Consider the following 72,089-nt stretch of genomic DNA (forward strand, 5'->3'; position numbering starts at 1 on the left):
TAAGTCTATCCTATAGTATAACAGATAGGGGATTGACCAACATTTTAAATCTTAAGAATCACAAAAATATTTGGTCAAGACCTACTCCTTAAAAATCCCCATGAATTTTGTATGCCGCATTAGTGTGGACGTATACAAATTCAAAGAGGAGATTTTATCCATTAATTTTATTATCTCGTCAACCTTACTTTATGACGAAAAAATTAATAGTTGGTCTTGTCTTTGGTAAAATGTTTGGTCAAAACTTTGAATTTAAAATAACATTGATTCCTCAAATAATATTACTTAAATTCACCAACACCTCAAACATCGGGAATTATGCATGCCACATTAGTGTGGACGTATACAAATTCAGCATTCATAAGAGGAGGGTCTTACCCATTAATTATCTTGTCAACCTTAAATTACCTCAAACGCTATGAATTTTGTATGCCACGTTAGTGTGGACGTATACAAATTCATTTGTTTATAAGAGGAGGTTTTACCCTATTTATTTTGTCAACCTAACTTTATGACAAAATTACCTCAAACACCGTGAATTTTGCATGCCATGTTAGTGTGGACGTATACAAATTCAAACATTTGTAAGAGGAGAGTTTCACCTAGCTTTATGACAAATTAATAGTTGGTATTCCTTTGGTCCCACAAAACAATAGCAGTGACTCCGTTGGAGAGGATACTATTGAACGCGTCTAAGTGTATACCATTACTTGATACTTAGTCCATTAAATAGGAGTATGCCTCTTCAGTTGGAGAAGATCACACGCTCCTAAATAATTTTCTATAACCATCCATAAAGGAAGTTTGATATAGTGATCCTCAACAATCCCATCCGTTGTGGAGGGAGGCACTCAGAGCCAACACGCAAGCTTGTTGCATCACTTACAAACCAGTAATGGAGACCATGGGATTCATATACTAATCCCTCTCCCACTTAGTTATTTATGGTGAGGAATTTTAACCTATGCTAGCATATAACACATGCGCACACATACAGTAAATAAAAGCAATAAATTTGGAAATTAATTTTCCAACTATTATGGTATTTTCATCACTGTCCTCCGTGTGCTCCAACCCTAGCTGCTGTTATCTTTAGCCACCGCCATCAGGTCGAGTTGTCGCATCTATCTTGCTTCTTATTCTGCTGTGCCTCTGGTCCTCCAATAGCACCACGCCTCGCAAAGATACGATCCGCGACAAAAATAGAATTTTACATATATCGATCCTATATTCCATAAAGGAATGTACATGTATTCTAGATCGAACACAAAAGTAAAATTCTAAATATAATACAGCTCCTGCTATATTTAATACATACAATCATGCACATACAAAATAATGCCCTTGACATGTCCAAGGGTCCAATCACACACAATATCTATATGTCATAATAGTTGGAGCCTGCAAGCACAAAGTTAGCATATCCTACTATTATCCTGCCTAAATTATGTATGACATGTGCATAATCTATTTGAAAACCAAACACACAGAGGCAAACCCTAGCTCTGATACCAATTATTGGTTAGTCCTAGGAAGATCGTACCGGTTCCACTGTACAAAAATTTTGTACAAGTGTCGAACCTTTCCTAAACAGCCTATTGTGTTCTTTAGAAGTTAAATTAGGAATCACAAACGGAAATTAACATTATTGATTCCAAATTTAACTTATCTGTTCTTAATGGTTTAGACTTAGATCGCAAACGGAACTTAACACTATTGATCCAAATCAACCTATGTTATAAATTCAATTAAATATTAATTTTCAAAATTAGCTTCTAGGACTGCATGGCGAGGCACATGACCTTCTTAGGTATGGGAGCATCCACCATCGCCTAGACAAAGCCTTTTAAGGAAAGCTAATATTTAATTTCCTTATATAACTCTAGGTTTAACCAAAAAGAACAATCGAATCACAAATTCAAAAAATAAAACAAAAGAAACACAAATTCGAAACAAATTCGAAAATTCTAGAATCATATGCCTCTTGTGTTTGGTATTTCCAAAAATAACTATACAAAGAAAACTAGTATGATGTGAAAAATAATTACTAGTTATACCTTTCTTTGTAAGCAAATAACCTCTTGATCTTCTACCGTATTCCTCTTCTAATCTCGGACGTTGTGTGGGCAACGATCTTCCGAGACGAGAACCACCAAGCTCCTTTTTCTCCAAGCTAGATTCGCCCACCATCAATTCTCCAAGAGAAGTAGAGGTCCGGCCACCACCACTAAGCTCTAAGGGATGCTAGAAACAAAGCCTCCTTTTCCTCCTTCTTCTCCAAGCAAGATCCGGCCACCTTCCAAGCTTCAAAGGTTGAAGAGATTCGGCCACCAAGGAGAAGAAAGAAAAAGGAGAGGGAAGAACTTGAAGGGCCGACCACACCAAGGAAAAGAGGGAGAGAAAAATAGAATAGAGTTCGCTTGCATTAAGGCACCTCTACCCCCTCTTTTATAATCCTTGGCCTTGGCAAATAAGGAAATTTAAATAAAAACTTCCTTAATTATTTTGCCATGAAAAGAAAAAATAATTTAAAAATCAATTTTATTTTCTTAAACATCATGGCCGGCCACTTTCTAATCCCAAACAAGGAGAGTTTTAATCAACACAAGAATTAAAACTTCTTAATTTATTTCTGGAAATTTATAAAAAATTTCTCCAATAATTTTTTCCTTCACGGCGGTTTGTAAAAAGGAAATTTTATAAATTAAAATCTTTCTTTTAAACATGTGGATAATTTCCAAAAAGAAAAGTTATCTCTAAAAATTAAAATCTCCTTTCAATCTACAAATTAGGAAAAATATCAAATCCTTTCTTAATCTTTTGTAGAAACTTATTAAAAAAATACTTAATTTTTAAACTATCTTTTAAATCATGAACATGGTTAAAAAAGGAAAGTTTTCTTAAAATTAAAATCCACCTTTCAATCTACAAATAAGGAAAAATTTCAAATATTTTCTTAATCTTTTGTAGAAAGCTATAAAAGGAAAGATTTAAATTTTTAAACTCTCTTTTAAAACCATGATATCCACATTAAGAAAAGATTAAAAATAAAATCCCTTTTAATATGATGTGGCCGGCCACACCAAGCTTGGGTTCAAGCTAGGGCTGACCACACCAACTCAACTCATCCTATTTACTTGACCGGCCCAAGCTTGGGTTCCAAGCTTGCTTGGTCGGCCCTAATAGGATGGGTATAAAGGTGGGTAAGAAGTGGGTATGTGGTGGGTATAAATCTCTATATACAAGAGGCTATGATAGGGACCGAGAGGAGAAATTGGTTTTGGTCTCCCGATGAAATTAAGCTTCCCGTGTTTGCCCCGAACACACAACTTAACTTCATCAATAATAATTCATACCACTAAAGAATTATTATTGAACTACCGCACCAATCCCAAATTACATTTTGGGCTCCTTCTTATTATGAGTGTGTTAGTCTTCCCGTGTTTAAGATGTCGAATGCCCACTAATCAAATGAGTTACTGACAACTCAATTAATTAATATCTTAGTCCAAGAGTAGTACCACTCAACCTCATCGTCATGTCGGACTAAGTCCACCTGCAGAATTTAACATGACAATCCTTATGAGCTCCTCTTGGGGACATTCTCAACCTAGATTACTAGGACACAGTTTCCTTCTATAATTAATAACACACACTATAAGTAATATCATTTCCAAACTTATCGGGCTTATTGATTTATCGAGCTAAATCTCACCCATTGATAAGTCAAAGAAATAAATACTAAATATATCTGTTTGTTATTATATTAGGATTAAGAGCACATACTTCCATAATAACTAAGGTCTAGTTCTTTTATCAAGTCAGTATAAAAATAACTTACCTAAAATGATCCTACTCAATACACTTAGAGTGTACTAGTGTAATTTATTAGTCAAGATAAACTAATACTAATTACACTACGACTATTCCGATGGTTTGTTCCTTTCCATCTTAGTCGTGAGCAACTGTTAATAATTTATAAAGAACTGATAACATGATATTCTGTGTGTGACACCACACACCATGTTATCTAAAATATAAATTAATTGAATAACTACACTTAACAAATAAATGTAGGTATTTGACCATTGTGATTCTTTATTTTTAAATAAATATTTATACAAAAGCTAGGCTTTTAGTATACACTAGGTGAGCCATGTGAACCCATAGGACATGGAATGAGTCCGATTAGGATCCTCTAGGTTCATCAATGGATTTGATCGAAATGCATTGATTGACTTAAGGGCATGGATTTATAAAATTTTTGCATGGGATGGAATGAGTGAATGTATAGAATGTATATTGTAACAACCCCACCCTCCTCCCTACTAGTCTGTGAGGGTGGGACGCTACTGGACTACTAACTATACTTAACTAAAGTTGTTCACATGAAAATATCTATACTTAAAACTCTCAAAAACTCAAAGCATGCAATTAATAGCAATAGAAAACATAATAACTCATCCCAACATTCTAATCAAGTATATGTTCGCAACTAAAACATATCAATCTACACAAGCATGCAACAATGATACAACTCAGATAATAAACCAATGTGCATAACAATTAAAAGAAAGAGTTCTAAAACATAAAATATCCAATGAGTAAATCTAACAACATGAAAGAATTGTTCCAACATTCTGAATACAAAATATTAATAAATTTTAAACTAAGTCCCGAGGCTTCCATAGTCCAAACATCACACATCCATCCACACCTCCTTATCGCCTTCCTTCTCTACAGCTTTCCTTTCCCTTTATCTGCAGTAAGAGGAAAATGCAACTATAAGCAGAATGCTTAATAAGCGTTATCTAACTCACAAAACTCGGATATGAATAAGAATCAAACAAAATCCGGAAATATGATAAGAATCTATTCATATGACAATTGATTCTAATCAACAAGAAATCTGCATGCTTGGAATAAATAAAACAGTCCGAGTTTAGCACAGCAGCAAAAAAAAAAAGAACTCGAAGCTGAATCTGCATTTCCTAAAACTGCATGCTCAAAGTAAAACCCTTTCTACACATTGAAGTAGTGAGGAAAATAATTCTGTACATTTAAGTAGTGATGAAAATAATTCTGCACATTGAAGTAGTGAGGAAAATAATTCTGCATTCCCATCTTAAAACCGTTCCTGTCCATTGTCTAGCAAGAGTGTTCTAACTGCAATGCTTAAGGAAAGAGGGATGTTTTGTTCATGCTTGAAAAAAAAAGAAAGTATCAAACCTGCAATACCAAAGGGGCCAGCTCTTCGTGCCCATTTCATGACACAAAACAAACTAAGACTTTGCTGGAATTTAATTTTCTCTAATACTTTCTCTACTGATCTAGATACATAGTTTATTACTTCAAAATAATAATAAATTCTCTCTTGGGCCCAGGCGTAGTACCAAAGCGCGCTCCCTAATAGAGGCTGGGGTGGCGAGCCACCAGTCCTACGATAGTGAAGACCTTAGTCTTACCATGGCCGAGACCTCGGAATCGGTCACCTGGATTTATTTAACGACAACCTCGGAAGTCGGGTACTAGCCTCTTAAAATAAAATACTTATTATCTGTTAATACTCTTAACATGAAATGCCTCGACATTTCTTCGAGCACTTGGCGTGCTGCTTATCCCAAATTCTGAAATTTGGGATACTATAAAAAAAACTTAATCTTGCTTTACTTGCAACTACCCATAAGTCTCTAAAAGGTCTAATAGGCACAAAATAACTTTACTGCATACTCATTTATAAGCCTATTCCTACTCATGGCAGCAAGGAGAAAAAAAAAAGAAAAACTAATACTAAGATGTTACATGCATATAGATCAATACTGTTAACAGCAGTAATCCACGAAAACAACACACATGCTCAAAATCCAACTCACCTCATGCTCATTGTTAGCAACAACCCAAAATCGAAGGCCAAATATAAACTAATCAGAAAAAAACGTCTAAATCTGAAATGCTAACATAAGGGCAGAAGGATCTAAATTACATGCCTAACCTATACAAAATTTTCTTTCTTTGTTCCCTTTTGTGACTCACGGCAGCAACTTCAAAAGCCGCACACTTTACAGAAAATAAAGAATAAAATAAAGATTCGAGAACTACTCTTACCGCTGGTGAGAAACACTTACCCTTAGTTCTTGGACTTACAACCGAAATCGCTTCTAGGGTTTCAGAGAACTCGAGATTTCCGGCGACTCCTTGCGTCTCCGTGCTCTCCTCAACGAGGGAATCGTGAAGATGGGAAGAACTCTCGGATTGAACCCTTGTCGACCGCCGGAGACGAAACCTAGCCTCCTCCTTTGCGTTTTCGCCCGAGCAGCCGTCGCACGCGAGAGAGAAGAGAGGAAAATTTCGGAGAAGAGAAAACCTAATCCTCTCTTAACTTATCCTCTTTTATATACCTATGTATTCTGCTATCTATTACCACATAAATATATTTTCGCTCTTTCCTTAATCAGCACGACCCTGCTGGGTTCTTGGTCATCACGCTTCGCTTAAGTCTCGGATCGGGTCGGAGGTCGTGGGTTCGAACCTCTGCTGAACCTCTTTATTTTTTTGAAACTTCTTTCTTTTGGTAAAAATACCAAACGAACTCCGAAAATTGCATAAAAATACTCTAAAAATTTCTAAAAATCTCTAGAATATTTCTAAAGCATTTCTAAATATTTTTAAGCATTATTAGGACTCGTAATGAGAAAATTTGGGTTGTTACAATTCCCCATACCTTATAAAAAGTTTATCCTCGAACTTAGAATAATTTTGGATATTTCTGTCTCATACTACCCTCACGCTCCCAAGTAGCTTCCTCGTGCTTCTGGTTCTGCTAGATGACCTTCACTAGTGGTACCTCTTTGTTCCTTAGTCTCTTAACTTCTATGTCCACTATCTGTGTAGGTCTGCTCTCATAGCTAAGATCCTCCTGGATCTTCACTGACTGTGGCTGAATCACTTGGCTAGGGTCGTGGAGACACTTCTTTAGCATGGAGACATGAAATACATTTTTTATTGCTGACATGTCTTGAGGTAAGTCCAGCTTGTAAGCTACTTTCCTACTCCTTTCTGTGATCAGGTAGGGTCCTACGTAGCGGGGACTTAACTTGCCCTTCTTGCCAAATCTCATCACTCCCTTCATCGAAGCAACTTTGAGAAAGACTGAATCCCCTACTTGGAATTCAAGTGGCCTACGGCGTGCATCAGCATAACTTTTCTGTCTACTCTGGGTAGTCTCAATTCTCTGTCTGATCTTCTGAATAGCCTGAGTGGTTTCATCTATCATTTCAGTTTGCCTGCCCAATTCTGATTCCATCTCTTTTCTTTCTCTAGTCTCCAACCAGCATATAGGTGATCTACACTTTCGGCCATACAGTGGCTCGTAAGGTGCCATCTTGATAGTGGCCTGATATCTATTGTTGTAGGCGAATTAAGCTAAATACAGATACTTGCACCAACTGCCCTTAAAATCTAATGCACAAGCCCTGAGCATGTCTTCTAAAATCTGATTTACTCGTTCTTTCTGTCCATCAGTCTGGGGATGGAAGGTTGTGCTAAACTTGAGTTTGGTGCCTAATGCATTCTGGACACACTCTAAAAAATGAGAGGTGAAGCGCCCATCCCTATCGGAAACAATCGACTTCTGGACTCCATGAAGTCTGATCACTTCCTTAACATATAGCTGTACCAACTGCTCTATTAAGTGGGACACCTTGATGGCTAGAAAATGGGCAGACTTGGTCAATCTATCCACTATCACCCATATCGCATCATATCCATTAGTGGTTCTTGGAAGACCTATTATAAAGTCCATGGATATTTCTTCCCACTTCCACTCTGGTATTAGGAGAGGCTGTAGAACTCCTCCTGGTCTCTGGTGCTCTGCTTTGACCCTTTGACATGTCAGATAGGTACTGACATATTTTGCTACATCCCTCTTGAGTCGAGACCACCAGAATCTCTACTTCAAATCTTGATACATCTTGGTGGAACCAGGATGCATAGAGTACGGTGTACTATGAGCTTCTTCTAGAATCTTTCTTCTCAATTTCTCATCATTGGGAACACAAAGGCGGGTCCCCTAATAAAGAACTCCACTGTCTGATACCCGAAACTCTGAATTTTCTTCTTTTTGTATCCCTTGCTTGATCTTCTGGATATCTAGATCTTCACTTTGCTTTCTCTGTAGATCCTCAAGCAGGGTTGACTCTAAAGTCAATGCAGAGAGTTGCCCATAAATAATTTCGACTCCAAAATCTGACAATTCCTTCTGCAGTGGCAGTGCTAATGATGACAAGGACATCAGAGTTGCACTGGACTTTCGACTTAGTGCATCTGCCACTTTGTTAGCTTTACCTGGGTGGTAGAGGATTTCACAGTCATAATCTTTAACCAACTCTAGCCACCTGTGCTGTCTCATGTTTAAGTCTTTCTGAGTAAAGAAATACTTCAAGCTCTGATGGTCGGTGAAGATTCTACACTGGACTCCATACAAATAATGTCGGCAGAGTTTTAGTGCAAAGACCACAGCTGCCAGCTCAATATTATGAGTGGGGTAGTTCTTCTCATAATCTTTGAGTTGTCTGGAAGCATAAGCTATAACCTTCCCTTCTTGCATGAGAATAACTCCAAGGCCCATCTTGGAAGCATCACTATATATGTCAAAACTCTTGTCACTCTCTGGAACAGTCAGAATGGGAGCACTAGTCAGTCTTTTCTTCAATGCTTGGAAACTTTGCTCACATTTGTCTGACCATTCAAACTTCTTGTTATTTCTAGTGAGGGCTGTTAGTGGAGAGGCTATTTTGGAAAAATCCTCCACGAACTTTCTGTAATACCCAGCTAAACCAAGGAAGCTTCTGATATCCCTGGCGTTCTTGGGTCTACTCTAGTTGTTGACAGCTTCTATTTTGGCAGGATCAACCTGGATACCTTCTTTAGAAATGATATGACCTAGAAACACCACCTGCTCTAACTAGAATTCGCACTTTGAGAATTTAGCATAAAGCTGCTTTTGCTGAAGGGTCTGCAGTACTATCCTCAAGTGCGTGTCATGCTCCTCTGGAGTTCTTGAATAGATCAGAATGTCGTCGATGAACACAATGACAAACTTGTCAAGGTATTCTCTGAACACTCTGTTCATTAAGTCCATAAAGACCGCAGGTGCATTAGTCACTCCAAAAGGCATGACTACAAACTCGTAGTATCCATATCTGGTCCTGAAAGCTGTTCTGGGTATATCACTTTCTTTCACTTTCAACTGATGATACCCAGAGCACATATCTATCTTAGAGAACACTGTTGCCCCCTTTAGCTGATCAAATAGATCATCTATTCTGGGAAGAGGGTACTTGTTCTTAACTGTTACTTTGTTCAGTGCTCTATAATCTATGCACATCCACATAGATCCGTCTTTCTTCTTAACGAACAACACTGGAGCTCCCCATGGTGAATGACTAGGGTGGATGAAACCTTTGTCAAGCAGCTCCTGGAGTTGTTCTTGTAGTTCTTTCAGCTCTGCTGGAGACATCCGGTACAGAGCTTTTGAAATTGGACCGGTGCCAGGAACCAACTCAATTTCAAACTCCACTTCTCTGTTGGGAGGTAGTCCAAGTAGCTCTCTGGGAATACCTCTGGATATTCACATACTACCCGAACATCTTCCTTCTTGGGTCTTTCTTGTTCTTCTGCATTCACAATGCACGCAAGAAAACCAGTACAACCTTTAGCTAACATCTGGTGAGCTGTGAGGGAAGAGAGGAATTTCTGGGTCTTCCTCTTCGGTACTCCTGTGAACTCAAAGGATGGTTCACCTTCTGGGCTGAAAATCACTTTCCTTCTACGGCAGCCCATCGAAGCATTGTACTTGCTGAGGAAATCCATAACCAGAATGACATCGAAATCTTGCATCGCAAGGACTACTAGATCAACATATAGCTCTCAGTCTAAAGTTCTGACTGGTACAGCCCGAAGCCACTTGTTGGACTCCATGACTTCCCCGGAAGGTAGGGTCGTTAAAAACTTAGAGTTCATGCTCTCTGTAGGCATCTGAAATTCTTTGTCAAAGAGTACTAATATAAAAGAATGGGTCGCCCCAATATCAAATAGTGCAGTAGCTAAATGCTGAAAAATAACTACTTGACCTGTTACGACCGTGGAGGCACTAGCAGCTTCCTCTTTAGTGAGGGAGAATACTCTGGCACTGGCTGAAACTGGTGGGGCTTCCAACCTTCCTTGACTGAGCTGAGGTCCGTCCAGAGTTGCAGACATGTAGTGTAACTGAGGCTTGTTCCCGTATTGCGCTGTCTGTTGCTAAGGTGCTTTGAGCTTGTTAGGACATGCCTTAGCCAAATGCCCTTCTTCACCACACGAATAACATCCAGTCATACCCAAAAGACAGACTCCTGGATGTACTCTCCCACATTTAGGACAGGGAGGGAACTTGGCCTGCTTGTCTGTAGGACCTCCCTTTTGGCTACCTCCTGTATTCCACCGTTTCCTCTTGTTATCTTTACCCTTCCAGTGCTGCTTACTTGCCTGAGGTTTCTGACTCCCTGCTGCCTTGTCCTCTATCTTGACTGGCTTGAATTGCATTTGTTGTGCCTTGATGCTGTTTAGATAGTGCTCAGCGACTAATGCCCTGCTGACCAGCTCTTCACCAGTCTGTGGTCGGTGAGTTCCACTACTCACGTTAAGTGCTATTTCTGGCCTCAGCATTCGGAACATCAGTCTGACTCATTCTTTCTCTATACTTACTAGCTCTGGGCAGAGACGAGCTAGTCTGTTGAATCTCTTTACTGCTTCTTCTACTAGCAGGTCACCTTGTTTGAATTCTATAAATTCATCATAATGTTTATTGGTGATCCGTTGGCGGAAGAATTCTTCGTGAAACTTTGTCTCGAAGTCAGCCCAGCTCATCTGATTGACTGCTCTCTTGCTCTTAACTCTCTCTCACCACATACTAGCATCTCCAGATAGGCAGAAAGAGGCACACTTGACCTTCTCGACTGCTGGCCAGTCAAGAAGCTCCATGGTGCTCTCCAGTGTCTTAAACCAAGCCTGGGCATCCCAGGGCTCAGTCGTGCCTGAGAAGCTTTCTGGCTTTAGCTTCAGCCACTGTACTACAAATAATCAAATACTTCTAAAGATTTCTCTATACTACAAATAATAAGGAAAAGTATACTAAATAAAAGAATTTTTAAACACTTTCTTACTTGAAGACGGCAAGGCTGGTGCTGATGTGTGATGTTGGAGAATGGGGATTGCTCTGATACCAACTTGTAACAACCCCACCCTCCTCCCTACTAGTCTGTGAGGGTGGGACGCTACTGGACTACTAACTATACTTAACTAAAGTTGTTCACATGAAAATATCTATACTTAAAACTCTCAAAAACTCAAAGCATGCAATTAGTAGCAAAAGAAAACATAATAACTCATCCCAACATTCTACTCAAGTATATGTTCGCAACTAAAACATATTAATCTACACAAGCATGCAACAATGATACAACTCAGATAATAAACCAATGTGCATAGCAATTAAAAGAAAGAGTTCTAAAACATAAAATATCCAATGAGTAAATCTAACAACATGAAAGAATTGTTCCAACATTCTAAATACAAAATCTTAATAAATTTTAAACTAAGTCTCGAGGCTTCCATATTCCAAACATCACACATTCATCCACACCTCCTTATCACCTTCCTTCTCTACAGCTTTCCTTTCCCTTTATCTGCAGTAAGAGGAAAATGCAACTATAAGAAGAATGCTTAATAAGCGTTATCTAACTCACAAAACTCGAATATGAATATGAATCAAACAAAATCCAGAAATATGATAAGAATCTATTCATATGACAATTGATTCTAATCAACAAGAAATCTGCATGCTTGGAATAAATAAAACAGTCCGAGTTTAGCACAGCAGCAAAAAAAAAGAACGCGAAGCTGAATCTGCATTTCCTAAAACTGCATGCTCAAAGTAAAACCCTTTCTACACATTGAAGTAGTGAGGAAAATAATTCTGTACATTTAAGTAGTGAGGAAAATAATTCTGCATTCCCATCTTAAAACCGTTCCTGTCCATTGTCTAGCAAGAGTGTTCTAACTGCAATGCTTAAGGAAAGAGGGATGTTCTGTTCATGCTTGAAAAAAAAAGAAAGTATCAAACCTGCAATACCAAAGGGGCCAGCTCTTCGTGCCCATTTCATGACACAAACAAACTAAGACTTTGCTGGAATTTAATTTTCTCTAATACTTGCTCTACTGATCTAGATACATATAGTTTATTACTTCAAAATAATAATAAATTCTCTCTTGGGCCCAGACGTAGTACCAAAGCGCGCTCCCTAATAGAGGCTGGGGTGGCGAGCCACCAGTCCTACGATAGTGAAGACCTTAGTCTTACCAGGGCCGAGATCTCGGAATCGGTCACCTGGATTTATTTAACGACAACCTCGGAAGTCGGGTACTAGCCTCTTAAAATAAAATACTTATTATCTGTTAATACTCTTAACACGAAATGCCTCAACATTTCTTCGAGCACTTGGCGTGCTGCTTATCCCAAATTCTGAAATTTGGGATACTATAAAAAAAACTTAATCTTGCTTTACTTGCAACTACCCATAAGTCTCTAAAAGGTCTAATAGGCACAAAATAACTTTACTGCATACTCATTTATAAGCCTATTCCTACTCATGGCAGCAAGGAGAAAAAAAAAAGAAAAACTAATACTAAGATGTTACATGCATATAGATCAATACTGTTAACAGCAGTAATCCACGAAAACAACACACATGCTCAAAATCCAACTCACCTCATGCTCATTGTTAGCAACAACCCAAAATCGAAGGCCAAATATAAACTAATCAGAAAAAAACGTCTAAATCTGAAATGCTAACATAAGGGCAGAAGGATCTAAATTACATGCCTAACCTATACAAAATTTTCTTTCTTTGTTCCCTTTTGTGACTCAGGCAGCAACTTCAAAAGCCGCACACTTTACAGAAAATAAAGAACAAAATAAAGATTCGAGAACTACTCTTACCGCTGGTGAGAAACACTTACCCTTAGTTCTTGGACTTACAACCGAAATCGCTTCTAGGGTTTCAGAGAACTCGAGATTTCCGGTGACTCCTTGCGTCTCCGTGCTCTCCTCAACGAGGGAATCGTGAAGATGGGAAGAACTCTCGGATTGAACCCTTGTCGACCGCCGGAGACGAAACCTAGCCTCCTCCTTTGCGTTTTCGCCCGAGCAGCCGTCGCACGCGAGAGAGAAGAGAGGAAAATTTCGGAGAAGAGAAAACCTAATCCTCTCTTAACTTATCCTCTTTTATATTCCTAGGTATTCTGTTATCTATTAGGTTTTTCCTCTTTTGTGCCTTAATACATATACATGTCATCCTTAAGGTTTTTTTGAGATGTAAATTAGGTTTTTCCTAAAATAAGGGATCATGCATTTTTAACTTAGGCATTTAAAATTTAATCATCCAACCTAGAATGTCAATGGATGTCATTTTCCTTAATTTCAAATTATTAAAATAATGCATGATAATGATCCTAGCATACATAAAATGCATACTTTCAAAAGAAATACTATCATAAATAATGATGCATGTATGACATGACATGTATCAAATATCATGGAAAGATGCAATGTCAATGTGTATATCATGATGGCATGGCATATGATAGGGTACACAATTATGGTAATTTTAGCATACAGGAAATACTTAGATTTTCTTTCTAAATATTATCAATTAATTGTTAGGAGATTGTTGGCGTAATCATCCTTGGGTCAAGGTTAACTAGTTTGACTATGGTTGAAAGGATTCAAATTTGAGTTTCGACGTTTGGAAAATATTTGAAAGAGGTCAAATAGGTCAAGGTTGATCGGATACTTGATGATATGTGAGAGGAAAGTCAAATAGGTCATGGAGGACCAGATACTTGACTGGGAAAATCCTAACTCGAGGATTAGGCAAGATAAATTCATAACTGGAGGTTATGTAAAGGCAAAGTCCTAACTCGGAGGTTAGGCAAGGCAAAGTCTTAAATCGAGGGTTAGGTAAAGGAAAGTACAAGTGGGTTAAGGAGGACCGCACATTAGCAAAGAAAGTCCTAACTGTGATTAGGCAAAGGAAAGTCTAAGTATGTCAAGGAGGACTGCACGTTGGCAAGGGAAGTCCTAACTGTGGTCAGACAAAGGAAAATCCAAGTGGGTCAAGGAGGACATGTTAGTATTAGCCCTAGTACCAATTATGAGATAATTGACAAGGATATTTTTGTATCATATTTTATTATGTATAATAAAAGGCAAAGTTGGCTATTATATTTACTTTAGTTCAGTGCCGAATGAATAAGTATAATAATATCATATGGTAGTAGGTTCTAGTTTACAACATATCGATTTATTGAATTGATTGTGAGATATTGTAGATATATATAGAACGCTACTCTAAACTATTCCTAATCAAGCATTAATATACAATGATAGTATTAATGCATTGAGACTACCATATAGGTCAACGGATGACTTAATCTCACAAGTCATGATTATTTGATATTAGGTTGACACATGGGTATATATTAGAGAATATGTACTGAATAACCCACCATAAGAATATTTTATGGATCATTATATGAGTATCATAAACATTCTCATGTGACTATTAGTATAAATAGTCCTTAGACCTGAAGTCACTATAGTTCCCTACATAAGGAGTTGTGCACTTTGGTATCGCAAGCGTCACCTATAACAAGGTGAACTATGAAGTCGATCACTGGATATACAATAAGTTATATGAAGGAATGTGAGTGATGTAGATAGGATCTATCCCTTCCATATGACAGAAGCGATATCTATAGACCTCTTGATTAGTAGGACACAAGAATGCATGGTCATTCTCAAATAAGTCAATATATGATATTGAGTTTATTTGATTGAGTGTGTCCACTTAGAGATCAATAAACACAAAGATTAATAAGAGGATGACACGGTCTATGCCTCATTTATCAATCTAGATATTAAGGATAGAAGGATTGAGTCATACAAGCTAATAGACACGGAAAGGTTAGGTCAGATCTTGACATTCTCGTCACTTGGGTAGTAATAATGCATTGCTAGATATCATTCATTGCTTATATATCTAAAATGATTTTAGATACATTACCAATGTTACGAGAGCCTATTGGATCATATACAAAGAACATGTTGAGTTGGAGATGGATTATAGGGTAAAGTCTAATCCAAATTATACACATTAAGTTAGACTCGAATGAATTCAGATTAGACTCATTGAGTAATGGGTCAGACTCATTGGCTTATTGGGTTAGGGTTAATCTAATATACTAAATCCAACCCATTAAGATTAATGAATATTAATAGAAATTAATACATTATTAATCAAAAGAAAGATCAAGAGATAAAAACTTTTTTTATTTATTGGATGAGTACAAAATTCACTTGTAAAAGTAACCTTTAGGTGAAGTAGCCTATTGGTGAAGTAGCCTATTGGTGAAGTAACCCTTTTGGTAAAGTAACCCTTTTGTGAAGTAACCTTATATAGGTGAAGTAACCTTTTGGGTGATAGTGATCTTTTTGGTTTTTGCTCTTCTTCCTCTTCTTCTCTTGGCAAAAAACAACCTTGTGTTGTTGCTAGCACAACAAAGATTGTTTCTTCTCAAAATTATGAGTTCGTGAGATGGACAAAGAACGTGTTCGTGTGGATATCATAGAGGCGCAGACTTGCTGATCATGTTGAGATCTGCATCCAAATCAAATTTACTATCGGGAGTACTAGTTCATGTAACAAAGATAACTATTTTATCTGATAGAATAGGAAAACATAGTATACAGTATTTGCAAGGATCTCTAGAGGGATCCTTTTTTCGCTGCGTTACATGTTATTTTATGCATAAGATCCCTACAATGGTATCAGAGCCACTTGTGAATGCGTATACATCATTTTAGCACTGCTTTATAAGTGATATAGAAGAACATGTGTTTAATATGCCATGGTGCATGGTTATGGCCCCTTACCCCAATATGATTGGATGATTGTGTGTGTGTGCGTGTGTTGTAATTTATAATACGACCTACATGTCATGCCTTTCATCTTTTTTATTCCTGTTGTAAATTTAGACTACTCTCAAATGTAACTCAAGGTTTCTTTAGATTTTGTATTGTATAAATTTTAAAAGAGCTAGTCTACTGGATGATGGTGAAAAGGGAGAAGGACAACAACACACAATGACCAAGGAAGTACTTGGAGAAGATGTTTTTACCTAGGTTGACCTTTTGATCTTCTCATTGACTTAAGGTCATAACCATGTCACGTTTTATTTAGCATATATATTGATGTATGTCATGTTATGCCATGATTGTATGTGATGCATGTGCGGTTTAATCGTAATTTGGTCTTTTTAATATGCCTACCAAAGTTCGCTACTCACTACTACCTCAATTAATTGTAGTCAGGTTTTTCCAAACCAAAGTGACTCAATTTATCTTGGTAGAGTGTGATAGGACAATTGTGATGTCCAACTATTAGACTTTGGGTGCGACTTAACTAAGTTACCTCAATTGGATTGACAACTTAGAGGCATATCCCCTATGATGTCATTCAAATTATATTAGTCTTGAGTGATTAGCCAAAGCTAACTCAAGATTAGTTATAATATGGATTTCATACGATGGGTACATGAATAGATAGTCTTATTCACCTCGCTAGACAAGAGTTGCATATGATGTAATTGGTAAATATTGTCTACCTAACTTATACAAGTCTTGGCTGAATAGCCAAAGCTAATTTAAGATAAGGTATAATATGGATCTTGTCCCACATGAATGTCATCGTAATTGGATTTGGAGCTAGTAGTGTGGGTAAAACCACATCCATGACTTGCTCCTACCAAGTTTTATAATTCAGTGGGAGAATCATTTAATTAAAGGCCTAATTAAATGATATAAATATGATATTTATTTCTGTATTTTATTGTTGTAGATTACTATATTATCAAATATGTCGAATACACTCTCTCTACGATCTGTCCTTAATAAGGACAAGATCAATGGAGCTAATTTCCTAGACTAGTACAGAAACTTGAGAATAGTTCTTAAGCAAGAAAAAAATTGTATGTCCTAGAGCAGCCCATTCCTAAAACACCCCCCACTACTACCATTAGAGCTGATAAGGATGCTTATAAGAAGTATCAAGATGATGCATTAGATGTATCATGTCTTATGCTTGCCACTATGAACTCTAAGCTTTAGAATCAACATGAGAACATGGATGCTTATGATATGATTGACCATCTTAGACAACTATATCAAGGGCAGGTAAGGAATGAGAGATTTGAGATCTCTAAGGCTCTATTTCAATGCAAGATGCAAGAAGGCAGTCTTGTAGGACCATATGTACTCAAAATGATTGGGTATGTAGAGAACCTACAATGAATGGGATTTCTATTAGGCCAATAATTGGCCACTGACCTTATTATGTAATCGTTGCTAGAAGGCTAGAGTCAATTCGTCATAAACTATAATATGAATAAAATTGACAAGTCATTGCCTGAAATGTTAAGCATGTTGAGAACTGTTAAACTCAACCTTAAGAAGGCAAAGCCTAATAATATACTGATGGTGAAAAAGGGCAAAGCAAACGATAGTCTAAAGGTAAGGGTAAGATGCAAGAAAAAGGGAAACCCAAAACTCATGCATTGAAATCTAAAGGCGGGGTGCCTAAGGAAGAAATCTACTTCCACTATGGTGAGACTGGACACTGAAAGAGGAACTACAAATTATACCTAGAGGAAGTTAAAAAGAAAAGAAGTGAGATTTCTGCTTCAGGTATATATATTATAGAAGTCAATTTATCTATCTCATCTTCTTAGGTATTAGATATCGATTGTGCATCTCACATTTGTACTAATGTGCAAGTCCTTCGAAAGACTAGATCATTGACGAAGGGCGAAGTTGACCTACGAGTAGGAAATAGTGCAAGAGTTGTTGTTATTGATGTAGGAACATATTCCTTATCTTTGCCTATTGGCTTATTTTAGAACTAGAAGAGTGCTTTTATGTGTCTGTTTTAACCAAAAACATTATCTCTATTTCTTGTTTAGACAAGAAGGATTTTTTGTTTGTAATAAAGGACAAATGTTGTTCTGTTTATTTGAATGACATGTTCTATTGTAGTGCACTTCTTATAAATGGATTCTATGTTCTAGATTTTGAAAACCCAATCTATAACATAAATATTAAATGGTTCAAATCTAATGGTTTGAACTAAACATATCTCTGGCATTGTCACTTGGGCCACATAAATGAGAATCACATTTCACAACTCCATAATGATGGACTTTTTGACTCATTTGATTTATGTTAATCTTGTCTACAAGACAAGATGACAAAGACTCCATTTAGTGGATACAGCGAAAAAGATAATGACTAGTTAGGACTCATATATACTGATGTATACGACCCTTTTAGAATAGTATCTAGAGGAGGTCATTATTACTTCATTACTTTTACTAATGATATTAGTAGTACGGTTATGTGTATTTGAGGAGACACAAGTCAGAATCCTTTGAAAAATTCAAAGAATTCAAGAATAAAGTACAAAATTAACTTGGTAAGCAAATTAAGATGCTTCAAACAAATCGAGGTGGAGAATACCTTAGCCAAGAGTTTCATGACCATCTCGTTGAGTGTGGGATCATATCTCAACTTACTCCACCTGGAACACCACAATGGAATGTTGTGTCAGAAAGGAAGAATCATACTTTATTAGATATGGTACGATCGATGATGAGTCAAACAGAACTTCCTATTTTCTTCTAGGGACATGCTTTCACACTTAACCGCGTTCCATCTAAGGTCGTCATAAAGACACCATATACGATATGGACTAAAAAGAGTCCCAAGATGTCTTTCATGAAGATTTGAGGATGTGAGGCTTACGTTTGATGATAATGTTAGTTAGAGCCCTAGAGTCAATCATTTGATGATTGTATGGACTCATGTATATCATATTCTTATATATATATATTAAGGCATTTGGTTTTTGGTTATTATGCTTATTTGTATTAGTGCCAGATAAAATAAGTATAGTAGCGTCCTTGAGTAGAAGGTTCATACCTATATCAATCGATTAGTTGAATCGATAGTGAGATGATATAGGGAACACTACTCTAATTTATTCCTAGTCGAGTATTAACATTCAGGGACAATGTTAATACAATAAGACTAGCATGTAGGTCAGCTCGATGACTTGATCTCACAAGTCATGGATATAGAGATATCAAGCTGACACATGGGTATGCATTAGAGAATGTATACAGAATGACCCGCCATGAGAAAGTATCATGGATCGTTATATGAGTGTCATATACTTTCTCATATGGCTATTAGTATGACTATTAGTCCTTAGACCTGAAGTCACCATGGATCCCTACATAAGGAGTTATGTACTTTGGTTTCGTCAAACGTCACCCGTAACAGGGTGGACTATAAAGGCGATTACTGGGTATATAACAAATTATGCAGAGGGATGTGAGTGATGTAGATGGGATCTATCCCTCCCATATGACGGGAGCGACATCAATATTCTTGATAGAGTTAGACCACGAAGTGCATGGCCATGCCCAAATGAGTCAGCATTAGATGTTGAGCTCATTTGATCGAGTGAGTCTACTTGGAGTTCAAGATTTAGATTGATTAGAGGATGACACGGTCTATGCCTCATATTGATCAATCTAGATGTCTAGGATAGAAGGACAATGTCACATATTGTGAGGAGTCACAATTAGTAGTCACAAGGTGATGTTGGATCTCGACATTTCTTGTAACTTGGGTAGCAATGATGTATTGCTAGATGCCGCTCATTGCTTATGTTTCTAAAGGAGTTTAGAAACATTGCCAACGTTACAAGAACCTATTGGGTCACACACAAAGAACAAGTGGATGGAGATTAGGTTCATATGATGAACCAATTAGATTAGGTTCATATGATGAACCAATTGGATTAGGTTCATATGATGCACCAAAGATTGGATTCAAATTAGACTTATTGAGTTAAACTCAATTAGATTCAATTGTTGAATGAGTCTAATTTAAATTTGATTCATTGAGTCAATTTATATTAATGAATTGAGATTCATTAAATTGAAATTGACTTGAATCAAAGGTTGGATTTGACTCAACAAGGAAGAAATTGGTCAATTTTGACTTGACCAAATGGAATTTGAAACATCAAGTTTGACTTGATGTATTGCCACATCATAAGGATGACTCATCCTTGCCACATCACCTCCACCTCATGAGGTATGCCACCTCATGGGGGTTACACTCTTCCCTTGGGTTTTAATGTGGCCGGCCACATTAATGAAGGGAGTTACATTGTGTGGCCGGCCACACTAATGTTGTGAGGTGTTTTGATTTTGTGTATTGATGTGTGCATTCATTCTATCTTCTTCTTCCTTGCTTCTCCCCTCTCTTGTGTGGTGGTTGCCGTGACTTCCATGGTGAGGAGAAGATGGTTGAGTGAATCCAAGAGCAAAGGAAGAGTGAAGGTCACAAAGGAAGGATACTACTAGTGAGTGTATAAGATTTCTTTTATACCTTCTTCTTTTTCTTCCTTTCCAATACCATTCGAGAGCTCTAGAAAGTGCTAGCACACTTGGGGCTCTCTTCTCCATCCTTTGAGTGTGGGAGACACTCCTTGTTCGTGTGGATATCACTAGAGAAGTATCTACCTTGATACTTTGGAGATCCGACAAGTACCTTGGACGAGCGGGATATTGCAAGGGCACGCATCGAAGGTAAAATGATTTTTCCTTTGTAGATCTACAGTAGATCGTAATATAAAACTCGTATTTGTGTTTTCGAAATTTTTTCTTGCACGGATCTACGGCTTTGGGTGATTCGGGGTTTCCGCGACGCGAAAAGCGGTTTTCGCAGCCCGAAAAACCCAACAGTGGTATCAGAGCCACATGCAAGGCGAATACGAGTTTGTTTTTGGTTTTATGAAAACTAAAGTTTCTGTAATTTTCTGTAAAATTATGATTTTATAGTTTTTATGGGTAATTTTTCCGTAGAAGCGAAGCACAAGTGTCTCGGCACTTGTAGGCTTCGGCTACCGGAAAGATTTTTCCAAAACGGCTTCGTTTTGCCCCAAATCCTTTTGGGACAGCGGGCTTGGGTGCCATTAGATCGCAAAGGAGCAACTCACGATGGTTAGATCATGGGTAGGGGTACTGCCCCTAACCCCGCAAGGGGATTTGCTCCGCGATTGCACCCGAAATCGCTAAAAACGAACCCGGCGGGAAGATTTTTCAAAAACGGCAATGTCTCGGCCCAAATCGTTTTGGGACAGCGGGTTTAGGCGCTGTAGGATCGCAAAGGAACCCTCGCGATGGTTAGATCGCGGGTAGGGGCGAAGCCCCTGGCCCCGCAAGGGGATCCGTTCCGCGATTGCGCCCGAAACCGCTAAACGGGTCCGCCGGGAAATTTTACTCGTAAAAAATTGTAAAAATTAATTTTAAAATTACAGAAAATTATGAAATATATAATTTTGAATTATATATTAATTTTTTGATAGTCATGGCCCAAAAACCCAATATGATTGGATTGTGTTGTAATTCATAATACGGCCTGCGTGCCGTTATGTGTTTGCGCGTGTTGTGTGTTTTATTTATTCGCGACCTGCGCGTCGTGCCTTCTCTTATTTTCTTGTTGTAAATTAGATTTAAACTCGAATGTAACTCGAGTTTCAAATTGTAATGTACAAATTGGAGCGGTGGAGGGTCCACACGAGACGGAGTTCCGAGGCGGGCACGAGCAACACAAGGTGGTCAAAGGGAGGAGCTTGGAGAAGTTGTTGACCCTAGGTTGACCATTCGATCTTCTCATTGGCTTGAGAAGATCGTAGTAGGACCATGACTAAATCATAAATAGATTAATTAATTAATTGTTATGTATCTGATGCATGTTTAATAGTTAATTAATTAATTAGTGCCTTAACGATTAGATTAGATCTAAGTCGTGCACATGATGCACCCTTGCGATTAGATTAGATCTAAGTCATGCACAAGATGCATCCTTCTCGATTAGATTAGATCTAGATCGAACCAACTCTAAATGCCTAACCATGCCGTGATACCTATCACTACCTCGATCACATGTATTGTTGAATCTGCCAAAGCAGAGCAATACATATTATCTTGGTAGGGTACGGAGGGACAATCTTGGTCCCGCCTATCAACGCATGGGTGACTACAAACTCAATTAGATTGAGTATTCCTAGTTACTCGGTTGGATCGAGTCAACTATAGGCATTATTCCAACGATTGGAAAAGATAGGTCAAAATCACATCTATATTAACTCTCGGGCGTATTAGCCAAAGCTAACTCGAGTTTTAATATAAATGCAGATATTGATTCTATAAACAAGAGTTGCATAGAGATGTAATTGGTAATCGTTACCTACCGATCATACTAAGCCTTGGGCGTATTAGCCAAAGCTAACTCAAGGGTTAGTATGATGTGGATCTTGTCCCACAAGAATTATAGAATTCAGTGGGAGCATCATTTAATTAAAGGCCTAATTAAATGATTTTAAAAGAATATGATATTTATTTCTGCATTTATTTTTGTTGTAGAATTGTCATGACGTCGAATACGAACATTTTCTCCCTGCGATCTGTCCTTAAGAAGGACAAGCTCAACGGAGCAAATTTCCTGGACTGGTACAGGAACCTAAGAATTGTTCTCACTCAGGAACGTAAACTGTACGTTCTGGAGCAGCCCATTCCGGAGGCTCCTCCTGCCATTGCCACGCGAGCAAACCGAGATGCTTACAAGAAGCATCAAGATGACGCATTAGATGTGCCCTGTCTTATGCTCGCGACCATGAACTCTGAGCTTCAGAAGCAACATGAGTTGATGGGCGCTTACGATATGGTTGCACATCTTCGTCAACTATATCAAGGACAAGCAGGGCACTGGAAGAGGAACTTCACAGGATACCTGGAAGATCTTAACAAGGAGAGAAATAAGATTTCTACTTCAGGTATAAATGTTATAGAAGTCAACCTCTCTATTTCTTCATCGTGGGTATTAGATACCGGATGTGCTTCGCACATTTGTATTAATGTACAAGCACTAAGAAATAGCAGAGCATTGACAAAGGGCGAGATAGACCTACGAGTAGGCAATGGAGCACGGGTTGCTGCTGTTGCTGTAGGGACTTATTTTCTATCTCTGCCCTCTGGGCTTATACTAGAGTTAGACGATTGTTGTTATGTGCCTGCATTGACTAAGAACATTATATCAGTTTTTTGTTTGGACAAGAAAGGATTCTCGTTTATAATAAAGAACAAATGTTGTTCTGTCTATTTAAACGATATGTTCTATTGTAGTGCACCTCTGATAAACGGACTCTATATTCAAGACCTTGAGAGCTCTATCTATAACGTTAGTACCAAGAGGTTCAAATCGAACGATATGAACCACACCTATCTCTGGCACTGTCGCTTAGGTCATATAAATGACAAGCGCTTATCCCAGCTCCATAAGGATGGTTTGCTGGACTCATTTGATTTTGAATCATATGAGATATGCGAGTCATGCCTACGAGGCAAGATGACCAAGACTCCCTTTAGTGGGCACAGCGAGAGAGCGACTGATTTGTTAGGACTCATACATAGTGATGTATGTGGCCCTTTCAATGTCGCTGCTAGAGGCGGTTATAGGTACTTCATCACATTTACTGATGACTTCAGTAGATACGATTATGTGTACTTGATGACACATAAGTCTGAATCCTTTGAAAAGTTCAAAGAATTCAAGAATGAAGTACAGAATCAGCTTGGCAAGAGTATTAAGATACTTCGATCCGATCAAGGTGGAGAATACTTAAGCCATGAGTTTCGTGACTACTTGGCTGAGTGTGGGATTTTATCTCAACTCACTCCTCCTGGAACACCACAGTGGAATGGTGTATCCGAAAGGAGGAATCGTACCTTATTAGATATGGTACGATCTATGATGAGTCACATAGATCTTCCGACATATCTATGGGGATATGCTCTAGACACGGCAGCTTTCATTCTCAACCGAGTTTCATCCAAGGCCGTGATAAAGACACCATATAAGATATGGACTGGGAGAGATGCCCGGGTGTCTTTCATGAGGATTTGGGGTTGTGAGGCTTACGTACGACGTCAAGTCTCAGACAAATTAGGACACAAATCCGACAAGTGCTATTTCATCGGATATCCCAAGGAAACTAAGGGATATTACTTCTACATTCCCAGTCAGCACAAGGTAGTTGTGGCAAAGACTGGGGTCTTTCTAGAAAGGGACTTTGTTTCTAGAAAGACTAGTGGGAGCGCGTTCGATCTTGAAGAAGTTCAAGATGCGAAAAATAGCACTGATGCCTCGATGGAAGTTGAACTGGAACCACAAAGTGTTGTGGATGATGTTGTTCCACAAAGAGTTGAGGAACAACAACCAGTTCAAGTAGACATACCTTTTCGCAGGTCTGATAGGGTACGTCGTCAGCCTGAGAGATACTCATTTCTCTTGTCTGACCATGATGACGTTGTGCTCATAGAGGATGAGCCTACCACCTATCAGGAAGCTGTGATGAGACCAGATTCCGAGAAATGGCTAGAAGCCATGAGATCCGAAATGGACTCCATGTACACCAACCAAGTATGGACTTTGGTTGATCCACCTGAAGGGGTCAAACCCATTGGGTGTAAGTGGGTCTTTAAGAGAAAGACTGACATGGATGGACTTATCTATAAGGGTCTCTTGGTAGCTAAAGGTTTCAAGCAAATTCATGGTATTGACTATGATGAAACCTTTTCTCCAGTAGCGATGTTTAAGTCTATTCGGATCATGCTTGCTATTGCAGCCTACCATGACTATGAGATATGGCGGATGGATGTCAAAACCGCGTTTCTGAATGGAAACCTACTCGAGGATGTGTACATGACACAACCTGAGGGTTTTGTAGATCCACAGCATACTAGCAGAGTATGCAAGCTGCATAGGTCCATTTAGGGACTAAAGCAAGCTTCTCGGAGCTGGAATCTTCGATTCGATGATGCAATCAAACAGTTTGGTTTCATCAAGAACGAAGATGAACCTTGTGTCTACAAGAAGGTTGTAGGAGACATAGTTGTCTTCCTCATATTATATGTGGATGACATACTACTCATTGGGAAGGACATCCCTATGCTTCAGTCTGTCAAGACTTGGCTAGGGAGTTGCTTCTCAATGAAGGACTTAGGTGAGGCATCCCGCATTCTAGGGATACAGATCTATAGAGATAGATCTAAGAGATTGCTTGGCCTAAGTCAGAGTACATACATTGACAAGGTACTCCTTCGGTTTGCCATGCAGAATTCCAAGAAGGGATTTCTGTCGATGTCACATGGCGTGAGTCTTTCGAAGACTCAAGGTCCTTCTTCTAGAGAGGAGAGAGACCGCATGGATCAGATCCCTTATGCCTCAGCCATAGGATCGATCATGTACGCTATGCTATGTACTCGACCTGATGTCTCGTATGCTTTGAGCATGACGAGTAGATACCAGTCAGATCCAGGTGAAAGTCACTGGATAGCGGTCAAGAATATTCTTAAATTCTTAAGAAGGACTAAAGAATATTTCTTGATATATGGAGGCAATGATGAGTTAGCTGTAAAGGGTTACAGTGATGCTAGCTTCCAGACCGATCAGGATGACTATAGATCACAGTCGGGGTTCGTATTTTGCATAAATGGTGGTGCTGTCAGCTGGAAGAGTTCGAAGCAGGATACAGTAGCAGAAGCCGAGTACATTGCTGCATCAGAGGCTGCAAAGGAGGCAGCTTGGATCCGCAAGTTCATCACTGAACTTGGGGTGGTTCCTAGCATCGCTGACCCAGTTGAGCTCTATTGTGACAACAATGGAGCTATAGCACAGGCAAAGGAACCTAGCTCACACCAGCGGACCAAGCACATACTACGGCGCTTCCATCTCATTCGAGAGATTATCGATAGAGGAGATGTGAAGATTTGCAGAGTACCTACAGAGGCTAACATCGCAGATCCCTTGACCAAGGCTTTGGCACAAAGGAAGCATGATGGCCACACTAGGTCTTTAGGCCTTAGAGCCTATACTGATTGGCACTAGTGCTAGTGGGAGATTGTTTGTTAGAGCCCTAGAGCCAATCATTTGATGATTGTATGGACTCATGTATATCATATTCTTATATATATATATTAAGGCATTTGGTTTTTGGTTATTATGCTTATTTGTATTAGTGCCAGATAAAATAAGTATAGTAGCGTCCTTGAGTAGAAGGTTCATACCTATATCAATCGATTAGTTGAATCGATAGTGAGATGATATAGGGAACACTACTCTAATTTATTCCTAGTCGAGTATTAACATTCAGGGACAATGTTAATACAATAAGACTAGCATGTAGGTCAGCTCGATGACTTGATCTCACAAGTCATGGATATAGAGATATCAAGCTGACACATGGGTATGCATTAGAGAATGTATACTGAATGACCCGCCATGAGAAAGTATCATGGATCGTTATATGAGTGTCATATACTTTCTCATGTGGCTATTAGTATGACTATTAGTCCTTAGACCTGAAGTCACCATGGATCCCTACATAAGGAGTTATGTACTTTGGTTTCGTCAAACGTCACCCGTAACAGGGTGGACTATAAAGGCGATTACTGGGTATGTAACAAATTATGCAGAGGGATGTGAGTGATGTAGATGGGATCTATCCCTCCCATATGACGGGAGCGACATCAATATTCTTGATAGAGTTAGACCACGAAGTGCATGGCCATGCCCAAATGAGTCAACATTAGATGTTGAGCTCATTTGATCGAGTGAGTCTACTTGGAGTTCAAGATTTAGATTGATTAGAGGATGACACGGTCTATGCCTCATATTGATCAATCTAGATGTCTAGGATAGAAGGACAATGTCACATATTATGAGGAGTCACAATTAATAGTCACAAGGTGATGTTGGATCTCGACATTTCTTGTAACTTGGGTAGCAATGATGTATTGCTAGATGCCGCTCATTGCTTATGTTTCTAAAGGAGTTTAGAAACATTGCCAACGTTACAAGAACCTATTGGGTCACACACAAAGAACAAGTGGATGGAGATTATGTTCATATGATGAACCAATTAGATTAGGTTCATATGATGAACCAATTAGATTAGGTTCATATGATGAACCAATTGGATTAGGTTCATATGATGCACCAAAGATTGGATTCAAATTAGACTTATTGAGTTAGACTCAATTAGATTCAATTGTTGAATGAGTCTAATTTAAATTTGATTCATTGAGTCAATTTATATTAATGAATTGAGATTCATTAAATTGAAATTGACTTGAATCAAAGGTTGGATTTGACTCAACAAGGAAGAAATTTGTCAATTTTGACTTGACCAAATGGAATTTGAAACATCAAGTTTGACTTGATGTATTGCCACATCATAAGGATGACTCATCCTTGCCACATCACCTCCACCTCATGAGGTATGCCACCTCATGGGGGTTACACTCTTCCCTTGGGTTTTAATGTGGCCGGCCACATTAATGAAGGGAGTTACATTGTGTGGCCGGCCACACTAATGTTGTGAGGTGTTTTGATTTTGTGTATTGATGTGTGCATTCATTCTATCTTCTTCTTCCTTGCTTCTCCCCTCTCTTGTGTGGTGGTTGCCGTGACTTCCATGGTGAGGAGAAGATGGTTGAGTGAATCCAAGAGCAAAGGAAGAGTGAAGGTCACAAAGGAAGGATACTACTAGTGAGTGTATAAGATTTCTTTTATACCTTCTTCTTTTTCTTCCTTTCCAATACCATTTGAGAGCTCTAGAAAGTGCTAGCACACTTGGGGCTCTCTTCTCCATCCTTTGAGTGTGGGAGACACTCCTTGTTCGTGTGGATATCACTAGAGAAGTATCTACCTTGATACTTTGGAGATCCGACAAGTACCTTGGACGAGCGGGATATTGCAAGGGCACGCATCGAAGGTAAAATGGTTTTTCCTTTGTAGATCTACTGTAGATCGTAATATAAAACTCGTATTTATGTTTTCAAAATTTTTTCCTTGCACGGATCTACGACTTTGGGTGATTCGGGGTTTCTGCGACGCGAAAAGCGGTTTTCGCGGCCCGAAAAACCCAACAGATAAGTCTAAGATAAATTAAGACCCAAATCGGAAAAATACTATTTTGAAGGATATCCCAAGGAAACAAAGGGATATTACTTTTATAATCTCACACAAGGCAAAGTGTTTGTTGCTAGAAATGATGTCTTTCTAGAAAGGGAATTTATTTCTAGAAAAACTAGTGGAAGTAAAGTCAATCTTGAAGAAATTCAAGATACACAAACTAACACCAAAGTCTTGATGGAAATTGAACAGGTACCATGGTGTTAACCATTTTGCATGTCACGTGGCACATCAAATTAATAAAGATTAGGAACTCATTAAACTAAAGAAAACTCGTGTAGTATGGAGTTCCAAGTCGTATTTTTCCAAGGGTAACTAATAAGTGTGTGTGCTCTAGAATTGATTCACAAATCAACTTCTTACATCATCAAACTAACAACAATTAAGCATCATTGAATCAAATAAATCAGTAACTTTCTCTCCAACTCACAATCACAGTTTCGATTAAATTCTTAAGCTCAAGAAAACTAAAATTAAACAGAAATAACAAATCACGAGCTCAAGTTAAGCATTCAATTTTGAAGCATAATCACAACCACAACAAATCCAATGAATAAATCAAATGCTTCCTAATTTCTTAAATTGAAATCAACACTAACTTACATGAACCGAAATAGAGAATTCAAAACAAACACTAGATTGCAACTAATTAGCTAACTACAATTAGTTAGATACATAAGATTTTGATTGCAAACTAAGTTAGTAACTGAATATGGTTGAAATTGTAGACATCTTAAGAAAATCAGAATTGCAAGTGAAAATCATATATGGATTTTACATAAGAAATTCAAACAAGAATGAATTGGTAAGAAATGAATCAGATCTGACGATCTGAGTAAATTCAAGAGAAAATCAAAAGAAAACATAAACTCTAAGCATTCCACAACCCAAATCCGGATCAAAATTCTCCACTCTGCTATGAAAACAGAGGTGCTCTCAGAAACCTCCCCTCAAACACCCAACGAGCAATGTACAAGCTTACAACTATTTCTAGAAGGTGCTCACAGCTCCAAGAAACCTCCCTCAAAGCTCACATCCGACTGGAAACCTCATCAACCGAAGAACAAAGCGAAGATCCTGTGATTGGCAAAGCTAATTCAATCGATCAGATCGACTTAACCTCGTAGTGGAATGGAGATCGGAAAACGACCAGAGACTCTCAGAAACCTCCCTTCAAGCTCTGGTGGATGCGAAAATCACTGATCGGGAACCTCCCTCGATCAAGATAGCGGTGGTGGAACAAAATCCAAGTTGTAATCGGGAAACCTCCCTCAATCACTCTCTGCCCTCGGAAGATGAACGCCGAAGCTTGGAGATCGCCGCCGGTGAAGAAGCTTGCCCTCAGATCTGGAAAATGGAATGGGACCTGCGGCGTCTCTATGAAGAAGATGCAGGAACAGTGGAAAAATCATGAAGATGAGCCCGAAGACACACTGTAGCTTCTCAAAGCTTTTATATCCCTTTCAAATTTGATCCAACGGTCCAGAATGTTTCGAGCTGGATCAACAGCTGGATGAACTTAGATCTGGATCAAAACCTCTGGATCTTCATATACGGTCCAGATCTACTCCTCATTAGGTTGAATGAGCCGGATCTTCAAAGGATGGTGTAGATCTGCTCCAATCTTGAATGAACGGCTACGATTGTTCTGGAGCTTGATCGTCTCGTTAAAACTCCGATCCGAGAACAGATTTGGTTCAAATTCATCCCAATCCAAGAACCTTTGATGCCTACTGATCTTGTCTGAGAAGCTGGACAAGACGGAGATCCGGTGAAAAGAAACCCACCGTTGACGAAGAGCAATGCCTGGAGAATGTCGATCCGAGAAACCCAAAGCGGATCGGGAAAAATAGAGTCACCGAATACCTTCCTTGCACGGAGATCCGATGACGAGAGAGAAACCCAATCGAAGAGACACCCAGATTCGGAGCTTCCAAGACCTCCTGCGCACAAGAGACCAGCCAACATTATCGTCAGTGACCTAAGACCGGGGTGGGAATCCCTGGCTAGGCCCTCCGACGCTCAAGTTAGCGATCTCACTTGGTGTAGAAGAAGGAAGGAAGAAGAAGATGAATAGTAGCTGGAAATTAGGGTTATGAATGTGCGCAATGATGTGAACTTACCCAGCCAACGGAGAGGATTCCCCCTTTTATACCACTTCATATAACCTCCGTAATCATGAAGTGGACCTCGGTTTATTAGAGTTTGTTATGAGATAACGTAAGTCATGTACTTGTAGAGAATGACTTTTAAGGAATCTTTCTTGTACCCCAGATGTACCTTCTTTATCGTTTAGTACCTGCAAAATAATCTAAAAATACATTTCCCGCCAAAATATATAATGCCTATCATATAGTCATATATTGCAGATATCTTCATTAATTATCTTATTTGAAATATTTACCTCTATCCTACCTTATGAGTTCCTTTGAAGTGTTTTATCGTTTCTTCTAGTCCCTCTTGCTTTTATTATATCATGGATAGCTCAATATACCCATGTTTCTTGTACCAGTCGAAGTTAGTCATGACTATATTTAGTTAATGATCATTATTCCTCATGAGGCTTCTGTCCGCGCCCTTCTATGTGAATTATCCTAAATAACACGAGACTATATTTTATTAAGTATCTTTCCAAGGTATTGGTCAACCGGCCGGTCTTGGCTTTTCTTCTCAAAGGCATGTTTAAGTCGATATAGACCTACCTTTTCTCCAGGTATATCCCGGCCGATATTAGCCTACCTCCTTTGAGGTATATGCCAATTAACAGGAGTTTTCCTCCTTGGAGGCATATTTCGGTCGATACAATTCTACCTCTTTATGAGGTATATCTCGGCCGATATTATCCTACCTCCTTTGAGGTATATACTAACTGATACGGATCTTCCTCCTTGGAAGCATATTTCGGTCGATACAGACCTACCTCTTCTCCAGGTATAACCCGACCGATATTAGCCTTCCTCCTCTCTAGGTATATCCCGGCCGATAGTAGCCTACCTCCTTTGAGGTATATGCCAATTGACAGGAGTCTTCCTCCTTGGAGGCATATTTCAGTCGATACAATCCTACCTCTTTATGAGGTATATCTCGGCCGATATTATCCTACCTCCTTTGAGGTATATACTAACTGATACGGATCTTCCTCCTTGGAAGCATATTTCAGTCAATACATACCTACCTCTTCTCCAGGTATAACCCGGCTGATATTATCCTACCTCCTTTGAGGTATATATTAACTGATATGGATCTTCCTCCTTGGAAGCATATTTTGGTCGATACAAACCTACCTCTTCTTCAGGTATATCCCGGCCGATATTAGCCTACCTCCTTTGAGGTATATGCCAATTGACAAGAGTCTTCCTCCTTGGAGGCATATTTCGGTCGATACAATCCTACCTCTTTATGAGGTATATCTCGGCCGATATTATCCTATCTCCCTTGTTTGGTTGTATCCTTTCTCCTTCTTACCGGGGACCTATGAAACCTAACCCATATCACAAGCCTTCCCTTCAAGTCTAGTCGAAGGAGGTGTAGACGACTGACTAGACATAAGTCTGATTTTGTCTTTTCCTACCCGTGACTCTGCTCTAGATATTGAAAGATAAAGAGCTTGCAAGAAGAACTTTGGAATTACAGGTGGATCGACTACATTCTGGTCTTCAACTGGAGATTGCTTTAAAGGAGAAAGCCCTCTCAGATGCTTCTCACAAAAGTCTTATTTTAGAGAAAGTAGAGAAGCTTCATAATGTCTATCTTTCTGACCAAGCTCAAGACCTAACCTCTCATGATTTCATTATCCTACAGGAACAAGAGTAAAGGAAAGCTCAAGATGTTGAATTGTCACAGCTCCAGAAGGAATTGGAACAGCTTAAATCAGAAAAGGATGCTTTAAAAGATCAAAACACAAAACTGTAAGCTGATTTTCAAAGCTATAAGGAGCAGGAGAAGAATCGATAGGAAGAGTGGCGTCTGGCTTATTTAAAGTCTTCAGCGTTTGCCCAAGAATTTGTCTGTAGGATTGTGGGTGCTTTAAATGATTCTGTATCGGGAGTCCTTCAACAATTAAGAGAGGGTGGCTATCTACCCAAGGAACCTCCCCCTTCTTTCATAAGTCGTCGCAGACTTAATGAAGAACTACCCGCCGATTTAAAAGGTCCTTTTCTAGATGTCTAAAAAGATTGTTCATAAAAAACTTGTAATGGAAAAAATTGGTAATGAAAAGAAGTGTAATCAAAGCTTGGTAATTAAGTGCTTGAGATGTATAGGAAATTTTTTATACTTACTTGTTTCTCTATTGTGCTGCTTTGAGAATGCCCCTTTTGAAATGCTTCCGAGCATTAAGTATAAATTTTATTCGAGAATTCCTTGCTCATCTTTTGAAGTTAAGCCTTGTCTTGCTGAATCCTTCTGCAGATAACATCTGGTGTGCTTCATATTTCAAAAGAATGAATAATCCCGAGTGATTTTAGATAAGGAACTATATAAAACTCCTGAGTTCCGAGCTGAGTGCAATACTCTAGGCGATTGTTAGATAAAGATGTTCATATGAATGGGCTTCCAGATGGAAACTGTGCCATATGAATAGAATTCTCTTTCTAATCTAGTATAAAATGTCAACCGATTTTGTGAATAACTCCATATAGCTCTGTATTCAACATGCCAATATAATCCCGGTTAATTATGCTCTGAAGTCTCTGGTTCCTCCTATGAAGACCCGTCCGAGTTACTTCATGAGATTTCCCGATCGACTATATTATATGATGGTTTAAAGTCTCTGGTTCCTCCCATGAAGGCCCGTCCGAGTTACTTCATGAGATTTCCTGATCGACTAGGTTTTGTGATGGTTTAAAGTCTCCGATTCCTCCCATGAAGGCCCGTCCGAGTTACTTCATGAGATTTCCCGATCGACTAGGTTTTGTGATGGTTTAAAGTCTCCGGTTCCTCCCATGAAGGCCCGTCCGAGTTACTTCATGAGATTTCCCGATCGACTAGGTTCATGATGGTTTAAAGTCTCCGGTTCCTCCCATGAAGGCCCGTCCGAGTTACTTCATGAGATTTCCCGATCGACTATATTCTATGATGGTTTAAAGTCTCCGGTTCCTCCCATGAAGACCCGTCCGAGTTACTTCATGAGATTTCCCGATCGACTATGCACTGTGATGGTTTAAAGTCTCCGGTTCCTCCCATGAAGACCCGTCCGAATTACTTCATGAGATTTCCCGATCGACTATATTCTATGATAGTTTAAAGTCTCCAGTTCCTCCCATGAAGACCCGTCCGAGTTACTTCATGAGATTTCCTGATCGACTATGCTCTGTGATGGTTTAAAGTCTCCGGTTCCTCCCATGAAGACCCGTCTGAGTTACTTCATGAGATTTCCCGATCGACTATATTCTATGATGGTTTAAACTCTCCGGTTCCTCCCATGAAGACCCGTCCGAGTTACTTCATGAGATTTCCCGATCGATTATGCTCTGTGATGGTTTAAAGTCTCCGGTTCCTCCCATGAAGACCCGTCCGAGTTACTTCATGAGATTTCCCGATCGACTATGTTTTGTTGTAAAATTATGATTGCACTAACCTTATGATAACTAAAATTTCTGGATTCCTCAGGGGGGGCCGAATAAGTCTTTAAGATTCCCCACTGTTGATTACTCGAACATAGATTATAAAAGTTCTGCCAATACTGGTCAATCTGTATGAGACACATTTGTTTTTGTGGCGATACTCGCCTTGCATTGCGTTTATTGAAAGAAATGGAGTACATAAACTGTAAGAATACTTGTCTTCTTTTCATTGGAAACTTACTTCAGATAATTATGGTTTGCTCCCTTTGACATATTTTTAGGTAGCATGATCTTTGTTAAGTCCGGTAAGGTTGTAGATGATTTGTACTCCAGGGACGTTCCAGAATTCTTCCTTCAACGTCTTGGAGATAATATGAGCTTGATGCGAGCTTTTCCACCACTGTGTAGGGTTCACCCCATTGTGGTGCCAACTTACTAACATCCTCGACAGGTTTAATACGTTTCCATACTAAATCTCCTACTTGGAAAAATCTGGGGATGACCCTCTTGTTGTAATTTTGTCTCATTCTTTGTCGGTATGATACGAGACGAGCAGCAGCTTTATCTCTGATTTCTTCTATCAAATCCAGCTCCATGAGTCGTCGACCTTCATTGTCTGCATCATATAATTGCCTTCTATCAGATTATATTCCCACCTCAATGGGAATTATTGCTTCTCCCCCATAAACTAATTGAAAAGGAGTGATTCCTATAGCTTCTCGAGGTGTAGTACGATATGCCCAAAGAACGCTGGGTAATTCATCTACCTAGCTACCTTCGACATGATCAAGTTTGGTTTTTAAACCTCTTATAATTTCTCTATTGGTTACTTCTGCTTGACCATTACTTTGAGGATAAGCTACAGAGGTAAAAGCTTGAGTAATATCATAACTTTTGCACCAAGCTAGAATTCTATCCCCTTGAAATTGCCTTCCATTATCAAAGACTAATTTATGAGGAATGCCAAATCTGCATATGATATTTTTCCACAGAAATTTTATAACTGCATCTTCAGTAATCCGGACAAGTGGTTCTGCTTCTACCCATTTGGAAAAATAATCCACTGCTACTAATAAAAATCTTCTTTGTGCAGTCGCCATAGGAAATGGCCCTACTATGTCCATGCCCCATTGATCGAAGGGGCATGAGACTATAGAGGTTTTCAATAACTGTGTGGGATGATGCGAAATATTTTGATGTTTCTGGCAAGACATACAAGTTCTTACCAACTTGTTGGCATCCTCGTGTAGAGTATGCCAAAAATATCCCGCTAATAGGATTTTACGGGCCAAAGATCCCTCCTATATGACTACCACATGAGCCTTGATGAACTTCCTGTAAGATAAATTGTATATCTTCTGTACCAATACACTTGAGCAGAGGTCTAGAAAAAGCTCTTTTATATAACTGCTCTCCTACCATAGTGTACTGAGCAGCTCTCTTCTTAAATACCCTTGCTTGTTCTGTATTACTGGGAAGAATACCTTGCTGTAAATACAATATAATTTGACCCCTCCAGTCACCTTGAATTTCTGCTTCGGCCTGTCTTTCGATACAAGATATTAATAGAGTTTGTTCTACGGGCCGATCTAGGCTCCATGGTACTATAGTAGAGGCCAGCTTAGCCAATTCATCTGCTACCTGATTCTCAGATCGAGGAACCTTTTGTATATTTACTTCTTGAAACTGAGATTTCAACTTATCAAATGCCTCAGCATATAATCGGAATCTGTCATTATTAATTTCAAAATTACTTGATAGTTGTTGGGCTGCCAATTGAGAATCAGAATAGATGAGGACTTGAGCTGCCCCTATATGCCGAGCGGACTGCAATCCTGCTATCAAGGCTTCATATTCTGCTTCATTGTTAGTAGCTCTATAATTCAATCTGATAGAGAGCTGAAGTCGGTCTTCCCTTAGAGATATAAGAAGAACCCCAATTCCGCTACCTTGTCTAGTTGAGGAGCCATCTACATGAACTTTCCAAATGTTTTCTTCCTCGGGGCCTTGAACTTCTATAATGAAGTCTGCTAGAGCTTGTGCTTTGATGGCCGAGCGAGGTTGATATTGAATGTCATATTCTCCAAGTTCAGTTGTCCATTTGATCAGCCGACCTGAGGCCTCCGGGTTGAGTAACACTCGTCCAAGAGTACTGTTGGTTAATACAATAATTTCATGCGCTAAGAAATAAGGGTGCAACCTTCGAGCGGTCAAAACTAGTGCATAAGCCAATTTCTCTAGTGTAGTATATCTACACTCAGCTCCTTTTAATAAATGGCTAGAAAAATATACAGGTTGTTGCTCTTTTCCTTCTTGTCTGACTAATATAGAGCCTACAGCGTTTTCATTAGCCAACAAATATACCCAAAGAGTCTCTCCTACTATAGGCTTAGCTAATACAGGGAGAGTAGATAAATAATCTTTCAACTCTTGGAAAGCCTTATCACATTCCTCATTCCACTGAAATTTATTGGCTTTTCTGAGTATTTTAAAGAAATGAAAACTACGATCGGCTGACCTGGAAATAAACCTAGACAAGGCTGTAATCCGGCCGATCAATATTTGAGCTTCTCTCATGTTACGTGGTGGCTCCATGTTCTGAAGTACCTTGACTTTGCTCGGGTTGACTTCTATTCCCCGTTCGGACACCATATATCCTAGGAATTTTCCTCCTTTCGTGCCGAATAAACATTTGCTCGGATTTAACTTGAGCCCATATTGTCTCAATGTCCTGCAGGTCTCCTCTACATCCCTGCACAGATCAGCAGCTTGAAGAGACTTAATTAAGATATCATCTACATATACTTCCATATTTCTACCAATCTGCTTCTGGAAGACCTTATTCATAAGCCTTTGACAAGTTGCTCCTGCATTTTTTAGTCCGAAGGGCATAACATTATAACAATAAGTACCTTCAGATGTTATAAAACTAACCTTTTCTTGATCTTCTTTAGCTAGGGGAACCTGATGATAGCCTTGATAAGCGTCTAACATAGAGATGTACTCGCATCCAGCAGTGGAGTCTACCAATTGATCAATCCTGGGTAATGGATAATAATCTTTTGGGCAAGCCTTGTTGAGATCCCGGAAATCAATGCATACTCGCTATTTGTTTCCCGGCTTAGAGACTAACACCACATTGGCTAACCAGCTAGGGAATTGTACCTCCCTGATATAACCAGCCTCCATAAGTTTAGTTATTTCTTCTTTGATGATTTGGTTCTGTTCCGCGCTAAAATTCCTCTTTCTTTGCATGACCGGGCGGGTATCCGGGAAGACATGTAAGGCATGCTCCATGACTGCAGGAGAAACACCCGAGACTTCTTTGGGCGTCCAAGCAAACACATCATTATTTTTCCTTAAGCACTGTACCAGTTCGGCTTTCAAAGTGGGATAAAGATCAGCCGCAATATATGTAGTAGCTTCAGGCCGACCGGTCTAGATCTGAACTTCCTCCTTTTCTTCATACACTAGAACAGGCTGCTTCTCTTGAATGGCATTAACTTCCATTCTTTGAATCTTTCGGGAAGTGTTAGCTTCAGCTCGAACTATTTCTACATAACATTTTCGGGCTGTCTTCTGATCACCTACCACCTCCCCGACTTGATCATCCACAGAAAATTTAATTTTCTGACAAAAAGTAGAAACGACCGCCCTAAACTCGTTTAAGGCAGGTCGACCCAGTATCACATTATAGGAGGATGGGGCATCTACCACCATAAAATAAGATCTCCTTGTTCTCATCAGAGGCTCCTCTCCTAGAGATATGACTAACTTTATTTAACCCAGCGGTTGTACTTCATTGCCTATGAACCCATATAGAGGTGTGACCATCTGCTGAAGTTCACTTGGATCAATTTGTAGTTGATCGAAAGCCTTCTTGAATATAATATTGACAGAACTGTCCGTGTCTATGAAGGTACGAGAAATGGTGTAGTTGGCTATCACGGCTTTAATAATTAGGGCATCATCATGGGGTATCTCTACCCCCTCAAGATCTCTAGGCCCAAAACTTATCTCAGGACCGGCCGCTCGTTCCATGCTACACCCCACGACATGAATTTCCAGTCTTCGAGCGTGCGCTTTTCTAGCCCTATTAGAATCCCCATCAGTGGGTCCACCTGCAATCATATTGATATTGCCCCGAGCGGCATTACTCCTGTTTTCTTCCTGCCGAGTCGTCATAGCTTCAGAAAGTGCTTTCTCTGACACTTGGCTGGTACCGGCCGGGACTGGCAGTGCATCTTGCCGAGGTTCGACTGGGCGATATTCTAATTTGAGAGGGATTTTCTGCCTGGAGTATTGCTGCCAATAATAGTTTTGTCTCTGATATCGCTCCCTATTAGCTCATTTATTTCGTAAAATAAAACAGTCTTCAGTATGATGACTGCTAGTTTTATGATAAGTGCATCATCTCCTCGGTGCTTCTGGCTGTATCTCCACATGTTGTACGGCTTGTGGATGATATTCTGGTTGTCGGTGATGTGTATGAGTTTCTCTAGGCCCTCGGGGCGGAGGAACAGGGGCCGGAGCTTTCTCCTTAACCTGGATAAGAGAAGAGATAACACCCTCCTTCCTACGAGCGGCTTGAGCTTCTTCCACATTAATGAATTTAGTAGCACGCTCAATCAATGAATCAAAATTAGCAGGAGGATTTCTTACTAAATCTTTAAATAAATTGTTATCATTCAAGCCCTGAGAGAAAGCGCTTACTAATATTTCAGTGGTAGCATTAGGTACATCAATAGCTACCTGATTGAACCTTTTGATGTATGCTCGGATGGACTCTTTGAATGCTTACTTGATTGAAAATAGACTCCAAGGAGTCTTATGATACCTCTTATTGCTGGAAAAATGGTGTAGAAAAACTTTCTTGAAGTCTTTAAATTTTCGAATAGACTTCGCTGGCAATCTCTTAAACCAGCGCTGTGCGGCTCCTCCGAGGGTAGTAAGAAACATTCGACACTTCACCCCGTCAGAGAATTGTTGTAATAATGCTACGTTCTCGAATTTCAACAGATGATCTTCTGAATCTGTTGTTCCAGTGTACTCACCGATCTGAAGATTTTGATACCGCTTAGGAAGCGGATCATCCAGTACACTCTGAGAGAATGGGGAGATGACCTTCTCTGGTGAGCTATCACTAGTAATCATTTTGATCTTACATTTTTCTTTGTCTGGTGCCTCGCTAGAGGATTCTTGGAACACAGGCCTCCTACCTCCCTGCTCCATGGGAGTGCGAAGGAAGGCCCGTGGACGCCTTATCGGAGAAACAGCAGCTGGAGGAAAATACGCATGTTCTTCCTCTTCCAGCTCCTTTCCTTTCCGATGCTCAGTAGTTGAAATTGCCGGATTATGAGCCATTGGTAGAGTGGCTCCAGTGTGAGCTTGAAGTTGTTGTTGTTGTTGTAAGGCTTTTTGTACATGAGAATTGATGAGGAGATCCAGATCTTCTCGACTAATGGTGAGTAGGTTTGATTTTCCGGCTTCTTCCATCTGGTAGTCTCAGATCCAGGTGAAGTTCTCATAGACGGCGCCAAATTTGATCCTGTATGAGAAGCTGGACAAGACGGAGATCCGGTGAAAAGAAACCCATCGTTGACGAAGAGCAATGCCTGGAGAACACTGATCCGAGAAACCCAAAGCGGATCGGGAAAAATAGAGTCACCGAATGCCTTCCTTGCGCGGAGATCCAATGACGAGAGAGAAACCCAATCGAAGAGACACCCAGATTCAGAGCTTCCAAGACCTCCTGCACACAAGAGACCAGCCAACACTATCGTCAGTGACCTAAGATCGGGGTGGGAATCCCTAGCTAGGCCCTCCGATGCTCAAGTTAGTGATCTCACTTGGTGTAGAAGAAGGAAGGAAGAAGAAGATGAACAGTAGCTGGAAATTAGGGTTATGAATGTGCGCAATGATGTGAACTTACCCAGCCAACGGAGAGGATTCCCCCTTTTATATCACTTCATATAACCTCCGTAATCATGAAGTGGACCTCGATTTATTAGAGTTTGTTATGAGATGACGTAAGCCATGTACTTGTGGAGAATGACTTTTAAGGAATCTTTCTTGTACCCCAGATGTACCTTCTTTATCGTTTAGTACCTGCAAAACAATCTAAAAACACATTTCCCGCCAAAATATATAATGCCTATCATATAGTCACATATTGCAGATATCTTCATTAATTATCTTATTTGAAATATTTATCTCTATCCTACCTTATGAGTTCCTTTGAAGTGTTTTATCGTTTCTTCTAGTCCCTCTTGCTTTTATTATATCATGGATAGGTCAATATACCCATGTTTCTTGTACCGATCGAAGTTAGTCATGACTATATTTAGTTAATGATCATTATTCCTCATGAGGCTTCTGTCCGCGCCCTTCTATGTGAATTTCCTAAATAACACAAGACTATATTTTATTAAGTATCTTTCCAAGGTATTGGTCAACCGGCCGGTCTTGGCTTTTCTTCTCAAAGGCATGTTTAAGTCGATACAGACCTACCTCTTCTCTAGGTATATCCCGGCCGATATTAGCCTTCCTCCTCTCTAGGTATATCCCGGCCGATATTAGCCTACCTCCTTTGAGGTATATGCCAATTGACAGGAGTCTTCCTCCTTGGAGGCATATTTCAGTCGATACAATCCTACCTCTTTATGAGGTATATCTCGGCCGATATTATCCTACCTCCTTTGAGGTATATACTAACTGATAGGGATCTTCCTCCTTGGAAGCATATTTCGGTCGATACAGACCTACCTCTTCTCCAGGTATAACCCGACCGATATTATCCTACCTCCTTTGAGGTATATATTAACTGATATAGATCTTCCTCCTTGGAAGCATATTTCGGTCGATACAAACCTACCTCTTCTTCAGGTATATCCCGGCCGATATTAGCCTACCTCCTTTGAGGTATATGCCAATTGACAGGAGTCTTCCTCCTTGGAGGTATATTTCGGTCGATACAATCCTACCTCTTTATGAGGTATATCTCGGCCGATATTATCCTATCTCCCTTGTTTGGTTGTATCCTTTCTCCTTCTTACCGGGGACCTATGAAACCTATCCCATATCACCTACAAAATAAGAAATAAATATTAGCATCAAATAAAGCCATAATATAGTAATTTACAATTAAGCCCAAAATGGACACAATGCATAAAATGTGGTGTAAATATGGGTTCTATCTATGAAAACTATATCAAACCATGATTATATGAATGAAAATAGTGTAGTAAAATCATAGTTATCATACCACAAGATGTTATAGATCATGATTTTATCATACCACAAGAAGTTGTGGAGCAACAACCTGTTCCAATAGAACAAGATCTACGTAGATCTGATAGGGCCCGCTGTTAACCTGAGAGATATTCTTTTCTCTTGTCTAACCATGATGATGTAGTACTTATTGGTCTCAATGAGCCTACATCTTATCAGAAATCTATACAAGGCCTGTATTCTAAGAAATGACTAGAGGCCATGAGATCTGAAATGGAATCCATATACACTAGCCAAGTATGGACTTTGGTTGATCCATCTGAAGAGATCAAACCCATTGGGTATAAGTGGGTCTTCAAAGTGAAGACTGACATGAATTGTCTTATGTATACCTATAAAGATAGATTGGTGGCTAAAGGATTCAAGCAAATTCATGGTATAGACTTTGACGAAACCTTTTCACCAGTTGTGATGCTCAAGTCTATTCGGGTCATGTTTGTTAATTTAGCTTACTATGATTATAAGATCTGGTAGATAGATGTCAAAACTATATTTCTTAACAAAAATTTACTCGAGAATGTGTACATGACATAACCTGAGGGTTTTGTAAATCCAAAGCATGCTAGAAAGGTATGTAAGTTGCAAAGATCCATTTATGAATTAAAGCAAGCTTCTAGAACCTAGAATCTTCGATTCAATGATACAATCAAAGCATGTGGTTTCATCAAGAATGAAGATGAATCTTGTGTCTACAAGAGGGTTAGTGGGAGCACAGTCATCTTTCTCATATTGTATGATGATGACATACTTCTCATTGGAAATGATATCCCTACTCTTCAGTTAGTGAAGACTTGGCTTGGAAATTATTTTTCGATAAAAGACTTAGGTGAAGCAGCCTACATTTTAGGCATCAAGATCTATAAAGATAGATCTAAAAGATTGCTTGGCCTAAGCTAGAGTATGTATATTGACAAGGTGCTTAATCATTTTACCATGCAGAATTCCAAAAAGGGATTTCTGCCAATGTCACATGATATGAGTCTTTTGAAGACTCAATCTTCCTCTTCTAAGGAAGAAAGGGACCGCATGGATCAGATTCCTTATGCATATGCTATAGGATCTATCATGTATATCATGCTTTATACTCATCCAGATGTCTCGTATGTGTTAAGCATGACGAGCAGATACCAGCTAGATTTAAGTAAAAGTCACTGGACAGCAGTCAAGAATATTCTTAAGTACTTGAGAAGAACTCAATATTATTTCTTGACCTTTGGAGGTGATGAAGATCTTGTTGTAAAGGGTTACACCGATGCTAGCTTCCAAACTAACAAGGATGATTATATATCGTAGTTAGTGTATGTATTTTGCTTAAATGGTGGTGTTGTGAGATGGAAGAGTTCAAAGCAAGACACAGTTGCTAATTCTACAACAGAGGTCGAGTACATTACGACTTCAGTTGCAGCTAAAGAGACTGTTTGGATCTAGAAGTTCATTACAAAGCTTGGTGTTGTTCCTAGTATAGCAAACCCAATAGACCTCTATTGTGATAACAATGGGGCTATTACACAAGCTAAGGAACCTCACTCTCATCAACAATTCAAACACATACTAAGGTGATTCCATCTCATTCGAGAGATCATCGATAGAGGAGATGTGAGGATATGCAGAGTACCGACTAATGCTAACATTACAGATCCTTTGACCAAGGCTTTGGCACAGAGGAATTATGATGGTCACACTAGGTCACTGGGTATTAGATATTTTATTGATTGGCACTAGTGCTAGTGGAAGATTGTTAGCATTAGCCCTAGTACCAATTATGAGATGATTGACAAGGGAACTTTTTGTATCATATTTTACTTATTAATAAAAGGTAAAGTTAGTTATTATATTTACTTTAGTTCAGCGCCGAATAAATAAGTATAATAATGTCCTAGGGTAGTAGGTTCTAATGTACAACATATCAATTGGTTGAATTGATAGTGGGATGTTGTGGATATATAGAATACTACTCTTAACTATTTTTAGTCAAGCATTAATATACAAAGATAATATTAATGTGTTGAGACTAACATGTATGCCAACGGATGACTTAATCTCACAAGTCATGGATATGAGATATCAGATTGACACATAGGTATATATTAGAGAATATATACTGAATGACCCGCCATGAGAATATTTCATGGGTATATGAGTGTCATAAACATTCTCATGTGACTATTAGTATGAATAGTCCTTAGACCTGAAGTCACTACGGTTCCCTACATAAGGAGTTGTATATTTTGATATCAACAAACGTCACCTATAACAGTGTGGACCATAAAGTCGATCACTGGGTATGCAATAAGTTATGCAGAGAGATGTGAGTGATGTAGATGTGATCTAGCCCTTTCATATGACGGAAGTGATATATGTGGGTCTCTTGATTAGTAGGACATGAGAATGCATGGTCATACTCAAATGAATCAATATGCGATATTGAGCGTATTTGATTGAGTGTATTTACTTAGAGATCAAAAAATACAAAGATTGATAAGAGGATGATATGGTCTATGCCTCATTGATCAATCTAAATATCAATGATAGAAGGATTAAGTCATACAAGATAATAGACATGGAAAGGTTAGGTCAGATCTCGACATTCTCGTCACTTGGGTAGCAATAATACATTACTAGATGTCACTCATTGCTTATGTATCTAAAATGGTTTTAGATACATTTCCAATGTTACGAGAGTCTATTGGGTCATATACAAAGAACATGTTGATTTAGAGATAGATTATAGGGTTAAGTCTAATCTGAATTATATACATTGAGTTAGACTCGAATGAATTCGGATTAGACTCATTGAGTAATGGGTTAAACTCATTGGTTAATTGAGTTAATGGCTTATTAGATTAATGGTTAATCCAATATACTAAATTCAAACCATTAAGATTAATGAATATTAATAGAGATTAATACATCATTAATCAAAAGAAAGATCAAGAGATAAAAACTTTTTGTATTCATTGGATGAGTACAAAAGTCATTTGTAATAGTAACCTTTAGATAAAGTAATATTTTTGGTAAAGTAACCTTTTGGTGAAGTAACCATTTTGGTAAAGTAATCCTTTTGTGAAGTAACCTTATATAAGTGAAGTAAACTTTTGGCTAATAGTGATCTTTTTAGTTTTTGCTCTTCTTCCTCTTCTTCTCTTGGCTAAAAATAACCTTGTGTAGTTGCTAGCACAACAAAGGTTGTTTCTTCTCCAAATCATGAATTCGTGAGACGGACGGACAACGTGTTCGTGTGGATACCATAGAGGCGCAGACATGCTGATCACGCTAAGATCTGCATCTGAATCAAAGTTGTTGTCGGGAGTACCGGTTCACGCAACAAAGATAACTATTCTATCTGATAGAATAGGAAAACATAGTATATAGTATTCATAAGGATCTCTAGAGGGATCCTTTTTCTGCTGCATTGCGTGTTGTTCAATGCATAAGATCCCTATAGGGTCGTAGTTTGGCAAAGGGAAGTCCTGACTATGGTTAGGTAAAGAGAAGTCCAAGTGGGTCAAGGAGGATCGAATGTTGGTAAAAGAAAGCCCTACCTGTGGTTAGGAAAAGGGAAGTCCAAGTGGGTCAAGAAGGATCTCATGTTGGCAATAGGAAAGTCCTAACTATGGTTAAGCAAGAGGAAAATTCAAGTGGGTCAAGGAGGACCGCACTTAGTGATCAGAAATCTAACGAAAAGTTGACACGAGATGAAAAGTCCAAGTGGGTCAAAGGTTGACTGGACACTTGGTAAAGAAGTCTCAATAGGTCACGGTTGACCGAATGTTGGGCAAAGGAACCTTAGACTTGGGTTAAGTGAGTTAGGATTGGGCAATTGATTGGACCAAATCCAATCGATCAAGTGATTGATTGGGGGTTATCGTGAGAACAGAGAGATACTGAATCGATTGGCTAATCGATTTAGTCCTCTTCAATCAATTGGGTAATCGATTGAAGTGGGAGTTTTTCATGAAGCATAGTATTTTATTGTGTTGAATCGATTGGGAAAATGACCAATCAATTGGGAGAAGCTCGTGACAAATAGTAGCCTTTTGAATCGATCAAGTGATCAATTGAGTCACGTGAATCGATCAAGTGATCGATTGGAAGAAGTTCGCGAGCAAATAGTCAGCTTCTAAATTGATTGGGTGATCAATTAAGAAACATTGTAATCAATTGGCTAATCGATTGAGAGAAGAAGAAAAGAGTCGTTGTGAGGTTTGAACAGCTAGATTTGCTTGGATTTGAAGTGGTAATCGATTGGGGGTAAGGTCAATCGATTGGGAACCCTAATCTATCGGATATAAAGGCATTTGAAGATTCAAATCATCACTTCTTCTTCCCCACTCTTCACCGTCAATTCTTGGATGATTCAAGGTGAACTGCTGATATACTTCCAAGTATACAAGAGACGTTTGCAAGCAAGAAGAAAGCAGCCAAGGTCTCATTGTATTTGTGTATTCGTTTCCTTATTATTGTTGTATTTTTCTTACTGTGAGCTTGTACGAGGTTTCTCCAACTCTGGATTATTTTTTATGAGTAATTTTCATAATAGAGTGTGTGAATTGTGTAGATCTTCGGATTAGTCACCTTAAGGAGGTGAATACCAAGTAAATTCGGGTGTTAGCTTTGCTTCAAGTTTTTCTGCAACAATAAATCAACAAGACGAAGCGATTGGAGCTAATCACCTCCCCTCTAGCTCCCGGAGTGTTCTAACACTAATCCCTAAGTCAAAAATAAATCTAAGTTGTCCTTATCTCTTTAAGACAAATGTCAAAGTCTCAACTTGGCATTCCTCTAAATTCGATCCTATTTGTGTTGATTTAATAAAGCTCAATATTTCAAAATTTTGGTTGACACACTTTTTATTCTTCAAGAGTAAAAACCCTGTTGGTGCAGGGAGCACCAAACGATCGAACCTGTGTTTTAATTATGGTAAAGGGTTCAAAATTAAGGTTACTTGTTATCTAATAAGTGTGAATGAGCTTGCAGGAAAATCATAAGCTGTCTTAGGAAAAAGTCCTAGTGGACTCTAGGCAGGTGGAAAGTCCTAGCTGCGGTTAGGCATGAAGTCCTAATCCTGGGGATTGGGCGAAGTCTTGGCGGGTCGAGCACTTTGGGGGAAATCCTAGAGTCCGGGACTGTAACGACCCAATTTTCCCCATTTCAAGTTCTAAAAGTCCATAAAAATATTTGGAAATACTTTTAAAATATTCTAGAGATTTTTAGGAATTTTTAGAGTATTTTTACGTAATTTTTGGAGGTCGTTTAGTAGGGTTACAAAAAGAAAGAAGTTTTTTTAAAAAAAAATGTTGAAGGTGAGATTCGAACCCACGACCTCGGGTCGGACTGACCCAAGCAAAACCGGTCCAACCAGCTGAGCTACACGGTTTTGTTAACCTTATATGGTGAGAACTAAGTTTATAGCATAGTTAAGGATTAGGAAATAAATTGGAATTAAAAGTGCGCGGTTGAGGGTTCGAAGCCGAGACCTTTGACCCGAGCAAAACCCGCCTGACCAGCTATGCTGGCGGCGATTGTTAATTAAGGAAGGAGTGAATAATACTTAAGCAGTAGTTAGAGAATAAGAACCTTAGTTATAAGAAGAGAACTTAGGTATTTTCTCGTAACCTAAACCCTCGTTTCTTCTTTCTCTTTTGCGCGGCGTCGCGACTTCTGCTCGGGCGAAAGAGGCGGCGGAGCTAGGTTTCCTTTCTCCGGCAGCCGGCGAAGGCTTTCTTCCGGCAAACCTTGCCGATTTTGATCCCCTTCATCGAGGAGAAGGTGAAGACGTAGAGGAATCGCCGAGATCTTCACCTCACCCGAAACCCTAGAGCTTTTCTTCTTCCTTTCGGTTGTAAGTCCAAGAACAGCGATGTGAGTTGCTTCTCACCTGCAGTAGGAGTAGCTCCGAGTTTCAGATTTTCGTTTCTTGCTTTCGGTTTTTTTTTGCTGTGCTAATTTGCTGTGCTAAGGGTGCTAGACCGAATTTGCCATGTTAGGGCATTAGGTTTCGGATTTCTATGCTAGGGTTTCTCTTTGGAGTAAGCTAGGGTTGCTGTGTTGAAATTTCTGTGTTAGCTTTTTCTTTTTTTGAAGTTGCTATGCCAAATTGCCATGCTAAGTTGCTGTGCCGAAAGTTTCCTGCTTGGGTGGCTGTTGAACAGGATTATAAGCTAGGATTTTTTTTCCCTTTCATTCCTTACCTTCCGTAGCATACATATTAAGCATGCTAATTTATGGCTTGAGTTTAAATGTATAGAAGGAGTTCATTTTAATTCTTAGCAAGTAAGCGTAGTAAGAAATGTTTAGATTACCTGTTATGTTGTTTCCTGCTGTGAGATACAAATCAGTGGCGTAGCTAATCTATAACATTTGCTAGGTATGCTAGTTATTGTTGAGTTTAGTTCTTTTCTAGAAGGTTAGCATGATCTAGATTGCAAATCAAAGTGTGTAAACAGGTTCTATTTATGCTTGCTGATTTTTGAGAATTTCGGCTGTTCACTTTGTAGTATTAGTGTTTCATCTCGCTGCCATGTATAAGAATGGGATTAGTATCTTCCTTGCAACTCAAAAAGGCAAGAATAGCCTTTATTTAAAGTATGCAGTACAGAACAACCTTATAGTTAGTGTTTCGGATGTGGTTTCTTTGGTTTCCGGATTTTAGTTGTAGATTTGATAAGTGCAGAATTTTAGTTCATTAAGTATTAACTTCATTAAGTATTAACTGCATCCTTTCCATGTGTCCCACTTTGTTAGAATAAATCAGAATGTGCAGATTTTAGTAATATGTCATTAACTGGACATGAACAGCATGTGATTTAAGTATTTCGGTTTATTTATAAGCATGAGTAGACTCCTTTTCTTTGCCATTAGATGTGCACAGTGATACTTTTTAGTCTCTTTTGCTATTAGAATATCTTGAGCATGCAGTTATTAGTTTCTTTGCTATTACATAAGCATGAGTTTCTATCTTTAGGAACTATAAGCAAGAAAGACTAAGGTTTAGACTTGATTTCAATTCCAGAATATTGAATATCAAAAGCGCACACAAGGTGTTTGCTTAAATGCCAAGTAAGGGCAAGTATAAAGAAGTTATAATTAAAAAGAAAGTATTTTACTTTTAAAGGGCATGTACCGGACACAAGATCCAAGGGATGAGCTCCAAGTTGCCCCTAGGCACATGGCCTAGAAGTATCTTAGTAGTTTCGGGATTAGCTACTTCGATTCTTATTAAGAATGCGCGCAAAGTGGTACAATGCCGGGCCCAAAAGAAGTTTATTATTATTTTGAAGTATTAAAGTATAAGTTTTGAAACAAATGAAGTATGCTTCAAATATGTTTAGAATTAGAAAGTTTAGTTTCTTGTTATTTGAAGCCTGCAGTAGTAGTTTCAATTGTTTTCCTTGCTACTAGATTATTCAGCATGTTTAGCTTTACATGTTTAGTAGTTTTACATGTTTAGTAGCTTTACATGTTTAGTAGCTTTACATGTTTAGTATATCAGTTAGTATGATTCCTTTATTGGATTTTGAGCATGATTAGCTATACATGTTTAGTATTTCAGTTAGTATGATTCCTTTATTGGATTATGAGCATGATTAGCTATACATGTTTAGTATTTCAGTTAGTATGATTCCTTCATTGGATTATGAGCATGATTAGCTATACATGTTTAGTATTTCAGATAGTATGATTCCTTTGCTATTTATGAGCATGAGTAGCTTTACATGTTAGCATTCAGTTTTAGCATGTTTTTATTTATATACATGCATATCGAGTTTTTTGTGAGTAGATAGCGCTCACTAAGCTTTATGCTTATAGACTGCACTTCCTCCTACTGCAGATAAAGGAAACGAAAAGATTTAGCAAGGAAGGCGACAAGGTGGTGGTGATGAAGGTGTGTGATGGCTGGACTATGGGGAGATCAAGAGTTTGCTAAGGAATTGTTAAGACCTTTCTGTTTGGAGTTCTTTAGTTTTCTTTAAATGCTATTATGAGTCAAGATTGTAATTAAGTTTATTCCGCATTTGTAGTTGGGTTCTATTGATGGAGTGATATTGTTGTGTGCTATTATTAGGGTAGTTTCCTTCTTTTATTTGTGATATTATACTGCGTGGTTGTGAAGATATATGTTCCAGCCGCCTGTGGCTGAGTATAGTTTGTTTGTATTGATGATTTAGTCATCGGTACAGGGGAGATTCTGTCGAAATTTTTCGGTAGGGTTTTCCTAGAGATTTTTAATTATACCGGTTAAGTAGAGTTAGTAGTTAAGTAACGGTCATTCTTTGAGAGTAGTAGTAGTAGTAAGAAGGGTGGTCTTTACAGTTGGTATCAGAGCAGTTCCCATTCTCCAGCATCACACACACATCAGCATCATCCTTGCCGTCTTCAAGTAAGAAAGTATTTAAGTTCTTTCTTTATTGCTTTCCTTTATTATTATTTGCAGTATAGAGTGATTGCTTATAAGTGCTTAAGTAAGATAAGAGTTTTTGCTGTTTTCTTTCTTCATATACAAATGTGTATGTTTAGAAAGGATAGAGAAATGTTTAGAAGTACCTACTCATAGGTGTTGAAAGTCAAGAATCATGTATAAGTAAGATATATCTAGAAAGTATAGTGATAATTTTAAGTTTTCTTTTCCTCTGCCTGACTTGATGGCAAGAAGAGGACGTCCCCGTACCGTTCGTACTGAGGACCGAGTTCAGGAGAACGAAGAGCCCAGAACCCCTGGGCCTATTCTCTCTGCAGTTGTTGCTCAACTTCAGAGACAAGTAGCGAGCAGCAGCAAGTGATTGCCAATCTAATGGCCAATCAGAAGTCAGCTCCTCCCACTCCCCCCAACCATTTCTGTGGAGACCCCAGTGGTGACTGAAGTCCCATCAGTTGCCTTGGAAGTCGCCACAACACCTAGAAGACAAGAAGTGGCTGAAACTGAAACCAGAAAGCTTCTCAGGCACGATTGAGCCCTGGGATGCCAGGCTTGGTTCAAGACACTGGAGAGCACCATGAAGCTTCTTGACTGGCCAGAAGTCGAGAAGGTCAAGTGTGCCTCTTTCTGCCTATCTGGAGATGCTCGTATGTGGTGGGAGCGAGTTAAGAGTAAGAGAGCAGTCAACCAGATGAGCTAGGTTGATTTCGAGACAGAGTTTTACGAAGAAGTCTTCCGTCAACGGATCACCAATAAACAGTATGAGGAGCTTATGGAATTCAGACAAGGTGACCTGCCAGTAGAAGAAGTGGTTAAAAGATTTAACAGGCTAGCTCACCTTTGCCTAGAGTTAGTAAGTACAGTGAAAGAACGAGTCAGACTGATGCTCCTAATGCTGAGACCAAAAATAACACCTAATGTGAGTAGTGAAACTCACCGACCATAGATTGGTGAAGAGCTGGTCAGCAGGGCATTAGTGAGCACTATCTGAATAGCAACAAGGCTCAACAAACGCAACACAAGCCAGTCAAGATAGAAGACAAGACAGTGGGGAAACAGACACCCCAGTCAAGTAATCAGAACTAGAAGGACAAAGATAACAAGAAAGACCCAAGCAGGAAGATGTTCGGGTAGTCTGCGAGTATCCAAAGGTATTTCCAGAAGAGCTACCTGGACTACCTCACAACAGAGAAGCGGAATTTGAAATTGATTTAGTTCCTGACGCCAGCCCCATATCAAATTTCTCTAGCAGAGCTAAAGATTTACAAGAACAATTTGGAGCTACTTGACAAGGGTTTCATCCACCCTAGTCACTCACCTTGGGAGCTCTGTGTTGTTTGTCAAGAAGAAAGACGGATCTATGCTAATGTGCATAGATTTTAGAGGTTGAGCAAAGTAACATTAAGGACTAGTACCCTCTTTCCGAATAGATGATCTATTTGATCGGCTAAAGAGGGCAACAGTGTTCCCTAAAATACTGCGTTTTGGGAACCATCGGTTGAAAGCGGAAGGAAGTAATACACCGGTAAAGCTAACAAAGTGGCGGATGCACTAAGCAGAAAGTCCTGCATCCCCGATGTCTCTGTCATTATTAGCCCTGCTGCAGAAAGAGTTGTCGGACTTTGGGTCGAAATTATTTATGGGCAACTCTCTGCATTGACCTTAGAGTCAACCCTGCTTGAGGATATACAGAGAAAGCAAAGTGAAGATCCAGATATCCAAAAGATCAAGCAAGGGATACAAGAAGAAGAAAATTCAGAGTTTCGAGTATCAAATAGTGGAATCCTCTACCAGGGGAACCGCCTTTGTGTCCCTAATGACGAAGAGTTGAGAAAGAAGATTATAGAAGAAGCTCATAGTACACCCTACTCCATGCATCCTGGTTCTACCAAGATGTACCAAGACGTGAAACAGAGGTTCTGGTGGTCTGGACTCAAAAGAGATGTAGCTAAGTATGTCAGTACCTGCCTGACATGTCAGAGGGTCAAAGCAGAACACCAGAGACCAGGAGGAGTCCTACAGCCCCTCCCAATACCAGAGTGGAAGTGGGAAGATATATCCATGGACTTTATAACAGGCCTTCCAAGAACTACAAATGGATATGACGCAATATGGGTAGTAGTGGACAGATTGACCAAGTTTGCTCATTTTCTAGCCATCAAGGTGTCCCACTCTATAGAGCAGTTGGCACAGCTGCATGTTAAAGAGGTGATCAGACAGGGTCTAAGAGTTTTAAATCTAGATCTAGATGTACCTCACAAGTGTGTTCAGACGCACTAGGCACCAAACTCAAGTTCTGCACAGCCTTCCATCCTCAGACTGATGGACAGACAGAGTGAGTAAATCAAATTCTAGAAGATATGCTCAGAGCTTGTGCACTAGATTTCAAGGGGAGTTGGTGCAAGTATCTATGCTTAGTTGAGTTTGTCTACAACAATAGTTATCAGGCCACCATCAAGATGACACCTTATGAGGCGTTATATGGTAGGAAGTGCAGATCACCCATCTGCTAGCAGGAAGCAAGTGAAAGAAAAGAAATGGAAGTAGAGCTGGGCATTCAGACAGAGCTGATAGATGAAACTACTCAGGCTATTCAGAAGATCAGACAGAGAATTGAGACTGCCCAGAGTAGACAGAAGAGTTATGCTGACAGACACCGTAGGCCACTTGAATTCCAAGTAAGGGATTCAGTTTTTCTCAAGGTCGCTCCTATGAAGGGAGTGATGAGATTTGGCAAGAGGGGCAAATTAAGTCCTCGTTATGTAGGACCTTACCTGATCATAGAGAGGGTTGGGAAAGTAGCTTACAAGCTGGATTTACCACAAGACATGTCAGCAGTACACAATGTATTTCATGTCTCCATGCTAAAGAAGTGTCTCCACGACCCGAGCCAAGTGATTCAGCCTCAGTCAGTGCAAATCCAAGAGGATCTTAGTTATGAGAGCAGACCTATACAGATAGTGGACAGAAAAGTCAAGAGACTAAGAAATAAAGAAGTGCCACTAGTGAAGGTCATCTGGCAGAACCAGAAGCACGAGGAAGTCACTTGGAAACGTGAGGACGGTATGAGACAGAAGTATCCAGAATTGTTCTAAGTTCGAGGACTAACTTTTTATAAGGTATGGGGAATTGTAACGACCCAATTTTCCCCATTTCAAGTTCTAAAAGTCCATAAAAATATTTAGAAATACTTTTAAAATATTCTAGAGATTTTTAGGAATTTTTAGAATATTTTTACGTAATTTTTGGAGGTCGTTTAGTAGGGTAACAAAAAGAAAGAAGTTTTTTTTAAAAAAAATGTTGAAGGTGAGATTCGAGCCCACGACCTCGGGTCGGACTGACCCAAGCAAAACCGGTCCAACCAGCTGAGCTACACGGTTTTGTTAACCTTATATGGTGAGAACTAAGTTTATAGCATAGTTAAGGATTAGGAAATAAATTGGAATTAAAAGTGCGCGGTTGAGGGTTCGAAGCCGAGACCTTTGACCCGAGCAAAACCCGCCTGACCAGCTGTGCTGGCGGCGATTGTTAATTAAGGAAGGAGTGAATAATACTTAAGCAGTAGTTAGAGAATAAGAACCTTAGTTATAAGAAGAGAACTTAGGTATTTCCCCGTAACCTAAACCCTCGTTTCTTCTTTCTCTTTTGCGCGGCGTCGCGACTTCTGCTCGGGCGAAAGAGGCGGCGGAGCTAGGTTTCCTTTCTCCGGCAGCCGGCGAAGGCTTTCTTCCGGCAAACCTTGCCGATTTTGATCCCCTTCATCGAGGAGAAGGTGAAGACGTAGAGGAATCGCCGAGATCTTCACCTCACCCGAAACCCTAGAGCTTTTCTTCTTCCTTTCGGTTGTAAGTCCAAGAACAGCGATGTGAGTTGCTTCTCACCTGCAGTAGGAGTAGCTCCGAGTTTCAGATTTTCGTTTCTTGCTTTTGGTTTTTTTTTGCTGTGCTAATTTGCTGTGCTAAGGGTGCTAGACCGAATTTGCCATGTTAGGGCATTAGGTTTCGGATTTCTATGCTAGGGTTTCTCTTTGGAGTAAGCTAGGGTTGCTGTGTTGAAATTCCTGTGTTAGCTTTTTCTTTTTTTGAAGTTGCTATGCCAAATTGCCATGCTAAGTTGCTGTGCCGAAAGTTTCCTGCTTGGGTGGCTGTTGAACAGGATTATAAGCTAGGATTTTTTTTCCCTTTCATTCCTTACCTTCCGTAGCATACATATTAAGCATGCTAATTTATGGCTTGAGTTTAAATGTATAGAAGGAGTTCATTTTAATTCTTAGCAAGTAAGCGCAGTAAGAAATGTTTAGATTACCTGTTATGTTGTTTCCTGCTGTGAGATACAAATCAGTGGCGTAGCTAATCTATAACATTTGCTAGGTATGCTAGTTATTGTTGAGTTTAGTTCTTTTCTAGAAGGTTAGCATGATCTAGATTGCAAATCAAAGTGTGTAAATAGGTTCTATTTATGCTTGCTGATTTTTGAGAATTTCGGCTGTTCACTTTGTAGTATTAGTGTTTCATCTCGCTGCCATGTATAAGAATGAGATTAGTATCTTCCTTGCAACTCAAAAAGGCAAGAATAGCCTTTATTTAAAGTATGCAGTACAGAACAGCCTTATAGTTAGTGTTTCGGATGTGGTTTCTTTGGTTTCCAGATTTTAGTTGTAGATTTGATAAGTGCAGAATTTTAGTTCATTAAGTATTAACTTCATTAAGTATTAACTGCATCCTTTCCATGTGTCCCACTTTGTTAGAATAAATCAGAATGTGCAGATTTTAGTAATATGTCATTAACTGGACATGAACAGCATGTGATTAAGTATTTCGATTTATTTATAAGCATGAGTAGACTCCTTTTCTTTGCCATTAGATGTGCACAGTGATACTTTTTAGTCTCTTTTGCTATTAGAATATCTTGAGCATGCAGTTATTAGTTTCTTTGCTATTACATAAGCATGAGTTTCTATCTTTAGGAACTATAAGCAAGAAAGACTAAGGTTTAGACTTGATTTCAATTCCAGAATATTGAATATCAAAAGCGCACACAAGGTGTTTGCTTAAATGCCAAGTAAGGGCAAGTATAAAGAAGTTATAATTAAAAAGAAAGTATTTTACTTTTAAAGGGCATGTACCGGACACAAGATCCAAGGGATGAGCTCCAAGTTGCCCCTAGGCACATGGCCTAGAAGTATCTTAGTAGTTTCGGGATTAGCTACTTCGATTCTTATTAAGAATGCGCGCAAAGTGGTACAATGCCGGGCCCAAAAGAAGTTTATTATTATTTTGAAGTATTAAAGTATAAGTTTCGAAACAAATGAAGCAAGCTTCAAATATGTTTAGAATTAGAAAGTTTAGTTTCTTGTTATTTGAAGCCTGCAGTAGTAGTTTCAATTGTTTTCCTTGCTACTAGATTATTCAGCATGTTTAGCTTTACATGTTTAGTAGTTTTACATGTTTAGTAGCTTTACATGTTTAGTATTTCAGTTAGTATGATTCATTTATTGGATTTTGAGCATGATTAGCTATACATGTTTAGTATTTCAGTTAGTATGATTCCTTTATTGGATTATGAGCATGATTAGCTATACATGTTTAGTATTTCAGTTAGTATGATTCCTTCATTGGATTATGAGCATGATTAGCTATACATGTTTAGTATTTCAGATAGTATGATTCCTTTGCTATTTATGAGCATGAGTAGCTTTACATGTTAGCATTCAGTTTTAGCATGTTTTTATTTATATACATGCATATCGAGTTTTTTGTGAGTAGATAGCGCTCACTAAGCTTTATGCTTATAGACTGCACTTCCTCCTACTGTAGATAAAGGAAAGGAAAAGATTTAGTAAGGAAGGCGACAAGGTGGTGGTGATGAAGGTGTGTGATGGCTGGACTATGGGGAGATCAAGAGTTTGCTAAGGAATTGTTAAGACCTTTCTGTTTGGAGTTCTTTAGTTTTCTTTAAATGCTATTATGAGTCAAGATTGTAATTAAGTTTATTCCGCATTTGTAGTTGGGTTCTATTGATGGAGTGATATTGTTGTGTGCTATTATTAGGGTAGTTTCCTTCTTTTATTTGTGATATTATACTGCGTGGTTGTGAAGATATATGTTCCAGCCGCCTGTGGCTGAGTATAGTTTGTTTGTATTGATGATTTAGTCATCGGTACAGGGGAGATTCTGTCGAAATTTTTCGGTAGGGTTTTCCTAGAGATTTTTAATTATACCGGTTAAGTAGAGTTAGTAGTTAAGTAACGGTCATTCTTTGAGAGTAGTAGTAGTAGTAAGAAGGGTGGTCTTTACAGGGACTCTAGGTGAAAATCCTAGTGGTCGTTGACCAGGTGGAAGTCTGGACGGGTCGTGAAGCGGATGTTTAGCATGAAGACTTGAAGTCTCGGACGCTAAGCAAAAGTCCAGACGGTCTAGAGGACCGATCTGGTAAAAAGGTAATTTCTCCTTAGAGGAGTAGGTGAGGGTGTGTTCCCCATTGAAGGAATAATAGGCATCGGTTAGATCTAGGATTTTCAGGAAATCCGAAAGTCAAAACCAAACAGTCCAAAGGCTATCAAATAATTTATTATTCATATTTTATTGTGTTAACTTTATTTTACAGGGTATATTTTATTTGTGGACTAATATACCTTGCAGGAAGGGAGATGCACAAGGAAATGCTCGGATCAAAAGTGTCCAAGGCACCTTCAGGGCTATTGGAGGTGCCTCGGGTGCCTTAGCCTAAGCTTCATGCGAAAGGGAGCTGAAGGCGCCTTCCAGCGCCTGAAGGTGCCATGGACCAGGGATGGAAGGCGCCTTTCAAGAGCATGAAGGCACCTTCAAATGGATGAAGTTCACAGAAAGTGGAGCTTAACGGTATCGCAGATTTGGAGATAGAAATCCAAGCTTGAGGTGCCTTCAATGGGGTTGAAGGCGCCTTCAACAGCCCATAAAAGAGGGTCTCAAGCAAATAGTTGGAGACACTTGATTTTTGCAATCTTTCTCCTACGCGCTGCTCCAAGAACAATCATGCTACTCAACAACGTAACTCCAAAGGCTGGGCGATGCAACTTGGACGACCAAGCAGCGCGACTCCGACAACCGAAAGCGTGACTCTCCAGATCCTAAAGTTGTCAGTATACTTTGTTGCAAAGTTGTATTTCAATATTTTTGTAATATTCGAACTAATAGTGGATTGTCCAATAAAAGCGATCAACAATCACAGGCCTTGGAGTAGGAGCCATCAAAGGCTCCGAACCAAGTAAAAATAAACTTGTTAGCATTATTCTTTCTTCTGCTTATTCTTGCTCTTCCGCTGCATTTTACTCAATCGTGTTTTTCGAAAAAAAAAAACGTGAAGAATCCACGAGCGCTATTCACCCCCCCCCCCTAGCGTGCATCGATCCTACAATTGGAATCAGAGTAGGGTTGCTTCGAATCGGTGAAACCACCATTCAAGTAAATTTTTTCATGGGATTAGTTTTTTAATTTTTTCAGAGTCAATCGGAATCGGTATAGTTACCTCTTCCCGATCAGTTTTTCTCACAATCGAGTTTTCTTCTTGAAGCTGGTGCAACACCACTCGAGTTTGTTTATTTTTTCCGCATTACTAAGCCAAGACCTAGTCTTGGGACCAGTTCTATTTTTTTGTTGCGCAAGAACTTGTTTTCAAATGGCCCACCAAGAAGGGTATAGCTTTGCACGTCCTCCCCTCTTCTCCAGCAAAGATTTCGGCTACTGGAAGAGCAGAATGGAGTACCACCTCAAGACACAGGTGGAAATGTGGATAATCATCTAGACATGATTCACATATCCCACCGAAGATGGAGTCCTCGTCCCGTGCGATAAATGGGATGCATCAACCAGAAAGAAGATCGAGGCTGACACCAAAGCTACTTAGACTCTGTATTGCGGTCTGACAAAAGAAGAGCTGAACCGAGTCAGCCCATTTTCAAGCGCAAAAGAACTATGGGAGAAGCTGATCGAACTGCATGAGGGAACTTCATACACCAAGGCAAGTAAGCGTGATTTGATTCTAAATAAACTATATAATATAAAAATGCAGAAAGGTGAATTGGCAAGCCAAATTGACACATGGATTCAAGACCTTCTCAATAGCCTCCACGCAATCGGACAAAAGGTGGAAAATCACGACGTCATCAGGTATGCACCCAATGTATTTCCGAGGAATACTTTGTGGGCATCCATGATAGATGCTTACAAAGTTTCCAAGGATTTTTCCTTAGTTAAATTAGATGAATTATTTTCTGAATTCGAGCTTCATGAACAAATTAATTCTACTCAGGTCAAAAAGGTATTGCTTTGATTGCAAGAATGAGCAGAACACAGGAATCAAAAACCAATCGCTAAACCGAACCCAAGTCCGAAGATGAACTGGACTCAGAAGATGACAACGACGAGATCACTGTCGAGCTCGTCAACCTTGTACGAAAACTCTACAAGAAAAAGAAAGTATTCACCAAAAAGGAGATCAAGAAGGTGATCCAATCAAAAACAATGCAACTGAGTTCAAAAGCCAAGGAAATGAAGAAGCAATGGAAGAAGAATACACTGCAAGCGACGTGGGATGAATCCTCTTCAGAAGATTCTAATGAAGATGTCGAACAAATGAGCTTCCTCACACTTATGGCCCAAGAACAATTCGACGAATCTGAAACCGAGAACAAGTCAGAAACTGAGTCCGAGAGAAGCCACGGATCCATATACATTTTCGAAGGGCCTAACCACGTTGTAAGTTCTTCTCAAATAGATAAACTACATAATTTAGTAAATTATCTCAAGCTCAAGCTAGCCAAATCTAACGTTCGGGCCAAGTCACTTCAAAAGGAGGTAACATTCCTTAAGGAAGTGACTAACCCAAGCTCATTAACTGAATCCATTCAGACTAGAACTTCAACTTAAGGCCAACAACTTGAGGAAGAAAATTCCAACCCGAAAAGTCAAGTTAAGGAACTGAATGATATATTGGAACAGTTCACCTTGGGTTCCAAGAATCTTGATCTAATTCTTAGAAAACAAAGAGCCGTATATAATCGATCCGGACTTGGATATAAGGGTAAACACAAATTTAAATCATATTTATCTCTTGTTAATCGTACAAATATAAAAATCGTCCAAGCATGGGTCCCTAAGTTTAACTTGATTAATCAAGTTGGACTTGGTCAATATTGAACCCCCCCCCCCCCAAGGATCAAATCCACTACCTTGATAGACCTTATCGAGGCTATGATCTATGGGAGCCAATAGAAAGACCATTTTTATCATTAGATAGACTTGTTTGATGTTTGTTTTACTACTTTTATTATACATGCTTAGACTAGGATAGATAAGGACTTAGGCTTGATTCACACTTGACTAGTTAGACCTAGGATTTTCAGAAAGAAAATTAAATATTCAATTTCTTTAAAAGACTTTCTCTAGAAGTGGTTGATGATTCAATACCCAAGGAGGTCTAGTGCCTCACCACAACCTGGAAGCTAATTATTGAAATAAATATTGAATTGACTAAATATTAAACCTGAATCTAACTCAAATATAAATCAATTCTTAGATGTTAATCTAAATTGAAGATAAAATTAACCATCTCAAAAAAAAAAAAAATCTATAAGGTTCCCTGATTAACAATCTAGAAAAGAGTGAGACGGACTTAGGTAAAAATTAGTTATATTCAAATCAATCAACCTAATTCAGACTAAATCACTTAATAAATTAACTTAAACTAAAATTAATCAATTAACCTAATTCAAACTCAATCAATTAATCAATTAACTTAAACTAAAATTAATCAATTAATCTAATTCAAACTCAATCAATTAATCAATTAACTTAAACTAAAATTAATCAATTAATCTAATTCAAACTCAATCAATTAATCAATTAACCGAAACTAAAATTAATCAATTAACTTAAACTAAAATTAATCAATTAACCTAATTCAAACTTAATCACTTAATCAATTAATCAATTAACCTAAACTAAAATTAATCAATAAAACTAATTCAAACTTAATTAGTTAATCAATAAATCTAAATCAAACTCAATCAATTAACTCAAACTAAAATCAATCAATTAATCAAACTTAAAATTAATTAAAAATTAAACTTAAATCAAACTTAAGTGAAACTCAATCAACCATCTCACTATCACCCAGAGGTATAACATGATTAATAACCTAGATTGGGTGAGATGGAGAATAATGGGTTGAACTCAATCAATCTATCTTACAATCATTTTTAAATTGGATCCAAATCAAATACTTTATGTGTAGGAACATAATGATTTAAATCAATGGATGTTGGATAGTGGATGCTCCAGACACAAGACTAGAGACCAATTGAAGTTCACCAAGCTAAAATTCAAAAACCTAGGGTCAATTGTGTTCGGCAACGACGAAACATTTAAGGTAATCAAAACAAGTAATATTGAACTGAGTTCCGATTTTATTATTCGAAAAGTTCTATTAGTTGATAAATTTAATTTTAACTTACTTAGCATAAGTCAACTATGTGACTTTAGATACTTAGTAACATTTTCAAACTCTAAGTGCTTAATTAAGAATGTCAAAAATCCTGAAATCACACTTAAGGGAATTAGGAAAAAGAATATCTACACAATTAACCTATCGAATTCCTCAATCAAGTGTCTTTTGACACAACAAGAGGAAACTAAATTATGGCACAAAAGATTGGGTCACACTCATATCATACTCATTTCAAAAATGAGTCAAAGTGACTTAGTTAGAGGTCTACCCAAATTAAAAAATTTAGAAAATATAATCTATAATGTTGGTTCAGTGGGGCCGGCAAGAGGGGGGTGAATTGCCTACAAAATAAAAGTATACCCTCCTCAAGACTTTCAACCCAAAATAAATAGCAATAATAATAAAATAACAAAACAAAAGGAATTAAAGAAGACCAGAAGTTGACTTGGTTACAACCAAGATGGTTGTTAATCCAAGGCGATGAAAAGCGCACTAAAGATCTTCTTCCCTGAAAGCGGAGAAGCATTTTACACACTAATAGCTCAGAACTATTGCTAGGAATGAAGTACAAGAGTTGAATGCAGTTGAATACTTATTTCCTAGCTCCAGGGGCCTTTATATAGCTCTTGGAAACTCTATCTCGAGGGTCCAAGGTGCCTCCAACAGGGGTTCAAGGCGCCTCCAATAGTTTGACTGGATAAAACTTTATCCAAATGCAAAGTTCAAGTTTACTGGGTCTGAGGCACCTTAATTGGCCATGGAGGTGCCTCAGACTGGGTCTAAGGTGCCTCCAAGCTATCTGAGGTGCCTCAGACAGTAAGGCAGCCGAGGCGCCTTCAGCATTGGTTGAAGGCACCTCTGGCTAGATTCTTCAGCTCCTTTTGGCTTCCTTTCTCCTTCTGAAGCTCCGATTGATTGGGTGATTGCGGCCAACCGAAATAGGGCTCACCCGAACTCAATTTCCGACCTTTTCCTCGAACAGTCTTCCGTCCCGACTTTACATCCCTCGAACGTCGTGCACATTCTTCTCGCCCACCGGTGTACTCTTTCGCAACTCTTTCATCCTTCGAACGCATCGAGCCCATCGGCTCCCTTCCCGTGTCGTCTTTCTCGCTAGCTGTGTCTTCTGCTCGACTTCTTGCGCTCCTAAGTTCCTGCACACTTAGACACAGGGATCAGATAACAAGCAGGACCTAACATAACTTGGTTGATCATATCAAAACACTCACGGAGTCCAACATATAATGCTTGTTAATAAGGTAAACAAACTAAATCAATCCACAAGTTAACAAACCTGAATCGAACTAAATCAATACTTGAGCTTCTACACTTAGACCTATTTGATTCACATGGAACCAAGTCACTAAGCAGAAACCAATACTACTTAGTCATAATTAATGATTACTCAAGATTTACTTGGGTAAAATTTCTAAAAACCAAAGATGAAACCCTTGAGATCTTTAAGACTTTTTGCAAGTTAACATAAAATGAAAAAGATATCAAAATCAAAAGAATTAGAAGTGACCATGGAGGGGAATTTGAGAATTATAGGTTTAACAAATTTTGTCAAAGCAATGGATACAATCATGACTTTTCATGTCCTAGAACCCCCCAAAAAAATGATCTAGTAGAATGAAAAATAAAACATTACAAGAGGCTGCTAGAACTATGTTAAATGAATATAACTTAAGTAATCAATTATAGGCCAAAGCAATAAATACGACATGTTATATTCAAAATAGAATATTAATCAATAAATTTCAAAATAAAACTCCATATAACATATACTACAATAAAATTCCTAACTTGAATTATCTAAAAGTATTTGGGTGTAAAGTCCACATACTAAATACTAAAGATTATTTAGGTAAATTTACATCAAAAATAATAATAGGAATCTTTTTAGGGTACTCCACAACCAGTAGAGCATATATAGTTTATAACAAAAATACCCTTAAAGTTAAAGAAACAACGAATGTAATTTTTGATGAAGAAAACAACCTACCTGACTTAATCAAAGAAAATAATCAAATTTTAAGAAATACAGAGGATGATGAAGTTAGACCTGAACCAAGAGAATCACAAGAACCAATTGTTGACCCTAACATAAGATCTTCTAGAATAAGTTCCAATCACCCATCTGACCAAATTTTATGTAATCCAGCCCTAGGAGTTTGAACTTGATCATCATATAGAAACCTAAGTTAAATAGCTCTAATTTCCAAAATTGAACCCAAGACTATACAAGAAGTCCTATTTGACCCAGACTGGATAATTGCGATGCAAGTGGAACTAGCTCAATTTAAAAAAAGCCAAGTCTGGGAACTTGTACCTAAACTCACAAGTAAATCAATAATTGACACTAAGTGGGTATTTAGAAATAAACTATATGATAAAGATGAAATAGTAAGAAACAAGGCTAGACTAGTAGCAAAGGGGTTCAGCCAAGTAGAAGAATTAGATTATGATGAAACCTATGCACCTATGGCTAGACTTGAATCCATCAGGATGTTGCTAGCCTATGCAACACGTAAAGGATTCAAGTTATATCAAATGGATGTAAAATCTGTATTCCTAAATAGGTTCATCAAAGAAGAAGTTTATGTAAATCAACCCTCAGGATTTGAGGATTTAGACCACCCAAACCATGTCTTTAGGTTAAAGAAAGCCTTATATGGACTAAAATAAACAACTAGGGTCTGGTATGAACAACTATCAACTTACCTAATATCCAGGGAGTTTAACCAAGGTCAAATAGATCAAACATTATTTGTTAAAACCTTAGAAAAAGATATTTTTATAGCTCAAATTTATGTAGATGACATAATTTTTGGCTCAACCAATACTAAATTTTTAAAAGAATTTAATAAATTAATGGAAAATGAATTTGAAATGGGCCTAGTAGGAGAACTTAATTTTTTTTCTTAGGCTTACAAATAAAACAAACAAAAGAAGGAATTTATGTTTTTCAAACAAAATATGCTAAGGAATTAATTAAAAAGTTTGGAATAGAAAATTCTAAAAATATAAATACCTTTATGGTAACTAATGTTAAAATTGACTTTAATTAAGAAGGAAAATCAGTAGACTTAAAATATTATAGAAGTGCAATAGAAAGTCTACTATACATAACTGCAAGTCGACCTGATATTTTATTTGTAGTAGGTAGTGTGTTAGGTACCAATCTTGTGCAAAAGAATCTCATTTAACTAATATAAAAAGAATACTTAGATACATTAAGGGAACCCTAAGTGTAGGATTTTAATACCCTAGGACTAGCACGTTTAACTTAGTTGAGTACTCTGACTCAGACTATGCTGGTGCAAACTAGATAAAAAAAAGTACAAGTGAAAGCTATCAATTCTAGGTTAGTGCCTAGTAAGCTAGTTAAGTAGAAAGTAACACTGTGTTACCTTATCCACTACTGAAGTAGAGTACATAGCCATGGGAGAATGTGCATCTCAATTACTATAGATGATGCACACTTTAAAAGATTATCAATTAGAATATAAAAATATAAAAATTTCAATTGATAACATAAGTTCAATAAATTTAACTAAAAATCCAATCCACCACTCAAGGACTAAACACATAAAAGTCAAACATCACTTTGTAAGAGATCATGTAGCTAAGGGTGACATTGTACTTAACACGTTGAGTCCAAGTCAAACCTAGCTAACATTTTCATAAAATCCTTACCTGAACTTAAGTTCAGTGCACTTAGAAGACAATTAGGTATGTGCTTAGTAGAATAGATTCTAAAACTTTTAAAATTATTTTTTTTTATAGTATTACTTTTTCAAAAGTTATGATTTTTTTTAATCAACTTGGCTTTAAAAATCTAGGAAAAATAACTTTATTCAAATTCCCAATTTTACTAGTATTTTCAAAAGATTGAACTTAGCCTAGGTATCTACCCCCTAGAAAGCATGTACCCATAGGTTTCAGCTAGAGTATCTCACAAGACACTGTGAATACCTTGCTTGTGTATGAAAAATACTTAGAATGGAGTGAGATGCATAGGGTACTGCCTGAACTTCAGAATGCTTATGTCTATGCATCAATATAAGTCTGGGCAATAAATACTAAGTTAAATTAATCAAGTTAACTTATCCATTTTAGTCAAACTAACTGGAATACTTGCTTAACTTGACTAACTAAGTGAAAACTACTACCTTATGATAAACAGCTAGTAGCTAAAGGTTAGACATGTGGTTAAGGAAAATAAATGCTTGTTTTGAAGATTTTATTACCTCGAACTCTCGTGCTTGGACTCTAGGATCCTAAACTTAAAATACTTAATTAAATTTTGTTGGGGTATTAATCAAGGGGGAGTAAAAGGAGTTAAGACACTAAATTTTGTTTGGGTTAAATATTCTCTAAAGTTTTTTCAAAATCTCAAATATCCTTTTAAGTTTTTTTTTTGGAAATGAAGTTTTTTAAGGTTTAACTATTTTTTATAAAATAAAGTTTAACTATTTTTGAAGCAACTTTAAATATTTTATTTGAAAAATGATCAAATATTTCTACCTAGAAAAATAAGTTTTTAAAAAAGTATATTTAAACAAGATTTTATGTACTTAACTAAGTTTTAAAAGCTAAAGAATTTGTTGGTGCGGGAAGCATCAGACGATCGAACCCAAGTTTTGATAATGGCAAAGGGTTCAAAGTTAAGTAGTCTTGTAATCTAACAAGTTCATGGAGCTTGCAGGAAAGTCCTAAGTGGTACTTAGGCAAAAATCCTAGCTGCGGTTAGGCAGGTGGAAAACCCTAGGGGGTGGTAACCTTGGGTCATAGGGGGTGGTAACCCTATGCGGAAAGTCTTGGCGTGTCGAGAGCTTCAGGCAAAAGTCCTAGGGGGTAACCCTAGGTGGAAAGTCCTGGTGTCGCGAACCAGGTGAAAAACTGGACAGGCCGGGAAGCGAAAGTCTAGCAGAAAGTCCGGAAGCTTCGAACGCTGAGCAAAAGTCCAATCGATCTGGAGGATCGCACTGGCAACAGGTAAATCCCCTGAGTGGATTAGGTAAGGACGCGTTCCCCGTAGAGGGAACAATAGGCGTCCGGTCGACCTAGGGTTTCCGGTTGGAAATCCGAAGTTAGACCCGGACAGTCCGATGACTGTCGATTATATCACTTATAGTATGTCTGTGCTAATTTTGTTTTGCAGGGTTTTGTGTTTAGGACTAACACATTTTGCAGGAACAAAGAAGCACATTTGACCTCGGATGAACAGTGTCCGAGGCGCCTCCATGGGGCTTGGAGGCGCCTCGGGTGCAGGCCGGAGCCAGCTATCCAGAGGAGCTGGATGCGCCTCGAAGGAAGCTGAAGGCGCCGTGACCAGGCGTTGGAGGTGCCTTGGAGCAGCTTGGAGGCGCCTTCAATGGGATAAAGCGTGACCAGATCAGAGCTGATCCGCGCGTGTGACTCAGCGGCCTGGAGGCGCCTCGGACAGGCATGGAGGCGCCTCCAGCACTGTATAAAAGGGGTCTTCAAGCAGCAGCTATACACAACAACTTCCAAGCGATCTTTCTGCTACAAACTGCTACCGAGACGATCCCGAAGTGTTGCAACGAGATCCCGATGACTTGAAGCTTTGAAATTACACATCTTGTTGTCGGTATACTTTTTCATTGCAAGTAGATTGTAATAACTCTGTAACCATTATTCGATCTTATAGTTGTTTCCCACCGAAAGCGATCAACGATCGCGGGCCTTGGAGTAGGAGTCACCACAGGCTCCGAACCAAGTAACTCCTCGTGTCTCTCTGTGTTGCTTTATTTTCTTTTCGTTATTCCGCTGCATTTAATTACTCGTATTTTACGATTCCGAATCGAACGCGAAATAGCCACGAGCGCTATTCACCCCCCCCCCCCCTCTAGCGCTTCTCGATCCAACAATTGGTATCAGAGTGGGGTTGCGTTGATCTGGTGCAACCACCGATCACGCAATTCTTTCGTGGTGTTTTCAATTTTTATGGAGCCAATTTGAATCTAGCTTAATAGCTATATTCTAATTATTTTTTCGAATCAGTTTTTGCTCGAAGTTGGTGCAACACCACTCGAGCTCGTGATATTAATTTTATTTCCCGCACTGCTAATCCAAGACCTAGTCTTGGGACATTTCTGTTTTTTTTATTATTGTGCATATTATCAATGGCCCAACAAGAAGGATTCAGCACCGTTCGTCCCCCGCTCTTCACCGGAGAAGATTTCGGGTACTGAAAGGGGCGAATGGAAACCTTCCTCAAGATACAGTTCGACACGTGGATGATCATCAAGACGGGATTGCAACTACCAACCGACGAAGATGGCAAGCCTACACCTTGCGAAAAATGAGAACCATCACTAATCAAGAAAGTGGAAGTCGATGCCAGAGCTACCTGCACCCTCCAGTGCGGACTAGCCAAGGAAGAGCTCAATAGAGTTGGACCGTTCCCCAGCGCAAAAGAGTTATGGGAGAAGTTGATCGAACTCCACGAGGGCACCTCCGACACCAAGGTAAGTAAAAGAGATCTTTTGTTTAATCAATTATATAATCTGAAAATGCAGGATGGAGAGATAGCAAGTCAACTCCACGCACGCATAGAAGACATTCTCAACTCCCTCCATGCGATCGGGCAAAGAGTCGAAAATCGGGATATTATAAGGTACGCTCTAAATGCTTTTCCAAGGAGTACATTGTGGGCATCAATGGTAGATGCCTACAAAGTCTCCAAGGACTTATCTTCCATTAGATTAGATGAATTGTTTTCGGAATTTGAACTGCATGAACAGACTAATACACAGCCAACCGAGAAGGGTATTGCTTTGGTTGCAGGTACCAGTCGAACGCGCGAACCAAGATCACGATGAAGAACTGAACCGGAGGAGGAAGATGAACCCGACTCAAACGATGAAGACGACAAATTAACCTCCGCGCTCGTGAACCTAGTGAAGAAGCCTTACAAGAAAAAGAAAGGCTTCAACAAGAGAGATCTAAAGAAGGCAGTACAATCCAAGGAGGTTCAATCCAGTTCAAAAGTCAAGCTCGAAGTGATCTGCTACGGATGCAACTAGAAAGGGCACATCAAGGCCAACTGCCCTAATTAGAAGGATGTAAAGAAGCAGAGTAAAAAGAAGGTGCTAAAGGCGACATGGGACAAATCTTCCTCAGAAGACGACCACGACGAACTCGATCAAACGAGTCTACTTGCACTAATGGCCCGGGACCAGATCAATCTGTCCGAGAGCGAGAGCGAGAGCGAGTCGGAAGTCGAGTCCGAGTGAAGCCACGGATCCTTATCCGTTTTCGAAGGGCCTGACACCGCTGTAAGTGTACCTCGCTTAAACAATTTAGTTAATTACTTATGACGCAAATTAGCTAAATCAAACCTTAAGGTCAAGTCACTTCTAAAGGAAGTAGCAGTCCTTAAAGAAATGACTAACTCCAAAACCTTGCCTGACCTAGTTCAGACTGGAAATTCAACTCAAGTTCAAAAACTTGAGGAAGAAAATTCCAGTCTGAAAACTCAGGTCAAGGATTTGAAAAATACATTAGAACGGTTCTCTTTGGGCTCTAAGAAGCTTGAACTAATTCTTGGGACATAAAGAGCCGTTTACAACAAAACTAGGCTAGGTTATAAAACTAAAAGAAAATATAGATCTTACATGTCCTTAGTAAATAGACAAAATAATAAATCAGTCCAAGCATGGGTATCTAAGTCCAACCTGGTTAATCAAGATGGACTTGGTCAATATTGGGTCCCTAAGGATCAAATACATTACCTCGATAGACCATACCGAGATTATGATCCAGGGGGAGCTAGAAGAAAAACAATAAACATAAAATTAAATTAAAACTCAAATTAAATAAAATTAAAATTAAAACTCAAATTAAATTAAATTAAAATTCAAATAAAGTCAAATTAAATTAAAATTCAATTTAAAATTTAAATTAGAATTCAATTTGAAATTCAAATTAAATCAAAAATCAAATTAAAATTAAATTCAGATTTAAATTCAGATTACTTCAAAATTCAAATAAAATTCAGAAATTAAATCTTAAAAATCCAAGGGAAGGCTCTAGAATAGCTGGCACCTCCAAACTTAATACGCCCGACAAGGGTAACCAAGAGTAGACTACCCGGCAGGGTAATTAAGGTTAGATTAAACTGGGCTAGGTTTAACTTGACTCATGGTACTGGTGAAGTATTGGATGATAGTACGTTGGGGAAGCTTAGTCATCGCATGTTTAGGAAGATATGGCTTCGACCTGGTGCATTTGGCTAAATGAACGGACCGAAGCTACCCTTTATGGATCCTAACCAGTTGGACCAAGGTTTTGTACTAAGTTCAATGGGTAGGACTATTTGAAAAACCTCGAAGGCATGGTTACTTTAATGATGTCCTTGTGACTCACCATAGCCAAGAAGTTTATCCAAAGAATGCCCACTTGTTGAACCCAGAGCTAAACCCGAATCTAATACAAAATTAACCCAAACTCTAAAATTGAACGATAATTAATCTCACAAAAATTATAGGATTCCCTGATTGAAAATTTAGATCGGGTGAGATGACTAAGGAATATAAAAAAAATTAAAATACAAATTCAAAATTCGTAATTAAAATTAAATATTTTTTAAATTAATTAACTTAAACATTTTTCTTAAATTAAACATTTTTCTTAAATTAATTAACTTAAACATTTCTCAAATTAATTAACTTAAATATTTTTCAAATTAATCAACTTAAACATTTTTCAAACTTAATTAACTTAAATATTTTTCAAATTTTAATTAACTTAAATATTTTTCAAAATTTAATTAACTTAAATATGTTTCGAAATTTAATTAACTTAAATATTTTTCAAAATTTAATTAACTTAAATATTTTTCAAATTTAATTAACTTAAATTATTTTTCAAAAATTTAATTAACTTAAAATATTTTTCAAAAACTTAATTAACTTAAAAGATTTTTCAAAAAATTAATTAACTTAAAATATTTTTCAAAAATTTAATTAACTTAAATATTTTTCAAATTTAATTAACTTAATTATTTTTCAAATTTAATTAACTTAAATATTTTTTAAAAAGGTTAATCAACCTCATTTTCAAACTCAATCAACTTAATCAACTTAATTAGTCCTCATCATTTAATTAACTTTCACAATCCTAATACTTACTCAATCACTTCACTTTCTTTTCATTAAATAGAGTCCAATTCAAACACTTTATATGTAGGAACATAAAGAATTGGATCAGTGGATGTTGGATAGTGGATGCTCCAGACATATGACTGGAGATAAGTTAAAGTTCACAAAGCTCAACTTAAAGAGTTTAGGGTTTGTTGCATTTGGCAACGACGGCAAACTTAAGGTAATCGGAAGTGGTAACATCGAACTCAAATCTGATTTTACTATTCAAAAGGTGTTACTAGTTGAAAATTTTAACTTTAATTTACTCAGTATAAGCCAATTGTGTGATAGTGGGTATTCAGTTCACTTTACAAAATCTGAATGTATAGTCAAAAATATTGATAATCCTGAAATCATACTTAAGGGCACTAGGAAAGATAATGTCTACACCATTAACCTACCAACATCCTCAATAAAGTATTTCCTAACACAACAAGAGGAAAGTAAGTTGTGGCACAGAAGACTGGGATACACTCACACTAGACTCATTGCAAAAATGAGTCAAAATGGTCTAGTTAGAGGTTTGCCCAAATTAAAATTTATTGAAAACTCAACTTGTAATGCTTGTCAACAAGGTAAACAAACTAAGGCAAACCATAAATTAACCAACCTTAATAGAACAACCTCAATACTTGAGCTCCTTCACCTAGACTTGTTTGATTCACATGGAGCCAAGTCACTAAGTAAAAATCAATATTGCTTAGTGATAATCGATGATTACTCAAGATTTACTTGGGTAAAATTTATAAAAAATAAAAGTGAAACCTTTGAAGTATTTAAAATCTTCTGTAAACTAATAGAAAATGAAAAAGACACCCCAAATAAAAAGAATTAGAAGTGACCAGGGGGGAATTTGAAAATCATAACTTTACTGAATTTTGTGAAATTAATGGGTATCAACATGAATACTCTTGCCCTAGGACCCCCCAACAAAATGGCCTAGTAGAACGTAAAAACTGAACCCTACAAGAAGTCGCTAGGACTATGTTAAATGAATACAATCTATGCAACCAATTATGGGCTGAAACGATAAATACAGCATTTTATATCCAAAATAGAATCTTAATTAACAAATCCCATAATAAAACACCCTATGAAATATATTACAATAAAATTCCTAATCTAAATTACTTAAAAGTTTTTGGATGTAAAGTACACATTTTAAACACTAAAGACTACTTAGGAAAATTTTCATCAAAAACAACTCTAGGAATATTTTTAGGGTATTCAACAACCAGTAGGGCATATAGGGTGTATAACAAACATACTCTAAAAGTCGAAGAAACAATAAATGTAATATTTATGAAGATAATAAAATAACAAATGAAAATAATATAGAAAATCTTAACCCAAGAATTATTGAAGATGATGAAATTCAATCTAACTCTAATAAACCAGTGGAACAAACCTCTGACCCAAATATAAGACCAACAAGAGTAAGTACCTCTCACCCACCTGACCAAATTTTGGATGATCCAAACCTAGGAGTCAGAACCAGATCTTCCTATAGAAACCAGAGTCAGATTGCCCTTATTTCTAAAATTGAACCTAAGACCATTAAAGAAGCCCTACCTGACCCAGACTAGATCATTGCCATGCAGGAAGAATTAGCCCAATTTGATAGAAACCAAGTCTAGGAACTTGTACCTAAACCCTTAGATAAGTCCATAATTGACACCAAATGGGTATTTAGGAACAAATTAGATGATCAAGGTGATATAGTGAGAAATAAGGCAAGACGAGTAGCCAAAAGGTTCAGCCAGGTTGAAGGTTTCGACTATAACGAAACCTATGCACCAGTAGCTAGACTCGAATCCATTAGAATGCTACTGGCTTATGCAGCACATAAAGGATTTAGATTATATCAAATGGATGTCAAGTCAGCCTTTTTGAATGGGTTTATTAAGGAAGAAGTATATGTAAGTCAACCTCCAGGGTTTGAGGACTTAGACAACCCAAACCATGTATTTAGACTGAAAAAACCATTATATGGGTTAAAGCAAGCACCTAGGGCATGGTATGAACGGCTATCCAATCACTTGATATCCAAAGGCTTTAACTAAGAACAGATAGATCCGACCCTATTTGTAAAACTCGTAGAAAAAGACATCTTCATAGCCCAAATTTATGTCGATGATATAATTTTTGGCTCAACCAACTCTAAACTTTTAAAAGAATTTATTAAACTAATGGAAAATGAATTTGAAATGAGTTTGGTTGGGGAACTTACCTTTTTCTTAGGCTTACAAATCAAACAAACTAAAGATGGAATCTATATTTATCAAACTAAATATGCTAAGGAATTAATTAAAAATTTTGGCATGGAAAATTCAAAAATTATAAATACTCCAATGGCAACCAACATCAACATTGACTCTGACCCAAAAGGAAAACTAGTAGACCCAAAGTACTATAGAAGTGCAATAGGTAGCCTACTCTACCTAACTGTAAGTTGACCCGATATATTATTTGCAGTAGGTATGTGCGCAAGATACCAATCTTGTGCAAAAGAATCACAACTAACATATGTTAAAAGGATACTTAGATACATTAAAGGTACCCTAAACGTAGGACTTTGGTACCCTAGAACTTGCACCTTTGACCTTTTTGGCTATTCTGATTCAGACTATGTCGGGTGTAAACTAGACAGAAAAAGCACAAGTGGTAGCTGCCAAATTCTAGGTCAGTGCCTAGTAAGTTGGTCAAGCAGAAAGCAACATTGTGTTGCTTTATCCACTACTGAAGTTGAATACATAGCCCTAGGAGAATGTGCCTCTCAACTCTTGTGGATGATGCATACATTAAAAGACTATCAACTAGAATACAAAAATACAAAAATTTTAATCGACAATATGAGCTCAATTAATCTAACCAAAAATCTAATTCATCACTCAAGGACT

This window comes from Zingiber officinale, chromosome 4B (genome assembly GCF_018446385.1).
Source record: "Zingiber officinale cultivar Zhangliang chromosome 4B, Zo_v1.1, whole genome shotgun sequence".
Lineage (NCBI taxonomy): Eukaryota > Viridiplantae > Streptophyta > Magnoliopsida > Zingiberales > Zingiberaceae > Zingiber > Zingiber officinale.